Genomic DNA, 54133 nt, shown 5'->3' on the forward strand with positions numbered 1-54133 from the left:
AGGAGCTGATTGTGATGCCACTGCCTTATCAGTCTGCGTGGACAGGGCTTCACGCTCATGTGGCAAACCAACATCTCATCAGTTCACATAAACATTGCACTGCCAGAGAGGTGTTATTTAAATTATCCCAATACATTTTCTGTTTGAATGTCCTCATATAATTGTCAGTTATGTGTAATAAAATAACTAAACTTGAAATGTGTTTTTTTTATAATAAAATAAATCTTATTTTTGATTGTTGTTCATTTTTACATGAACTTGGAGGGGGTCAGAAGGCATTATACACATTTGAGATCTGTGTCATTTAACACCATCTGCTGAGTGGAACTAAGGGCTGCACCTTTTCGTGTCGGAGTGTAACGCTAATTAGGGAAGGATGCAGTGTGTGTGTGTGTGTGTATTAGGAATGGAATAGAACCTAATTATTGTTCTCAACTGCAGCGAGCCATTACTGAGCATCACAACATCATTAAACTCCATATAGATATACCAATAATTCAATTAATCATTCTGCTGTCCTAATAATATATATTTTGGGCCACTGGGACCCTATTGGGTCTATGTGTTTGGAGGGGTGTTGAGAGGAAGTGGGTTTTGTCAACGTGACCATGACTGGAGACATGACGAATATTCAGGCAGATCGGTCAAGAGTGATTGGACGTCTACTCTCATGTTCCTGAGGACATTAAGGAATGCCTTCACAATTGGCCCCCAGGGAACAGTTAGTACTGTCTAAGTAGGTTAGGGTTTTGCTAGGGTGTTGTGGATGGTCGTAATCCTTTGATCTGAATCAGAAGGGTTTAACGTTGATCAGCGAGCAAGCACTTGTTTTTTAAAATTTGCTTATGTGTTAACACTATTAAAATCCTAACCTGACCTTTGACATCCCGAATGAGTGCCAAACCATAATATTTAACTGTATCCTAAACCTTACGTTACTTTCTACATTTTTACGTTTGAGCCATTTCAAAATTTGACCATTTGGATAAACCTGAATAACTTCTAATTCTACAGTGAGACTGTTGGAATAATATAATGGTCTGGTCTGTCTGTCTGTCTGTCTGTCTGTCTGTCTGTCTGTCTGTCTGTCTGTCTGTCTGTCTGTCTGTCTGTCTGTCTGTCTGTCTGTTTGTCTGTCTGTCTGTCTGTGTGTCTGTGTGTCTGTGTGTCTGTCTGTGTATGTATGCGTGTGTGCACATGAGTGTGTGTGTGTGTGGTAATCAGGTCAACCCTTTCCCCTCTAGAGCCAGGGCAGTCCGATTACTCATGACCTGTTGAGATAAGCCATGTATCACTAGCTCACCAGCATCACTACCTTACATTATGGATAAGACTATAGCTCTCATCCCACTGACTGAATTACTACTACTGGCCTGGGGCTCTGGACTGGACCTGACCTCTGATTGGATTGCCTGGAGATGACTAGGTAGCCTGGTTCCAAGTCTCTTTGTGCTCTTATGGTCGTTGGCATTGACAATGACAAAGACAGCACAAATAGATTTGGGACCAGGGTAGGGGGTCTTTGTGGAGCTGTAGCTGCTTCCATTTTGTACTGTCTACTATTCTCCATGTATTTGTGTATCTCAATATAATATCAATGTATTTCTACAAAGGATTGTTTTCTTCCTGATGTAATTGTAGGTCTGTTTTGCATCTACGTACWACTGAGTCACAGTCTCAGCAGGGGTCCTTATACCTGAGGGGTCTTACTGACTAGCCCTTCAGTTAATGCTATAAACTTCACCGATCTTCAGAAGACTTACACAGCCTGTGTGTTATTTGGACTCCTGCTGAGAGGTCTACATGTAGACTGCTGATGCTGCAAAGGAAAGGGGATGTGATTTTAGTTCCACTGGAGGGGAATGGAAGTTCCAGGCCTTGATGATGATGAAAACACATCAGTTTACGCATATTTGTAGTTCGTTCTTCATTCGTTTGTTTGTTTGTTCGTTAGCTTGTTCATTTATTCATTAATTCGTTCATTTATTAATTTATTMATTCATTTCTTTGATTTCTTTCTCCCATCCTCTGAGTTACCTGAAGATACTGTACATTCCTCCACCCTAATCACCTGATCCACCTTGAGACGGACCTGTCTGTTCCCTCTGGACAGACTTATTCCTCCTCCTAGTCCTGCAAGATGTCTTCCTTCCACAGACCTGCCGGCAGCCCAGCGGCCAGATGCCTAACTCCTCATCTCCTCTCTGCTACACGTCCTCTGCACTCCCACTGAGAAAGCCTTTGAAAGCCCACCCCACCACATTCTATATAAGTGCCATCTCAGCCAAGCCCAGACTAGCCCAGTCCATCCTCCTAGTCTGAATGCAGCATCCAGCCCCAATGCCTGCACTTCTTAGTTCAACCTAGCTCAAATTGCCCCAGCTCAGTAGTGGTGTGATGTGCTGGTTCCCACTCTGATCTCCCAGGACCCCCTGTGTATCCTGCTTCGCTTGGTCCCTGAATTATTGATCCTTTCCTATCTGAATTCTCCGCAGGTCCAAGCCACTGCACACCAACACTTTCCATTTGAAATGGAGAGCAAGGAGGAGAAAGGAGAAGATGGGACAATTGTATCTATGGGCTTGGTTGAGAGACCATGAGGGGGTTGGTTGGTGATTTCATAGTAGCTCTCCAATTAGTCTGTGGCTTAGAGTCAGTGTCATTTTCATTGCAGGGAAATGTAATGTGTAGCTGTGCAGCCCTTAACTAGATGACATATGGTGATACGTTTGTTTAATTAAGCCACCATGTTCTAATGGAGAATCACAGGGGTCATTTTATTCAGCAGTGTAATGCACTCATCAATTCCATATAATGATGGAATAAGTAGGCTCTTGGGTGTGTGCTTAAAGAGCACACACACATCAACAGATACACGCTTGTACACACAGAGTGTAAATGGGTGAACACATGCAAATACACAGACACGTGCATGCACAAAGGCACGCATATACAGTCGTGGCCAAAAGTTTTGAGAATGACAAATATACATTTTCACAAAGTCTGCTGCCTCAGTTTGTATGATGGCAAAAACATTTCCACTGCATTTCAGCCCTGCCACAAAAGGACCAGCTGACATCATGTCAGTGATTCTCTCGTTAACACAGGTGTGAGTGTTGACGATGACAAGGCTGGAGATCACTCTGTCATGCTGATTGTGTTCGAATAACAGACTGGAAGCTTCAAAAGGAGTGTGGTGCTTGGAATCATTGTTCTTCCTCTGTCAGCCATGGTTACCTGCAAGGAAACACGTGCCGTCATCATTGCTTNCACACACACACACACACACACACACACACACACACACACACACACACACACACACACACACACACAAAACAACCCGTGACTGCAGCAAATGTATCTTGTGTAGATACAGATAACACCAATTATTCAAGAACGTTTCCTCGTGATAGAGAGACGGGTGGATGTATAGGAGATCCCTCCTTTGTAGTTCAGGAGAAACGCAGGTGAAAGGAATCCCTTTTGACATTGCCCCCATAAAGCTCTCCTGACTCACCTGCAGATAAGGAACCTTGAGAGGAAGCTTACATCCATTAGACGTAGCCAGCAAGATTCATTACATATTGGAAACGTTGGATGTAGGATGTTTCTTGCCCCTGTCTTAGTCTTAGTGACGGACCATGTGGCTAGATTCAGAGGAGGAGAGAGGGCTGTCTGTTTCTCCTCTCTTTAGTTCTGGCACTTTCTCACCTCAGAAATGCTTCTGGGAATTCACATGACCGCATTCTCGTTTTAGAGTAGACAGACAGACAGGCAGACAGACAGACAGACAGACAGACAGACAGACAGACAGACAGACAGACGAGTCTAGAGGATGCATCTCATCAGGGATAGGGAGGCTTGGACAGGAGCCAGTCCTTGGAACTCGAATATCCTCCCTTTATTTCGCTGTGTTCAGCTGAGATTTTAATGGTGAATCCCCCAGCCGACCAGGGGGGAGAGGAGAAGATCTGTCTGGTGGCGCAGGCCCCAAGCTGAGCTCTGGTCCATTTGGTCCGCGGACAGGGAACAGGAGCCATGAGGGGGCGAATGGAGGCCGGCGGGCCCAGTGGGCCTGTTACAGTGACAGAGCAGAGAGAGACACTTAAAGTGGTCCATAGGGGAACAGTGTGGGGCCACGTTAAGTGCATGTGAATGGGCCATTTTGTCAGGCGTCCCTGGAAAGCTTGACAGGCCAATGTTGTCTGGGAGTAGTCAGTGGGAATAGTTCATTCTTCTTCATCAGGACAATACAGAGGCTGGCTGCATGTCCACATGAAACACAGAAACGAACACAGGCAGCTCCGACTGTCTATGGAGAGTTTCTGTAATTAACATGGTGCAGTGACACACATAGGACTACACACACACGTACATATATTTTTAAAGCAGACATTTAAAAACAAACATATGTTATACTTATTTACACTTCACATGCATGCATCAACGATCTGGCTTATTTCTTTATAATAGCATATTATGGTCTCTCCATGTGTCACTGACACGGAACCCACACCGGCTGCGCGCATGCGCTATCGTGCATACATTTATTTTGTCCCCCTACACCAAACACGATCACGACACGCAGGTTAAAATATCAAAACAAACTCTGAACCAATGACATTAATTTGGGGACAGGTCAAAAAGCATTAGCTAATTTGTCCTATTTAGCTGCTTGCTTTTGCTAGCTAATTTGTCCTGGGATATAAACATTGAGTTGTTATTTTACCTGAAATGCACAAGGTCCTCTACTCCGACAATTAATCCACACATAAAACGGCCAAACAAATCGTTTCTAGTCAACTCTCCTTCTTCCAGGCTTTTTCATATTTTAACTTATATGGTGATTGGCATCTACACTTTCATTGTATTACCACGACAACCGGCAAAACAGTTTGTCTTTCAATCACCCACGTGGGTATAACCAATGAGGAGATGGCACGTGGGTACTTGCTTCTATAAACCAATGAGGAGACGGGAGAGGCAGGACTTGCAGCGCGATCTGCGTCAGAAATAGAAAGGAGTTCTATTTTAGCCCTTGGCATCGCAGACGCTCGTTGGCGCAATAATTGAATAACATGGATTTCGAAATTTATTTTGCGACGCTCGCGCACGCGACGTGTCCGGTCTGGTCAGCATGTGAGGTGGGCGGGTGTATCTGTGATGTCGTAAGAACCTGACTCAGAGCTCAGGGGTGGTTTGCACGACGACAGCACGGCGACGACAGCCCCAACCAGAGCTCACTGTATGTGTGACCTGTGATTCATTCACACACCAGTAATCAACACTGGCTATAACTCCCTCTCTGTTTGTGATGTTTTCCTCACTACCATCTGTGTCTAAATAGTGTTGATTCACCTTCTTACTCACTGGGCTCTTAAACGGTCAGTTTCAGTTTAGTAGAACTATGCTGTTCTGTGCTTGTGATTGATACTTACTCATGTGTATCCTGTATTTCATCACCACTTAGCAGGAGAATCTGGGGTTGTTTCCAGACACACCTCCCTCCGCTGTGTCGTTGATTATTATAGATCATTTCAAATATCACACCTGTCCTTAAATAATGCACATCCTGCTCAATAACTGGTCCAGCAGCAAATATCTCCCTTTTCATGAAAATGTCAATTTCCCTCTACAGGTTGGTTAGCCCCGTTGGGGCAGTGGGTATGCAGACAGGGAGGCGGGCGGAGCCTAGAAAGCATGCTGGGTAAGTATGCATTCAGTTGCTGCCCTCAGTGTAAATATTAGTCATGCAGGTTTCAGCGCAGAGATAGAATTGCATTCAGGCAGCTGACACTGGGGCATCAGTGAGAGAGCCACAGCCCGTACGTGTGTGTGTTGTGTAATGTGTGGTTGGTGTGGTGGTGGTGTGTGTGTGTTGTGGTGGTGTGTGTTTGTGGTGTGTGTGTGTGGTTGTGTGTGTGTGTGTGTTGTGTGTGTGTGTGTGTGGGGGTGGACAGACGTACGAGGCATTGCTACCTACCCGCTGCCCAGGCTTCATTAACAGCTGCTCCTCAGTAAGGCATGCCACCGCTGGATCGTTGCCTGGCAACTGAGACCCTCCGCGACCAATGAGAGGGCGGATGGATGCAACAGGAGTTGTTCTCACTAGACCCATGCAAGAGGAATGAAATATCAATAGATTTTGCCTCTCTGTCACTCACTCCCAGGGCAGCGGGCCAGGCAGAGCAGCAGCAGAGCAGTGGCAGAGGCGACAGCACCATTTGAGGAACAAACTCATGTTAATTCAGCTGTTTGGAGGGATTCTCACACATTGCTGCGGTCACAAGCGCTCACTCGGCCTCGACAAACAAATCGGGAGCAAACAGACCAGACGGGTTCAAGGGGGATGAAAAGACAAATCCCGCTCCTCCTCTCCCCTCAAGAATGGGGGCAAATATGTGAGACATGCCCGCTGTATGGAACGACAAAACAAGGAATTGCTGATGCAAGTTTGTCTTTACTCTATCCCTGTCGTTTTCATTCACCGGAGACTTATAGTAATAAATAAATGATGGCGGCCATTTGCATAAGATAGGGCCAGCGAAGATAAGACAGTAAAGAGAGGTCCATTAGAGCCATCCTCAGAGTCATTTCAAACATGGCCACCGCCCAAATCATTGGGGAGGAGGAACAAGGCTCATACATCATGATACATCTCTCTCTCCTCCCCTCTCCCTCCCTCTGTTTCTGTCTCTCTCTCTCTCTCCTCCCCTCTCCCTCCCTGTTTCTTTCTATCTCTCTCTGTCTCTCTCTCCCTCCCTTTCTCTCTCTTTCTCATGCTGTGCAGATAAATGAAGTGTTGCTCACACTAAACTGCTACAGACACCGGGTCTTGTTCAGCTAGTTAGAGAGGACACTTTACACCATGCACTTGTATAAGAATGGGCTTTCTGTTTGAAATTTGAATGAGTGTTTCTTTTCTCCAACGTCACTCCCGGTCAGGTGAATGAATTCTCTAGTTGCGTTTTTGTACATTAACTGGTTCTGCTGATGGTACCAGTGCAGTGTGTATGATCAGAAGTGAGATACCATGTCCAGCATATCTACCACTCTGTCTCCAGCAGCTTTTCCTAGATCAGTGTTAAGGCGCTGCTTCCTTCACACAAGTGTATCGTACACACTCTGTCTGTCCCACACTGTGCTGTGCTGCATCACAACAAGCCGGTAGAAACTGRACTGAGCCATGAGATGAAAGCCTCCTTGCTTTTATCCGAGATAAAAGTTTATTCTCTGGGCTGCTTGTGTGTTTCTGAGGATGTTGGTGTTGTGTGTTGTTGTCCGACTCAAGCAGACATGAAGGGGACCACGCTGCAGTTTGATCAGCTCTTTGGTGCTTCTGAGAGAAATCTTTACCTCCAGCTCACATCTCCAAATGCGTCTGGTGAGATTGCAATCATCCGACTGATGACGAGACAACAAAGGATGACGAGACAACAAAACCCTGCCAGGTTTTACTCAAAACTGAGGGGTGAAATGAAGAAAAATAGCTTTTTCCTAAAAGTGTTACTTCTCCTCTATATACTGTAGACCTGTTCATGTTTCAGTGTGTCCTGGTACTGTATCCCCGTCTGAATGCATAACAGGCCTACATTGCCTGGTCTTCCCCCCTGATATGAACATATAGCTTCTTTGAACTAGTGTACTGACTGGTAGTGATATTCCTTTGTGACGATGTAACAATCAGAACACCAGTATGTACGACTTGATCTGCAATAGATGCTGGAGGCGCACACTGGACCATGCCTGGGGGTGCTGTCTCTGCGTCTACAGGCTAACCCTGATCTATGCTCTCCTATCCCCGCAGCTCCCTCCCTCGATCTCTCCCTCCCTCTCTCTCTCCCTCCTTCCCTTGCTCTGCCACAAAAAAGTCAATTGGTTATCCAATGGCGCCACATCCGATTAATATTTAACAGCGGTGGCGCTTGTGATGAATAGCGCRGTGGCACCTGGGTCTGGACCCCGGCACAGACCCACAATGCATCACTCCACCCAGCCCAAGTAGGGAAAACATGTGATCTTTTTCAGGCTGTCTCACTGGAAGAAAATGTCTCTTCTTTCTATCAAATGAGTTTAGACGTCGTAGTAGATTCTCTCTCGATGTTCAGTACAAGGACATTGAAATACGAGAGACTGTGCTCCCTAGATTTGGCATTCGTTGGAAAATAATGTTGAATTATTGGCATTTACAAATACAGTGTGTGCAGGCTTTTGAAATACGTTCGTATCCAGGGATTGCCAGGGCCATTTGTAACACAGATCTACTCTATTTCCACTGTTCCATTTTGCAACATAAGATCATGAAACTAAATCTTTTATTCTTAGCTTCTCTCCATTCTCCTGCAATCTAACCTTTGAGCATGTTGTTGACTCTATCTATGGCAGGGCTCTCCAACCCTGTTCTTGGAGAGTAGCTGTCCAGGAGTAGCCGTCCAGGAGTAGCCGCCCAGGAGTAGCYSYCCAGAAGTAGCTCTCCAGAAGTAGCTTTCCAGGAGTAGCTGTCCAGGAGTAGCTCTCCAGAAGTAGCTCTCCAGGAATAGCTCTCCAGGAGTAGCTGTCCAGGAGTAGCTCTCCAGAAGTAGCTCTCCAGGAGTTGCTCTCCATGAGTAGGTTTTCGCTCCAATCCTCATCTAGCGCACCTGATTCTAATAATTAGCTGGGTGATAAACTGATTAGGTTAGTTACAACTGGGGTTGGAGTGAAAACTGACAGGAGGGTAGCTCTCCAACCCTGCAGGAGGGTAGCTCTCCAGGAACAGGGTTGGAGAGCCCTGCTCCATGGTATACCTCACCTCTATGGTTATACTATTGATCAGCTCTCAAAACACATCCCTGAACCGTTTATATGGACCCATTTTTGTATCCCGTCCTCCATTTCCTCCTGACCCATACAGTACAGGGTCTGAGACGCTTCATCCAGAGGGGCTTTGTTGCCTTGAGGTCTCACTAGAAGAAGGTCAAGTGTGGAGAAAGCGGTTCCCGTGGTACTGTCTTTTCCCTCTGTGTAAACCTGTGTGTGCTTCCATCGACACTGGCCTGTCTGATTCTAGCACTCCCTGACACATGTGTCTCTCTCCAATTAACTCCTTGTTGACAGTCGACAGCACCAATCTAATTTAGCCTGCCAGCTCTTTGTCTTCTTCATCCCTGGTTTCTGCCGCTCTTCCTCYGCGGAGAAGGGGAAGGTGTGGTGCTTGTCATGTCACAGTCAGCTGTAAGACAGTTCCGTTTCATTACTCTGCTGCACCACGTACAGCAGGAGAACGCTTCTCACACACACACATACATACACACTACCGTTCAAAAGTTTGGGGTCACTTAGAAATGTCCTTGTTTTTGAAAGAAAAGCAAATATTATGTACATCAAAAATGATTAGAAATACAGTGTAGACATTGTTAATGTTGTAAACAGTTGAGCTGATTAAAGAAGCAATAAAACTGTCCATCTTTAGACTAGTTGAGTATCTGGAGCATCAGCATTTGTGGGTTCGATTACAGGCTCAAAATGGCCAGAAACAAAGACCTTTCTTCTGAAACTAGCCAGTCTATTCTTTTTCTGAGAAATGAAGGCTGTACCATGCGAGAAATTGCCAAGAAACTGAAGATCTCGTCCAACGCTGTGTACTACTCCCTTCACAGAACAGCGCAAACTGGCTCTAACCAGAATAGAATGAAGACTTCCTCTGTCCAGTGTCTGTGTTCTTTTGCCCATCTTAATCTTTTCTTTTTATTGGCCAGTCAGAGATATGGCTTTTTCTTTGCAACTCTGCCTAGAAGGCCAGGATCCCGGGGTCGCCTCTTCACTGTTGACGTTGAGACTGGTGTTTTGCGGGGACTATTTAATGAAGCTGCCAGTTGAGGACTTGTGAGGCATCTGTTTCTCAAACTAGACACTCTTTCCAGAAGAAAGGTCTTTGTTTCTGGCCATTTTGAGMCTGCTTTTTTCTGGCCATTTTGAGCCTGCTAGCCTGCTTTTTCAGCTGTGCTAACATAATTGCAAAAGGGTTTTCTAATGATCAATTAGCCTTTTAAAATTATAAACTTGGATTAGCTACCTCAACGTGCCATTGGAACACAGGAGTGATGGTTGCTGATAATGGACCTCTGTACGCCTATGTAGATATTCCATAAAAAAATCTGCCGTTTCTGGMTACACTAGTCCTTTACAACATTAACAATGTCTACACTGTATTTCTGATCAATTTGATGTTATTTTAATGGACAAAAAATGTGCTTTTCTTTTCAAAAACAAGGACATTTTTAAGTGACCCTAAACTTTTGAATGGTAGTGTACACACTTGCATACTTCAGCTTGGAGCATGGTGATAATCAGGCACCAGGAAGAGAGGTTATGTTATTATTCTACAGATTATAATCATTTTAGCGACGCTGAAAGTCTTTGCTCCCTGAGTGAGTGAGAAGGGCATTTTATGCACGGTTACACTCTAACGAGGCCGTAGGAGAGTGAGAGCTAGTCGGCCTGCTGTTTATTCAAACAATTAACTGTCAAAGCAAGACACAGATAAAAGATGAATTGGACTTTGTGCTGCACTACTTTGACTGTGCTGACATGGTTTGCTGTAAAGACGACACCGTTCGTTTTGGTAGAGGGCTACATTTTAGAACGTAAACGTGGCTGTTGTTTTATCCGGGGTCTCTACGGTTTCGCGGCTCGCCGTGAACGTCAATGAGGTAGAATTAATGAGGTTGTCCGAAAATGTCACAATTTATTTGCCATGATGTAATAACTCAGTAATGATTTAGGGTCACACCCTGTAACCTAGRTCTAATCTGAACAGCACCATACAAATCATTTACAGTAGCATTAGGGCTATCCTTTCACATGGCCATGTTCACAAATGGGGCTGCCCTTATTCCACAGATGAATGTGTTTGGACATAACTCTTACCTCCCAGTAGGGGTAACATAGCTATTATATTTCTTCAAATCAATTTTCCCTGAATGCTGAACACATTGGATTATTAGAGGGTGGGATGGTATATGTTAATGTGAAAAACGCTGAAATCTGATTGGCCAACCTCCTCTGTAGGAGTTTATTAAGCTCACTCACTGAGAATTAAGATCAGGGATAAACTGAACCACTCCCGTTTCCTCTTAATGAATGGATTTAAGACCTGCAGCTAATCTTTACACGCCCACGTATCATTTTATGGGCTAATAATGACAGCACTAGCCTGGTTAACCCTGTCTGGTGAACACAGCATTCAGTCTGGTTTGACCAGCCTATGACAATACTGCATTTGCACTTAATCTCCAACAAACACAACATGCAGTATGTTGGTTCACCTTTATCAGCACGTGTTCACAGAGAAGCAGCTATCTAGGGTGGATCTGTAATACTAGGCCTTTCCTCATTCAACAGCTGTGTTTCTCAATCTGTGCAGCTTTTCAATGTTTGGCTGGGCAATAAAGCTGTTTATTGTAGGTTTATGGTGTCTTTGTTTACAGCCGTCCAGTGTGGCAGGCAATGTGTATTAAGGTGTGTATTGCTTCCCTGGAGGGGTGGTACGGCGAGATAAAATGATTTATCGGACTTCAGACACTTGTAATCCCTTTTCAGTCACGTCTGTCGCTGACTGGGATTTCGTCCACACCACCCCGCCCCCCGTCCCGCCACGCCACGCCCCGCCCCGCCCAAAACCCATCTCTGTTATCACTGCATTAAACGGGGTCCAACGCAGGGGCCCCGACCCCTCCTTCAGAAGCCAGGGTTAGAAGGCACAGGTTCAGACAGTAATAGATAGCAGCAGACCTCTGGTGGCTCAAGCTCTGCACAGCCTGCTGCTGATATATGCGCACTTGTGTTTTATTAACCCTGATCGCCAGGCTGAATCATTGGAGGATTAGTGTTTTATTAACCCTGATCGCCAGGTTGAATCATTGGAGGATTAGTGTTTTATTAATCCTGATCGCCAGGCTGAATCATTGGAGGATTAGTGTTTTATTAACCCTGATTGCCAGTGTCACAACTTCTGTCGGTCCCTCTCCTTGTTCGAGCGGCGTTCGGCGGTGGACGTCACCGGTCTTCTAGCCATCACCGCTCCACCTTWMATTTTCCATTTGTTTTGTCTTGTTTTCCCGCACACCTGGTTCACATTCCCTCATCAGACTAAATGTATATTACCCTCTGTTTACCACATGTCTGTGTGTGGAATTGTTCTTTGTGTAGGGTGTTACGCTACAGGCTGGCTTGCCCTAGGTTTGTTTCAAACCTAGGTTTGTTTGTTTTGTTTAATCCGGTTCATGTTACCGTGGTTGTGCTTTGTGCTGCCTTGCCTGTGCCTTTGGGCCAGGGTGTATATTAAAGTTCTCCTGTTTTCACCCATTTCTCCTCTCCTGCGCCTGACTTCCCGGCAACCAGTCACTCAACCCGTTACAGCCAGGCTGAATCATTGGAGGATTAGTGTTTTATTAACCCTGATCCCCAGGCTGAATCATTGGAGGATTAGTGTTTTATTAACCCTGATCGCCAGGCTGAATCATTGGAAGGTTAGTGTTTTATTAACCCTGATCGCCAGGCTGAATCATTGGAGGATTAGTGTTTTATTAACCCTGATCGCCAGGCTGAATCATTGGAGGATTTGTCAGGGCTACAGCAGGAGTACGGGGATGAGATAGGCGATAAGGCTGCAAATGAGAGAGTTCTGTAACAGCTGAGGAAAATGTCAAGTTTGATAAAACACATTTTCTTTGATCTCATAAAAGATTCTTGAAAAGCAGGAAGTGTAAACCCCCTGCTGTGCCAAGCCCAGGGTAACTCCTCTACAATTTCTAATTGAACCTCCTTGGCGGCATCTTCATATGTACTGTATGTGTTTGTATTTATGCTTAGTCAGAAATATGAATAGTGGCACCAAGAATACTCCATCCTGAGTAAACATTTGCCAACTTCAGCGCTTCTGCTGCTGAGCGAAGGCCCGACCCATGTGACTACTAGGCCTACTATGCTCTTTGACAGCATCCCTTTTGATTTAAACAAAACTTTCCAGACATGTTTGGCCATGGAAGAAGTGGTCAGAAACKGACTTTTTGGACCTGAATGCCAAAACATTCAGGAGATAGAGGTGGTCAAAGTTGACCCATTTTGCATACCTCACCTTACCATGAGACATATTTGTCTTCATCACTGGAAAAGATAAACGGTTGAGATTGATATCATTTAAATGCCTACAAACTTTTTTTATTGTCTTGGAATAGTTCAACTGGCTGCCTTTCCAGTAGCAGGAAGCAGGATCATTGAGATTGTAACGTGACGATTAGCATTCGCAAACGCTGCATATGAATCGGGTTAATTTGCAGGACCAATGGGAGACGCTGGGAAGTATGATGATGTTTGCGCTTTATGTGAAGAAGAGGAGGATCACATTTGATTGGCCTCACAGGTTGTCTCTTTATAGTACTTTATATGTTTTATTTATCACTTGGTGTGTCATTACTGTGAGGATGTTGTGAAACTTTATTATTATATGTATTATTTTAATACATTTGCAAAAAAATCTAAACTGTTTTTGCTTTGTCATTATGGGGTATTGTGTGTAGATTGATGAGGGRAAAAAAATATTATAGAATAAGGTTGTAACGTAACAAAATATGGAAAAAGTCAAGGGATCAGAATACTTTCAAATGCACTGTATCTAGGCAGAGGTCTATTTCCACTGTATGTAGGCAGAGGTCTATTTCCACAGACTTAAATGAATGGTACGATCTGTCTCTTTCATTGTTTTGTTCTTATGGCTTCAGTGTCCAACGGGGAACCAGGAGAGACATGCAGCATTACTATAGGAAATAACGGTCCTTCGTGACCCTCTTTGGCAGGTTTGAATTTTCCAGATAATGTCAGGATCATCCATGTACACCTAGCTGCATCCTGGGCTCTGAGCTACGGACATGCTTTACTCTCCTCCAGGGAAATTAATGTGCAGCCATCCCATGATGTCATGCTAGTCACACACACACTCACACACACTCACACACACACACACACACACGCACGCACGCACACACACACACACATACACATACACATACACATACACATACACATACACATACACATACACATACACATACTACTACTACAATGGATCAATAAACTAGGAGAGAACCCAAAAGAGCAGACATCTGACTTAAAATACAACCACCTTACTGCGAATAGTGCTAAGTGATAAAGCGATGTGATGTAACCACTATTATGCAAGGACCAACGAGAGCTCAGCGTTCATCCATGGKTAACCTCTCCATATGTCTTAGTTCTCCTCTTACAGTCCATGTGCACTTGTGAGCATGGCCTAAACCCAGTATCTCTGCAAGGAGGCATATGCTCAGCCGTGCTCTCCAGTTGATTTCTACGCTCAAGGTGGGAATAGAAATGTAAGCTCAGTTCCTTATTGTGTCAGTCACCCAATATGTGACTTCAACACATGACGTTTACCTCTCACTACAAGAGATGGATGAACAGTGAGGATAAAGCCACAGTTCTTCTAATGTACAGTATGTTGAGTCTGGTGCTAACATGGACTTCAATACTGTTAAACCCTGTTCCTGACAATACAGCAATGTTAGTAGTGACATGAATGTGATAAAATAGGCCCCTTTTGCAGTATCCTAGCGGACACAGATCATCCCTCCACTTTATGGGCGGCAGGTAGCCTAGCGGACACAGATAATCCCTCCACTTTATGGGCGGCAGGTAGCCTAGCGGACACAGATAATCCCTCCACTGTATGGGCGGCAGGTAGCCTAGCGGNTATGGGCGGCAGGTAGCCTAGCGGACACAGATAATCCCTCCACTGTATGGGCGGCAGGTAGCCTAGCGGTTAAGAGTGTTGGGCCAGTAACCGAAAGGTTCCTGGTTTGAATCCCTGTCGATTAGGTGAAAAATGTGCCTGTGCCCTTGAACAACCCTAATTGCTCCTGTAAATCACTCTGGATAATAGCGTTTGCTTAATGACTAAAATGTAAAATGTATATAACAACTCTGTCAGTGGCTCTGATAGTGTTCAGAGGCATGGAAGGTGTCCTCTCTCTCATCTTGGTTCTCCACCTCACAGTTTCCTCAGAATCCAGTGTCTCTCAGCAGGAGGTAAAGGCRGTCTCAATCTCAGCAGCCAGAGAGCTGGAGGCCAATGGAGAGCTACTCCACATCTGACCTGCTGGTCACATGCCCACTGGAGCTTCTCTCCCAGCACATAACCACACTCACAGCTATCTCATGACTGGAATGGAGCAGGGACTTAGACTGGGGACATAACACATGATGGGTATGGGGTAAGTCCATTTGAATTCAATCCCTTTTTGTCAACACCCCTTTTGATTTGAACAAAACCTTCCATACTTGCCCATTGTAGAAGTGCTCAGTGCAATTTTAGTACATTATCTGCCAAAACATGACACCCACTCTGTATTCAAGAGCATGTTGTCTCAACCGATGGCAGGCACAACACAAAAACCTCAGATGATGTAGAATATGCTCTAAGCTACAACATATGGGAATATGAAAAAAAGAGTTTACATGTTTTAGATAATTTGCGTGAAAACATGTATGTCTCATGGTATGGTGGGGTATGCAAAATGTGTCAACTTTGACCACCTCTATCTCCTGAATGTTTTGGCATTCAGGTCCAAAAAATGACTTTCTGACCACTTCTTCCATGGGCAAACATGTCTGGAAAGTTTTGTTTAAATCATAAGGATGCAGTCAAAACATAATTGAATTCATATGGATTTACCCTATGTACACCATAAGAAACAAAAACAAAAAGTACAGTATGGTTTATATTTTTTACAATGTGTGACAGTAAAGACAAATAGTTCAGCTTTTCATATAAATTCAGCTGTGCAATTTGACTAATGCCACTTTTAATACCACTACTGCCACTATTGACCATCTTAACTGATATTCCTGGTTTACTATCTCAACCACGATGCCCCCATGAGCTGCAGTAAAGTGTACCACGCAAGCTGTAAACTGAAAGAGCTGCCTGAGTCCATGCCAAATTCAGCACCACGGACAGCGACACCACACTCAGGACAGTGTACCAGTCAAACTGAAAGAGCTGCCTGAATCCATGTCAGATTCAGCACCATGGACAGTGACACCACACTCAGCCTGTTTGGTGACTCCAGACTCTCTCTCCTACATTACCAGCGGTGGAGACGGGAAGTGCCCTGAGGCACTGGTCCAGAGCCAGCTTTGTTTATCAAGCTAATGAAGCCTGTGGATAGGCCATAGAAAACAAAGGCAGGTCCTGGATCAGATCTTGTGAGTAAGTTGACATCACTGCATGCCACTACTGTTCGAACACCACTGTTGCATGAACACCAGACCTTGGTTCAAATTCATGTGTATTTGTTTATTTAAATACACACAACTCAGTGCAATGTGAAATCATAAAGAAATACCTTTAATGTCCCTTTACGGTCTGTGGGAAACGCTGCAGCCATACTTTATGAGCATAATAGGCTTCTTTAATGATCTCTCACTACTAGTAATTGAATGCCCATAAAACACAAAGCAGCCGGACTGTGTTAAAACATTTATAACTTGCTCTGTGAGAATGCTTGTTTTACAAAGCAGAATTATACTTGGTTCATCAACCTCTCCTAAACTACTTTAATATTTGATAAGCTGGAACATTGTGTTACTGTTACTGCTCACTATAGCCCCCATAGAGTTCAGGTAAGTGATGACTCGTGTGTGGCTGCAATGTAGCTACGTAAGAGAGTGGCTTTCTTTGCATTTTCGAAGCTAGTCTGTTTGAGCGATTGTTGAAGCCTGCTTTTTACTTCTTTTTGTGAAGTGTTTTGGATTGCTCTGGATATTATATGATTTAATAGATGTATAGATGGAACTCAAAGAAATAAAATGGTACCTGATACCCTGTAAAGAAAATACTGTTAGATGCTCGCTTGACAGCTCTATGGATTCATCAAGTTGATTGTCAGCAAAGAAAAGTCAAAGTAGCTTAAAACAGAGAATATAAAGATATATACAAGAGGTAAGGCCAGTCCAGGGGAGTTTGCATTCGTAGCTACATTTGTTTCCTATTTGGCATTATAGATGTTTCTAGCCATCGGTAAACAGGCCCTGTTATAAATTCAGACACTCATTTTGGTTTGTATATTTTCAATCACAAGATTGCTCAACAAACTTCAGAGGGAAAATTGATTTTCAAGTGCAAGATTAAGTGTGGCCTTGTCTCTGGGTGACATTTTCAAATGAATAAACTTGACATTGCATTCAGTTTTATTGCAACCATACATTCACTATTTGAGAAAAGGAGACCAGGAAACTATTGATATTTATCTGTGGCCATATTGTAGTAGAAGGACACCTTGTTAGGTGATTTTATATTCTGTTAGGGGGCTTCATTCATAACACATTAATAAGCATAACAAATCAATTCATAGCTAATTAATACATATTTAAAGACTACTAATGTACACAGATTGCAGTATAGTCTTGGTMTGCTCTAGTAATATGGTTTTCAGTTAATTTTATGATCAAAGGAAACTGCTATTTTGAAAGACACAATCGACCTACTGCAGGCTACTAGTCCCACATTCTTTCCAGATGCCAGTCAGTGTTTTCCCGCGCCATAGAGCAGAAAGATAGAGGCATTCAAGAGGGTAATGCTGCTCGAGAGCACTGTGGGCCTATAGTGCATGCTTTAGACATCCTTATAAGGTAACCTAAGGCTATTCACCAATTGCTAAATACAACCCTGTGTGTTTAATCAGATGATGAGGTAAAGTCTGTAAGAATCTCAAATCATAGACAGTCACAGTTTGCATGACAATGTTTGTAACATCCATGAAGGTAAGACATTTTTGGAACCCCTCGTTTTTTTAGGAGAGCAGATGAAAAGTGGAATTTGCGTCTGCGCATAATTTCCTTCCTCATCTTACATTACCATGTCTGTCCGGTCTAACATCTGTCAGTTGCAGACTGGCACATCTACCTGTAGGAAGGTCCTCAGGGGTGTCTTAAAAAATTAAAAACTTTTACTGCGTGCCTAATAAATGCTCCACAGAACCTAATATCTCGGGCAAAATGTTGTAGGTTTAAAGAGCAACAACTAAAGATATGGTCAACGTTGCAGTCGTCTGGGGAGATGTAAACATAATTGGAAGCACAGGCTCGATTACTACACAATTTATTCCGAGCCTGGCAGAAACCATCTCTGTGAAAGGTGAGAACGCAGGGAAGTGGAGGGAATATTTTTTTTGTGAATGCATCGATCCGATTGTAAAACTGTGATGTGTGTTTTCAATAGGCTAACTGGACTAATAAAAATACATTTTAAATGACATAACATTAGGTTGTGACAATATGATGACTGTATTTTTAAAAGGGATATTTATATGTTAACACAATATGGATTCCATATCATACGGTCATGTTGCAAATTCATGACACTTCCAAATGTAATTTAGCATCAGAATGCACAGCATTAGGCTGCCCATTACGCATTAGGCTATTATACTTTTAAATACAACTTGTGCATCATTTTTCATCCAAGAAAAAATATATACTTGATACACAAATTCCATGTATCGTGAACATATTCTGGTGAGCAGAGAATTGAAGAACTGCAACTTTAAGATACAGCACACCTCCCCTCCGCCAGCTGAAACAATGGTCTTTACCGACTTTTCTCCTCGCATCAGGAATTTGTAACATGCCATATTTTTACCAATGGGTATATCTGGAGAACCAAATGTCACCACGGAACAGGGCAATTTCAAGTTTTTGAAAATGCCAGCGGTTTATGCCTCCGCACATTTCATCGGAGCTTTCCTGTCGCTGCGTTTTGCCATTGGAGCTTCATCCTAGGACTGGATTGGCCGCTAATGGTCCCAGCTGTGCGATTTCGTTAGCTCGCGGAGACCGCAGTTGTCATTGATCCATTGAAGGAGCTTACATACAGTAACGTTAGCCTAAAGGAAAAAAACGTAAGTATGGAAACTGTTTTTGGCGAATAGAATGTCATTGATTGTTTTACCATTTGCCTGTCGAGATTATGATTGCACCCCGCGACCTGCTGTTTTGCACAGAGAGCGCGCCCAAGGTGATTTAGAAATAGGCAACCTCTCACCCTCAACTTCCTTAATGATGTGTAAGATGCTGGATGGAGTAGCCTACTAAATATAAACGGACGTGCCCATAGCCTACATTTTGCGTTAGTATGTAACYAATGCCTATAGTATAGTGGAGAGCTACAGAAAATCCGGACACTGTTAGAGTGTAGCGAAAGAGATAGTTAAAGGGGGTGGGATGGAGAGGCATGCATGATGTAATGCACTTAAAAATGGTCAAGGATTCTCCCCAATTATCATTAAAGAGCATGGAAAACAATGTTACTGTGCAAAATTGAGATGAGCTCACTATTCAGGCGCATGTCATGTGTTTCTGAGGAATAGAACACTGGGCTGTCATGAGTAGAATATGTGCCCCTCCTCTACATTAGCAGTGAATACTATTCACATCTGAGGAATGAGTGAAGACTGAGCATTCAGGCTCCTTCTGCTACACACACACACACACACACACACACATAGATGGATGAATACCTAATTAAATCACATATATGCCCTTGACTCAGTAATTATAACACATTAACATCTCATTCAATTATCTTATATCATGATGCTCTTYGTCACKGCGATGTTAATGTAGAACATGACAGATGAAACCACATGTACAAGCCATACCATTAGTACATATGCTCTGCTCATGTTCTCTGATGCTCCTTTGGGTGCACGTCCTGCTGGATCCATGTGGATCCATCCAGTGATATAGTAAAATAATAATTTCACGTTAATGAGTATACAACTGAGTTGATTTTCCTCTGATGTACCTCCTTCATGCAAATATACTGTGCTTAATATGTCTGGTGAGAGAACAGCRCTTATTGCTACATGGGATCATGCAGAGGGCTACCTGTAGTAGCAGGCAGAGCGAAAGAGCGGCCTTTATGTCTATAAAATGATAATTTCATTACATTTTTTATGGCCCAATTTACATGATTGCCAGACGCCAAAGTAAAGGTAGCATAAAATGCTTTGCCATTGAAACGATGTCAGACTGACCCTGGCGACCGGCTGCAAATCAGATCTGGCCTTCATTGTCTTTTTGGCCCAGTTCTATCTGTGTTCTTATTCATCTCCATCGATTGATTGTTTGCATGACCTTGCTGTAGGGGGTTGGGGTATAGGTGAGGCCGTACTTAGGCAACGCTGGTTTACATACACACACATACACACATATACACATACATACACACGTAAACCCTCCTCTGCCCACTCCCTCCTGCTCCTTAATGACAGCGTGCTGGATGAAACTCGACACTCAACCCCCCTTCTCATCCCCGCCCCAGTCGGCAGCCCATTCACTAGTTGTGAGAGTCAGTGGGGCGGGGGAGACGTGAGGCTTTACTCAATGAATCAGCCACTCACAGGTCCTTTGCCCTACATTTGTATCTACATTGGGTTATATTACACCCACAATGTAGTGAGCTCAGTGGCATGGTCTGATGAAATTGATTTCATGTCAGAAAACCAGGCACTCCTTGCCTTGTGAATTTCTGACTCATTAAATATATGGAGAGGTCCTAGACTTGAGGTGGACTGAGCATTGTTTAAATGTGAGGGATCTTCCATCATCAACCATGCTAATGTTCTGTGAACCTGCTTCTCAAGAGACTAGGGTTCTGTTGCAGTGATTGCATTGGAAGGGGTTGAATAGCTGTCTTTTTGGCAGCCAACAGCATTGTTGTCTGAAGTGTATTTGCGGGTATAGGCTGTCATATGAATGGGAATTCTCTATCTTCTCCCATTCACAAAACTGCTGTGTCATCTGTTTCCACCTGTCCAAGTGCTACGGGTGCCAAAGTGAGAATGAGTGAGTGTAACTTAATAGTTTTCCGATACACTTAAGATCACCAAAGCATTCCACTGCTGCGCATTGGGCCTAGGCGCATGCCAAGAAATCAAACATGGACATTATTTAAAAGTAGATTTGCCTTTAGTCAGCACCAATGTACCCTCTAAGCTGCGCATACTTCCTCCAGGACTGCTGCGCAGAAGAAATGCCTGACCGTGGAGAGACACAATAGATTGAACTTCACTGAGTTTGCCCTACATACATCAACGTTTTTTCCGTGGTCGAATCAACATTATAAACTGTGTGGTTCGAGCCCTGAATGCTGATTGGCTGACAGCCCTGGTATATCAGACCGTATAGCACGGGTATGACAAAACATTTTGTTTTACGGCTCTAATTACCTTGGTAGCCAGTTTATAATAGAAATAAGGCACCTCGGGTGGTTGTGATATATTGTCAATATACCACAGCTTAGGACTGTGTCCAGGCACTCTGTGTTGCGTCGTACATAAGAACAGCCCTTAGCCGTGGTATATTGGCCATATACCACAYCTCCTCGGGCCTAAACAAATCTAACTTTGTAAGATTGAGTCTGTGATTGTGCTGTAGGCAGAGCCAGGGTGCAACAGAGTATAATTCTATTGGCCGGGTAGCCCACCAGTTGTCTTTCAATCACCTGCGAGTGAAAGCTCTTTCAGATCAGTTCAGATCAACGCGCAGAGCGGCGCGTGTGCACATTTGTTGATATTCTTTGCTAGTTAGCGAGTTATTAGCCCAGTTATAGATAAGTATAGGTCAGCAATGGTGAGTTTCTGCTTCCTACGTGAGCACAAAACGTGTARGCTACATTTCAAGCTGTCTTTGAAAAGCCAGTCAGGTAAAAAGCTTATGTCTTAATTAAAGGCAGGTAGCCTAGTGGTTAGAGCATTGCGCCAGTAACTGAAAGGTGGATAGATCGAATCCCTGAGCTGACAAGGTAAAAATCTGTCGTTCTGCCCCTGAACAAGGCAGTTAACCCACTGTTCCTAGGCCGTCATTGTAAATAAAGGCCAAGTTCTTAACTGGCTTGCCTAGTTAAATAAAGGTTAAATAAAAAACGAAATAAAGGGGCAGTGTTGTATTTTGACACAGGCTTGAATATGTAAATAAGCCAATAGGCAGAGGGGAAGCCTACATTATCTAATTATCTGTATGGTAATAATAATACATTTTATTTTGTAAAGTGGTTTCTTACATCATACAACACAATGCAATTTACAGGCCCATGGTAAGTAAAACCAATATGAATTAATTTCAAGACCTCAATGTAAAAACGTTTTTAAAAGTCCCATGCAATGTAGGCCTGCATTGAACACCACATATAGGCTACTGTAGGCTATATCTGTCMCGTTCGTCATAAGGAATTGACCAAGGCGCAGCGTGCGTAGAGTTCCACATATTTTAATAAATAGAAACTCACCAAACAAACAAACAAACACAAACGAAACGTGACGTTCTGGACTACTCACAGGCAGCTACACAAACACAAGATCCCATAAAGCACAAAGGGGAAATTGCTGCCTAAATATGATCCCCAATCAGAGACAACGATAAACAGCTGCCTCTGATTGGGAACCATAACAGGCCAACATCGACATATAAACGCCTAGATGACCCACCCTAAATCCCACCCCGACCTAACCAACATGGAGAATAAAAGCTCTCTGGTCAGGGCGTGACAATATCATAGAAATCAAAAGCTATTTCCATGTGAAAATGTTACTGGATTTGCTCCATTAGTTTTGTTGGTAGACCTACATTATGTTCAAATAGCCACAATAGCCTATTGGCTAATGTCTAAAACTGTAAGGGTTCACTGTAAACGCGCGCTGAAAGTTGCACAAATTCTCACAACGTTGGAGTTTCCGTTCAGAATACCTCGAATTTGCTCAGTGGCCTAAACAATTGGAGGGAACATTTGTACACAATGCCACATAAAATACATAAAACATACTATACAGAGGAAAGGTACAAGCTCATCAAATACACARCGACCTTTCTGATGCATTTCAGTCACTTCAAACCAGACTTTCTTCACATTGAAATACTGTGAAAAGTACTGTCAGACTGATTTGTAATAGACTGTCATAGCCTCAGTTAAAAAAGAAAACATTGGCCTTTGATTACAGTACATCACTTCTTTTACATGGTGGGGTCACAAATGTTTTGATATCAAAATGCGGTCGCATCAACATGGGAACCCCTGGTTTAGTGCATGTTGTGCTGATGTAAGTCTTGGCGTTGTTCCTCACACAACAGGTCTCCACCTCCTTGTCATTCACATGGCGAAGAATGGAAACAATTGATCTTGACTCGGCTAATATTTCACACCTTAGAAATGTGTGTCTAGTTGAATGTGACTCATCAACACGTGGTTTCTTAGCATGCCCTCTATACCGTAGGTACAGAGGACTGTTTGATACATAGGAAATGACCGACATAGTCAAATTATTGACATATTTAAAAAAACGTGATATGTCATAACCTGTTAATAAGATGTATGTCGTTTTTGATGAGTGTCAGAACCAAATCGTTCAAAGTAGAGCATTCTAATATTACTGATAATAAGGTCACAGTGTGTCTCTGATGTGATTTACACCCTGATGTGTACGCTTCGTTTGATTTCTTCCATCCCTCTCTATACATCTTTCCATGTTCCTGGATGTTGAGAACAGTGCTGAATAGCCACGCTTGGCTGTATCACTCTGGACCAGGCCCCTGTGTTGCTGTTGTGGACCTCCTTATCTAATATCTACACACTGAATTGTTCCCATTAATTAGATTAGGTCAAGACATTCAGGAAGTTAGAGGGAACTTGCTGATTTGTGGAGTGGTTAGTGCAGGACCATTAGGTGTAACATTTGTAAGTGCCTTGGTCCCAGTTCCAATGTGGATGTTTAGCCACCTGCTGTGCTGTAATATTTCTCATGACTTTTCGTTTGTGAAGATTTTGTATGTGCTTTCTGACCTCCATAGTCAGTAAATATTCAATGAAATATCTAAGATAATTCCTCAAAGATACATGATGGCAATTAATATACAGTACAGTGATACTCCCAATGAAGGTTCCAATCTTACACCTTCATAAAGAGAATGTAGAATCCTACAGTTGTCACCACAAGGGTTCAGGAAGGCTTTGCCTGTATTGAGTGTGAGGCACCCATAGAGATAGATAGAGGTCTCATCTTTATATCTGGAGGCATTATAGCGTCTGTGACAGCAGGGCAGGCCAAAGAGGCTACAACCCATAGGAATCCACCCAGTTGGCTACTTTGACCTCTTTAAAATGGTGGAAGCCCTCAATGGTGCTTCCCATGCTTAAACTGACTTTTGTTCACTTATCATTCTCCATGGATGCACCACAGAAGGTGTCAGTCTGCCCCCTATAAACCACTCTAGAGGGATGCAGTGGGGTTAGATGGAATTGGTATGGTGGGGGTTGGATGACTGGGGGGGGGGGGGGCTCTGCACTGATTGGGAAGGAACAGCCCTCCAATCCCCCTGAATAATTCATTAATTGGCATATGGCACAGGGACAAGACCCATTGATCCTGCCAGTGCACGTTCTCCTCTCCCGCCGCCTCTGTGGTGCAGAATGTGTTCTATTGAGTGTCTTATCCCTCTCTCTGATTTGATATCATTCCATTTCATCCTTGTCCTTGCGTTTTAGTGGTTTTATGGGGTAGTTAGAATTGGGCGCTGATGCGGTCACGTGGTCTATTTTCTTTGATATACTTTCTATCGACTTAACCTGCCTCCTTTTCTGTACTGCATTTATAGACTACACACCATTTGTTCTGGTTGTCCTCGCTATTGCGTGTGGTTATTCTGACATAAAGGTCAAAATAAAGGATTGAATTGGCTATAGAGTTGTTTTATTGACTGACATATTGTAACAGCCTAAATAACTGCCCATGATAGTGTAATATCAGATATGGTCAGACTAGGTGTAGCCTCTTGTGAGAGGTATCTGTATCACTATGTCACAACACAACAGTACACACATTTGTCTGTTTCATGTGACTATACCCCTTTAGACGGTGACATGAAAGCTAATGAGCTGTTAGCTCTGTCCTGGGTGTATCTTAAACCAACTGCATCACGTTCACACTACAGTGCATCGCAATAAGAAGCAGTCCATACAAACACTGCCTGAGACACTTAACAATGTTCACTGTGTGTTCTATGTTAAGTATAAGAAGCCATGGGGGAGTTCATAAGCCAACACACACTAACTCAAACCTCTCTCCTGCCCCCCCCGCCAGCCTGCCTGCCCCCCTGCCCTGCCCCCCGCCCCGCCGCCCCCCGCCGCCCGCCGCCCCGCTGCCCCCCTGCCTCCCCTGCCCGCCCTGCCCTGCCCTGCTCCCTGCCCGCCTGCCTCCCGCCCCCTGCCGGCCCGCCTGCCCCCCTGCCCCTGCCCGCCTGCCCTCCCTCCCTGCCCCCTGCCCGCCTGCCTGCCCCCTGCCTCCCTGCCCCCTCCTCCCTCCCTGCCCGCCTGGCCTGCCCCCTGCTCCCTGCCGCCTGCCTCCCTCCCTGCCCCCCTGCCCGCCCGCCTGGCCTCCCTGCCCACTGCCCCGCTGCCGCGCCCGCCTGCCTCCCTGCCCCCCTGCCCGCTCCGCATGGCCTCCTCCCTGTCCCTGCTCCCCTGCCCCGCCTGCCTCCCTCCCCTGCCCCCCTGCCGCCCGCCTGCTCCCTGCCACCTGCCTCCCTGCCCGCCCCTGCCCCCTGCCCCCCTGCCCCCATTCCGCCCGCCGCCACTGTACTCTGGTAGAATTCACAGCTTATATAAGCGTGCCGCTGCATAGCGACAATATACAGTGGCACCCTGGCGTTATGGGAGAAAATCGTTTGTCCAAGTAGCCAACCGAAATCTACTTTAACATAGTTGTAGAAATGGGAAAATCCATTGGTGTAATTTTTGTGTTTTCTTTGAGGATGAGATGGGGACCGATCGCCTGTTTCTGTGTTGCTGAGACACTAAGTTGAATGAGCTGTAATCAAGTCTAAATGGTGTCATTAAATTATGAGTTATTATTGTGTGATAACAGTGTGCGACACTCACGATTGCTGCAATTGTTTCTTCTCTTCCTGTTTAAAGAYATGAGCCCTATGAGCATCTGTAGTTAGGTCCTCCGCTGTACACAACCTGTGTTTGGAACAGTAGGGTTTTACTATACAGCTAGACCGCATGATCATCACGGACTCCAGCTCTCTAGTCTAGTCTGGTCTCTCAGGTTTAAATGGTAACGGATGGTGTCTGAACGGGAGGCGGTGGGAGGCTGGCTGTGTGCCGGGGCCTGCGCTGAGACCCCAGACTCCTGCYAGGAGAGGCTGCTGGGAGACAGACTTGCCATTATATAGGCTACCCGTCGATGGCGAGGGGACTGACCATGGGTCTGTCTATCGGTCTGTGTCTCTGTGACATCACATTTGTAGTGTCTGTGGTTCACGTCTCTGGTGAAGTGATGGAATGTTGGAGAGGACAGTATGAATGCGTGTTTAAGATATGTAGGGTTGTTCCATGCGTGTGTTAATGTGGTGAGTAATGGGGATGGTTAAAGAGCTGCGTTGTCATAGGTCAACATCTGCTTCTGTGAAGTTGTGGACACAGCTGACAAGGTACAGACCGGTGGAGGTGGAAAGCAAAGATCAGCCAAAACCTCCTAGGAATGATATAGCTTCAGATGTTCACAATAGTATAGATGTGCTGCATTATGCAACCAGACACAGGCTGGCCCATGAAATAGTACGAGTGTTAAAACTAGGGCAGAACGAACAGCCAGCCTCCCAAGACGTCGACACAGCCTTGAAACACTGGAGAGATGTGGAGCCATGCTCCTAGTGTCTCTCTCWCWCWCWCACACACACACACACACACACAATACACAATACACACACAATACACAATACACACACAACACACACACGTTATTGCCAAGAGAATCTCCCTGCCCTAAGCAGGAGGTCACTGAGGACCAGAGCTCTCTAAGCCGTCTGGCCCCCTACAGTGGAGACCCTCTCCTCTGTCATCCCTCGCGTCATGTCCCTGGTGTCTTTGAGTCTGAGGGAAGGTGACACCAATCAAGGCTTTGTAAACACAGGAAACACAGGGTTCATGCTGCCTCTAGATGAGATGGAGGCTCACGGTGCTGCAGCTCTGAAAGTGTAGGACTACATCATCTCTATTTCTGGTYGAGATCTTTGTATTTTKTATGACTGAAACACAGAATGAATCACCTAATCATCACCTAAAACATCAGTTTTATGTACRGGTTTATGKCTTGATCATTAGACTGTTGTAAGATCCAAGAGGTTTTCCTGTAACAACATCACAATAAAACTCCCTAGCCCTACCTCACATAGAACAACCACTGAGCATCACCCTCTGACCTGGCTAACCTTTGASCCCSTTYCCCCCACCCAGGGYGWRATGATGTGCGAGGTGATGCCCACCATCAGCGAGGACACGGCTCAGCGGGGCTCCCAGAGCAGCGCCTCGGACCCAGACTCCCACTTTGAGCAGCTGATGGTCAACATGCTGGATGAGAGAGACCGCCTGCTGGACACACTGAGGGAGACCCAGGAGAGCCTGGGGATGTCCCAGCAGCACCTGGAGGACGTTATCTACGACCGGGACTCACTGCAGCGCCAGCTCAGCTCCGCCCTGCCACAGGTAACATACCGTTCCACCTAGGAGCCTCTTCCTTCTTAATGTATGTTAAGCATACAGTAACATGCAGGTCCTTCATGGCTATTGGAGATGACAGTGGTTGTGTGTACAATGCCCAATTCTGGTCCAATTCTATCCTGAGGTAAAACGCATAGAAATTGATAGAACACAACTGTGCACATTTTCTTAGCTCCGCTCTGCCACAAGTATTGTACAGCATAGGAATCAATTCCTTCCATGTGTGTTGAGCACAATGTTCTGGACCATGTGATACAGCTAGGTTACAACTAGGAGTTGGGTGGTCCATCAAGGTTATTCCTTCCACTTCAGAGATGAGAAAGGTTGTATATTCATTGCACATACCATACAGTATGGTCCAAGTTCTATATTTAAGCAATAAAGCCAGAGGGGGTGTGGTACATGGCCAATATACCACGGCTAAGGGCTGTTCTTAGGCACGACGCAAAGCGTGCGACAAACCCCGACGTCCCTTATTGCTATTATAAACTGGTTACCAATGTAATTAGAGCAGTACAAATAATATCTCTTGAAAGTGAGCTGCTACACAATATTAGTTTCAAGGGCGGCAGGTAGCCTAGCTGCTAAGAGCGTTGGGCCAGTAACTGAAAGGTCGCTGGTTCGAATYCCCGAGCTGACTAGGTGAAAAATCTGTCTGTGCCCTTGAGCAAGGCACTTAACCCTAATTGCTCCTGTAAGTCCCTCTGGATAAGAGCGTCTGCTAAAGAAGTGTAATGTAAATGCATTCATCCATAGTCGTTCCATGGCAATAAAAACACAACTTGGAATACAGTGAGGAGCAGTGAAATGGAATGGAATTGCGCTGACATTTTGGATCTAGTGTGTTCATTGGTTGTTCGTTTCCCAGCGACATGGGCAAATAAGGGCTTGCGTAATAATTCCTATTGAAGTAGAGATTATCTCGCTGGCAGAAAGTGTGTCAATAATTGTAGTCACAAGTTCCCCCTGCTTCTCTTGAGGTTTCACTGGAAGAAAAGAGGACTTTGTTCACAGGCNCTCGCTGGCAGAAAGTGTGTCAATAATTGTAGTCACAAGTTCCCCCTGCTTCTCTTGAGGTTTCACTGGAAGAAAAGAGGACTTTGTTCACAGGCRGTGCTGGCCGATACCGACTGTAAATCCACATGGTTTTAGAGACAAACAAAGCACACAGACTGTATTGGCTGTGATTTGAAAAAGGGGTTGTCGGGTCTTTTAATACCATAATGATGTGTCTGAAATCACATAATACTACCAAAAAGTAGTTTTTTATGATCTGGTCTTGCCTCTGGAACATTTTAAATGTATTTTCTTAGAATTGATATAACCTAGATATGAACCATTAACCTTTATAGGTGACCCGGTCATAGGGTTACATGCCAGGTCATAGGGTTACAGATCCGGTCATAGGGTTACAGACCCGGTCATAGGGTTACACAGTATATGTATGTTCAGTATATCACCTGTGAGTCTGTGGCTTCTATGTTCCATCTTTAGCCTCAGTGACTGTACAGTCGTAGCCAAAAGCTTTGAGAATGACACAAATATTAATTTTCACAAAGTCTGCTGCCTCAGTTTGTATGATGGCAATTTGCATTACTCCAGAATGTTATGAAAAGTGACCAGATGAATTGCAATTAATTGCAAAGTCCCTCTTTGCCATGCAAATGAACTGAACCCCCAAAAACATTTCCACTGCATTTCAGCCCTGCCACAAAAGGACCAGCTGACATCATGTCAGTGATTCTCTCATTAACACAGGTGTGAGTGTTGACGAGGACAAGGCTGGAGATCACTCTGTCATGCTGATTGAGYTTGAATAACAGACTGTAAGCTTCAAAAGGAGGGTGGTGCTTGGAATCATTGTTCTTCCTCTGTCATCAGTGGTTACCTGCAAGGAAACACGTGCCCTCATCATTGATTTGCACAAAAAGGGCTTCACAGGCAAGGATATTGCTGCCAGTAAGATTGCACTTAAATCAACCATTTATCGGATCATCAAGAACTTCAAGGAGAGCGATTCAATTGTTGTGAAGAAGGCTTCAGGGTGCCCAAGAAAGTCCAGCAAGCGCCAGGACCATCTCCTAAAGTTGATTCAGCTGCAGGATCGGGGCACCCCCAGTACAGAGCTTGCTCAGGAATGGCAGCAGGCAGGTGTGAGTGCATGTGCACGCACAGTGAGGCAAATACTTTTGGAGGATGGCCTGGTGTCAAGAAGGGCAGCAAAGAAGCCACTTCTCTCCAGGAAAAACATCAGGGACAGACTGATATTCTGCAAAAGGTACAGGGATTGGACTGCTGAGACTTGGGGTAAAGTCATTTTCTCTGATGAATCCCCTTTCCGATTGTTTGGGGCATCCGGAAAAAAGCTTGTCCGGAGAAGACAAGGTGAGCGCTACCATCAGTCCTGTGTCATGCCAACAGTAAAGCATCCTGAGACCATTCATGTGTGGGGTTGCTTCTCAGCCAAGGGAGTGGGCTCACTCACAATTTTGCCTAAGAACACAGCCATGAATAAAGAATGGTACCAACACATCCTCCGAGAGCAACTTTCCCAACCATCCAGGAACAGTTTGGTGACGAACAATGCATTTTCCAGCATGATGGAGCACCTTGCCATAAGGCAAAAGTTATAACTAAGTGGCTCGGGGAATTAAACATCGATATTTTGGGTCCATGGCCAGGAAACTCCCCAGACCTTAATCCCATTGAGAACTTGTGGTCAAGCCTCAAGAGGCGGGCGGACAAACAAAAACCCATAGATTCTGACAAACTCCAAGCATTGATTATGCAAGAATGGGCTGCCATCAGTCAGGATGTGGCCCAGAAGATAATTGACAGCATGCCAGTGCGGATTACAGAGGTCTTGAAAAAGAAGGGTCAACACTGCAAATATTGACTCTTTGCATCAACTTCATGTAATTGTCAATAAAAGCCTTTGACACTTATAAAATGCTTGTAATTATACTTCAGTATTCCATAGTAACATCTGACAAAAATATCTAAAGACACTGAGGCAGCAGACTTTGTGAAAAWTAATATTTGTGTCATTCTCAAAACTTTTGGCCACGACTGTATGTGTTGTGATTTATTCATTCATGTGACTGTGTTTGAACTCAGGGTTATTTGGATTCTTGCTCCAACTGTATATTTTGCCTTAAGAGGGTCTCTCACCCTCTTCAGCTGCTATTATAACACCGGCACACCGTACAGTAGAGAGGCTGGCTGGGGGAAGTGAAAGAGAGTGATACTGGACCAAAACACGCAGTTCCTTGTGAAAGACTGAGGGTTTGTAGTGCTGTTTGGAAACACCGTTCAGTTGTCAGTATGCGTTGCCCTGATTGATGAGAAGAAAATTCAGGTAAATATTCAAATAGCCACAGCGCTACACAGGACATGTTTTTAGAGCTACAAACTCTACTTCAAATCCAACTCGGTGCTTACATCTGCAGCAGTGGTGGTAGTATCTTTCCCGTCATGTCTATCAATTTATGCCGCTTCATTCCCGGATGAAAACGTCTGGGGACGGAAAATGAAATGGCGACAAAATGAAATAGCGCTGCCATTATCCCACGTTTTCTGACAGACGTTTCCTCTGCTAGTAAAACACAGATACAACTCAGATAATGATGTACGGCTTGTCACTGTCTAATGAAAGCGATTTTGATGTACTATTCTGTGGCACTCCTAGGCACCATTTTAAATGAGATGTCACCAGGCAATCTGGATCCCTCCCCTGATGTTACCCCCATGCACAAATGCTTCCATTAATTAATGTGGTGGCAACATTTTTATAAGCCTGTACGATATCAACATCACACTAATGCTTCATGAGGCAGTTCGTTGGACCTCTGTAATTGTGGGGAGGTTCTTATCTAGGAGAAAGGTTGGCTCCTGTCTCCCATTTTAATGGCTGACTGATAAAGACTCCGTGTACAGAGAGAGAGAGCCTGTTGGACAAGGAACGGGATAACGGATTTTTATAAAACAGTGTACAAAACATTAAGAACACCTGCTTTTTCCATGACAGAATGACCAGGTGAATCTAGGTGAAAGCTAGGATCCCTTATTAATGTCACCTGTTAAATCCACTTGAATCAGTGTAGATGAAGGGGAGGAGACAGGTTAAAGGATTTTTAAGCCTCGAGACAATTGAGACATGGATTGTGTAAGTGTGCCATTCACTGGGTAAATGGGCAAGACAAAAGATTTAAGTGCTTTTGAACGGGGTATGGTAGTTGGTGCCAGGCACACCGGTTTGTGTCAAGAACTGCAACACTACTGGGTTTTTTCACGCTCAACAGTTTCCCGTGTGTATCAAGAATGGTCCACCATTCAAAGGACATCCAGTCAACCTGACACAACTGTGGAACGCTTTCGACACCTTGTAGAGTCCATGCCCCAACGAATTGAGGCTGTTCTGAGGGCAAAGGGGGTGCAACTCAATATTAGGAATGTGTCCTTAATGTTTTGTCCACTCAGTGTTTATCTGTAGTAGACTGTCATATGTTGCTTCATTTTGACAGTGCTTGGTTATGTTTGTAGTATCTTTCAAAGCACTTTGAACCATTGTTTTTTTCAGTACTACAAGGCAGTGCAGGGAATTAAGTAAGCTGGTAGACATCATTATTTAGGGTACATCTTAAAGAGGCCGAGAGATAGCTGCCGGGTGAGTGAGTTTGTGTGTGTGCAGGAGCGTAGAGAGGGTGGTGAGATGAGGAGAGATGCAGAGACTTTCTTCAGAAATGGAAGTGGCCTCATTCTTGTGGTGGAGCCACACCGGTATCTCTCTCTACTAACAGAGAGGTCTGTAGCAGCAGGCTTCAGTTAGGCCCCTCCCAACCCTCCTCCCTATAGTCCCACTTTCCTTCCTTCCTTCCTTCCTTCCTTTCCTTCCTTCCTTCCTTCCTTCCTTCCTTCCTTTCCTTCCTTCCTTCCTTCCTTCCTCCTTCCTTCCTTCCTTCTTCCTTCCTTCTTCCTTTCCTTCCTTCCTTCCTTCCTCCCTCCTTCCTCCCTCCCTCCCTCCCTCCCTCCCTCCCTCTCTCCCTCTCTCCCTCTCTCCCTCTCTTCTCTCTCTTCCTCTCTCTCTCTCTCTCTCTCTCTCTCTCTCTCTCTCTCTCTCTCTTCTTCTCCTCTCTCTCTCTCTCTCTCTCTCTCTCTCTCTCCCGATTCTCTGTCAGGGTCACGGCTCCTCTGTTCCTTGTCACGTCACGTCTGGCTGATCGGAGTGACATCCTCCGTCCCCCTCCACGCCTCGAGGTCATATCCTATCCGCGTTGTGCATAACAATGCAACAACATCCCTCTTTCCATCCATCCCTCCGTCCGTTGTGTTGTGGTCCAGAACAGAGAGGTTGGGGTGGGGTGGCATGGAGCGGTGGTGGGCAGTGGGCAGCCATTAGCTCCCTTTGTGTCGGCAGCTCATGCCCGCTTGGAACCCATGCATGGCAGCGCCGGCTGCCAAGAAGCCACTGACTTTAACGGCATGGTTAAGTCGCCGCTGCCTTTGTAGAGGCAGCACGTGGCGGGCACGCTGACCCGAGACTGTAGTGACTAGTGAGAGAGGGAGAGGGCCTTTGGACGGCCGCTCAGCTGGTAGCACAACAAACCCAGCTGGCAGTGGGCTCAGGTCCTGCTGGAGCCTCTCTCTCTGTGGTGTCTCTGTCTCTGTCATGGCCGTCCAAACAACATGGACTGACTGGCTGCCCAGAGCAGAGACGGCCGTGGTTCTGTGTCCTGCTCTCTCCACACTGTCTGACTTTGACAGCACACCTGCACCTGTAGGAGTCCCGCCTTACTCAGTATGCTAAGGTTGATCATGCCCATATAGCTTTGGGTCATTGGGGAGTTAGGTTAGACTGGTAAAACAGACTGGAGATATTCCTCTGCTGTGCTCTTYAAAAGCAGTATTTCAATTCCCGATGCAAAAGCACATCTTCTTTTATTCATTCATCCCTGTGATATTTTTTTTTACAAACCTCTGCTACAGTGGACCACTGCTCTCTTCAAATCAAATCAAAATCACATTTTATTGGTCACATACACATGGTTAACAGATGTTAATGTGCCTGTAGCGAAATGCTTGTGCTTCTAGTTCCGACAGTGCAGTAATATCTAACAAGTATTCTAACAATTCCCCAACAACTACCTAATACACACAAATCTAAAGGGGTGAATGAGAATATGTACATATAAGTATATGGATGAGCGATGGCCGAGCAGCATAGGCAAGGTGCAATAGATGGTATAAAATAGAGTATATACGAGTAATGTAAGATCTGTAAACATTATTAATGTGGCATTATTTAAAGTGACTAGTGATCCATTTACTAAAGTGGCCAGTGATTGGTCTCAATGTAGGCAGCAGCCTCTCTGAGTTAGTGATTACTGTTTAACAGTCTGATGGCCTTGAGATAGAAGCTGTTTTTCAGTCTCTCGGTCCCAGCTTTGATGCACCTGTACTGACCTCGCCTTCTGGATGGTAGCGGGGTGAACAGGCAGTGGCTCAGGTGGTTGTTGTCCTTGATGATCTTTTTGGCCTCCCTGTGACATCGGGTGCTGTAGGAGTCATGGAGGGCAGGTAGTTTGCCCCCGGTGATGCGTTGTGCAGACCGCACCACCCTCTAGAGAGCCTTGCGGTTGAGGCCGGTGCAGTTGCYGTACCAGGCTGTGACACTGTACGTCACATACGTCTGTAGACCCTGCCACATACGTCTCGTGTCTGTGCCATTGAATTGCGACTCCACCTTGTCCCTGTACCGGCATCTCGCTTGTTTGATTGCCTTGCGGAGGGAATAACTACACTGTTTATATTCAGCCATATTCCCAGACCTCTTTCCATGGTTAAATGCGGTGGTTCGCATTTTCAGTTTTGTGCAAATGCCGCCATCCAGCCACGGTTTCTGGTTAGGGTAGTTTTTAATAGTCACAGTGGGTACAACATCTCCAATGCACTTCTTTATAAACGCACTCACCGAGYCAACGTATAGGTCGATGTTGTTCTCAGAGGCTGACCGGAACATTCCAGGCCGCGTGATCAAAACAATCTTGAAGCGTGGCTTCCGATTGGTCAGACCAACGTTGAATGGTTCTCCTCACTGGTACATCCTGTTTGAGTTTCTGCCTAAGAATGCATGTATGCATCGCGGAAGTTAGAGTAGCGGTGGTCGAGTGTATTACCCCKGCTCGTAACCCCTGCCCAGCTACAATAAATGCAGCCTCAGCATATATGGTTTCCAGCTTACATAGAGTCCAGTGAAGTTCCTTGAGGGCCGTCTTGGTGTCTGCTTGAGTGGGAATGTACACAGCTGTGACTATAACTTACGAGAATTCTCTTGGAAGGTAATATGGCTGGCATTTGATTGTGAGGAAATCTTGGTTGGGTGAGCAACCAGTTGAAGGAGTCCCCACAACAACACCTTACTTGTGGGTCAGTCAGTGAGTGAGAGAGAGAGAGAGAGGGAGGGAGGGAGCGCACACGTGCCCAGACAGCCACAAGGCCTGCAGCAGTGTTGGGACCATGTGACCTGCCTGTGTGTACTCTCCCCCTGAAACAGGCTTCCTCCTCTGGTGCACTCAGCTGTGTTACTGTACTGTAGTCAGAGAGCCCCAGGCCCTCTGTGTGTCTCCCTCTCCCTAAGCTGTTTAGTTACCAAAACATGGCCGCCTCGTCTAAAAGCTTCTCCGGCTGTTCATTTCTACTGTTACTGGTCCACTGGGAAACTCAGCTCAGAACAGCTGAAGATGGATATTAAATAACTGATTGGGTCACTACTTGACACCAACCTACGCCCCATAATATCTGTCCCTCTGCCCTCCCTAAATCATGGCATTGAATGGTTCAGCAGGCTTTTAGCCCTCCATAACTGGCTACGAGACTATTGCAGCTCTGTGGGTGTAACATTTATTGACAATTTTGATACTTTCTGGAAACAAAGCTAATTTTATAAGGAGGATGGGATCCACCCAAATAATTTGTGTTCCTGGATCATTTCACAGCATTATAAGGCTGTGTTGAGACAATGACTTATCAAWGACCCAAGTCCAGCTAATTTAATCCCTACCATCGTGTCGCTGAGTTGTCATAATGCTTCAGCAAATGTACATTAYMCCAGGGGCRYTGGAAGACACAATGTAAATAACATAATTTATGTCCCTCTTACTGCCTTGAATGCCGYTGCTGATCCTACAGCTATTGTATGCAGTAATCATGTGCCCATGAACCAGTTCTACTGTTAGCATGGAGGCGGTGTGCGCTGGCAAGAAGTCCACTGTGTGCATCTCACCCTGCACTAACATAAATAACCTGAGCATGTCTACTCCTGCTAAGCTTCCCAGTAAGCGATAAAAACAATAAAGCATCCCAGAAAAGTGATAAAAATAGCCCACATTAACATACAGTTGAAGTCGGAAGTTTACATACACTTAGGTTGGAGTCATTAAAACTTGTTTTTCAACCACTCCACAAATTTCTTGTTAACAAACTATCGTTTTGGAATGTCGGTTAGGACATCTACTTTGTGCATGACACAAGTATTTTTTCCAACAATTGTTTACAGACAGATTACTTCACTTATAATTCACTGTATCACAGTTCCAGTGGATCAGATTTTTACATACACTAAGTTGACTGTCCCTTTAAACAGCTTGGAAAATTCCAGAAAATGATGTCATGGCTTTAGAAGCTTCTAATAGGCTAATTGACATCATTTGAGGCAATTGGAGGTTTACCTGTTGATGTATTTCAAGGCCTACCGTCATACACAGTGCTTCTTTACTTGACATCATGGGAAAATCTAAATAAATCAGCCAAGACCTCAGGATAAAAAATTGTAGGCCTCCACAAGTCTGGTTCATCCTTGGGAGCAATTTCCAAACGCCTGAAGGTACCACGTTCATCTGTACAAACAATAGTACGCAAGTATAAACACCATGGGACCACGCAGCCGTCATACCGCTCAGGAAGGAGACGCGTTCTGTCTCCTAGAGATGAACGTACTTTGGTGTGAGAAGTGCAAATCAATGCCAGAACAACCACAAAAGACCTTGTGAAGATGCTGGAGAAAACAGGTACAAAAGTATCTATATCCACAGTAAAACGAGTCCTATATCGACGTTCAGCAAGGAAGAAGCCACTGCTCCAAAACCACCATAAAAAATCCAGACTATGGTTGGCAACTGCACATGGGGACAAAGATCGTACTTTTTGGAGAAATGTCCTCTAGTCTGATGAAACAAAAATAGAACTGTTCGGCCATAATGACCATCGTTATGTTTGGAGGAAAAAGTGGGAGGCTTGCAAGCCGAAGAACACCATTCCAACTGTGAAGCACGGGGGTGGCAGCATCATGCTGTGGGGGTGCTTTGCTGCAGGAGGGACTTGTGCACTTCACAAAATAGGTGGCATCATGAGGCAGGAAAATTATGTGGATATATTGAAGCAACATCTCAAGACATCCGTCAGGAAGTTAAAGCTTGGTTACAAATGGGTCTTCCAAGTGGACAATGACCCCAAGCATACTTCCAAAGTTGTTGCAAAATGGCTTAAGGACAACAAAGTCAAGGTATTGGAGTGGCCATCACAAAGCCCTGACCTCAACCCTATAGAAAATTTGTGAGCAGAACTGAAAAAGCGTGTGCGAGCAAGGAGGCCTACAAACCTGACTCAGTTACACCAGCTCTGTCAGGAGGAATGGGCCAAAATTCCCCCAACTTATTGTGGGAAACTTGTGGAAGGCTATCCGAAACGTTTGATCCAAATTAAACAATTTAAAGGCAATGCTACCAAATACTAATTGAGTGTATGTAAACTTCTGACCCACTGGGAATGTGATGAAAAAAATAAAATCGGAAATAAATCATTCTCTCTACTATTATTCTGACATTTCACATTCTTAAAATAAAGTGGTGATCCTAACTGACCTAAGACAGGGAATTTTTACTAGGATTAAATGTCAGGAATTGTGAAAAACGGAGTTTAAATGTATTTGGCTAAACTTCCGACTTCAACTGTATGTAGCTTAATAAGTAACAAGGTTCATGAAATCACTAATTTGCTATTAACAGATGGCATTCATATTCTGACTATTTCTGAAACTCACTTAGATAATACCTTTTGATGATACGGTGGTAGCAATACATTGGTATAAGATCTACAGAAAATACGGAAATGCCAAAGGTTGAGGTCTGGCCGTTTATGTTCAGAACCACATTCCTGTAAAGCTTAGAGAGGATCTCATATTAAATACTGTTGAAGTAATATAGCTACAGGCTCATCTGCCTCACCTAAAGCCCATTCTGGTGGGAAGCTGCTATAGACCACCAAGTGCTAACAGTCAGTATCTGGATAACATTTTTGAAATGCTTGATAATGTATGTGATACCAACAGATAGGTATACACAGAGAGCTAACATTAATAATATGCATGTCAAACTCTCCTGGCTCAAAGTGGAGGAGAGATTGACTTCATCACTACTTGTATTTGTGAGAGGTATTGACATGTTGAATGCACACCCATGCATACCCCACAAGACATGCCACCAGAGGTCTCTTCACAGTCCCCAAGTCCAGAACAGACTATGGGAGGCACACAGTACTACATAGAGCCATGACTACATGCAACTCTATTCCACATCAAGTAACTCATGCAAGCAGTACATTAGATTTAAAAAACAGATAAAAAATACACCTTATGGAACAGCGGGGACTGTGAAGTACACAAACATAGACACATGCATACAAATACACAATAGCATACACACACGTACACATGGATTTTTCATTGTAGATGTGTGGTAGTAGAGTAGTGGCCTAAAGGGCACACACTTAGTGTGTYGTGAAATCTGTTGTGAATGTATTGTAATGTTTTAAAAATTGTATAACAGCTTAATTTTGTTGGACCCCAGGAAGAGTAGCTGTTGGCAGCAGCTAATGGGGATCCATAATAAATACAAATACACTACCACTCTCATAGGCTCAGGCAGGTCCAATCCCAATCTGACCCCTAGCCCCTATCCCCTTACACATAGTAAATCTGAAAGGATTGGATCAGTATAAACTGACCCCCCGGTCAGAAGACGGGCACCCTTCTGTTTATGGTTGATGTACAGACGTATAAATCCTATTTATCAGCAAATAGCTAATAGATAGATCCAGCCAATAATACTAAACAACCATGTGTAGTCATGGACTGAACCATTACGTTCCTTTCTGAAGGGGTGTCTGGGTTGTAGGAGTGAGAGGGAGGAAGTGGGAGTCAGTGGAAGCCTCACAAGGGGCAGAGTGTGGAAGGAAGGGAAGATGACTAAGTTGATGAGGATGACGAGAGGCGAATCCCCTCTGCCCCTCCTCTCCCTCTCTTTCTTTCTCTCTCTCCCTGGATGCAGTGTGCTACTGCTGTTGCACAGCGACCCTCTCCCTCTAGGCTGAGGCAGGCAGCACAACGCAAGCAGTCAGTCAGCTGGTCTGGTCCGCCAGAGCAGCACATGATTTGCCGTGATTACTGTTATTGTTTGTGCCCCAGTTCACTCCGCCACAGGGTAGATCAACGGCTAGAGAGAGAGAGAGAGACAGAGAAAGACTCTACAGAGATGAGTGTGGATGAGAGGAGGGGTACGACAGAGCCATGCACTGGTAATGGCAGGCGGTCTTCCACAGTGAAAGAGCCTTTAAGGCCCGGGTACCATGATCTAAATGCCATGTTTGTTTTTCAGTCCTGTTTTTTTGTATATTGCAGTAGGATTCCTCTGGTCTTGGAAATAATGAGAATGTTGTTTGAGTAGGTTTATAAGCAGGTCTCGGCATATAAACTGGTGCCAGGTGATCAGTCACCTTGGCAGTTATTAGGCTGTTTATGTCCTCACAGAGCCCTTGTATCCTTCTAGTGATCTTCATATGTCCTTGATATCCTTACTTTACAAGACAGACAATCGCAGTGGAGTCCATGTTTTTTTCCAGGCCCACAAGTGGTGATTTGCAAGCTAAAGCGTCTCTCTCTCACATCCTCTTTTATTGCTCAGTTTACCCCAAAGCCTCGTTTTTCTTTGCTCTCCTCCCTCTCCCCTTTAATCTTCCCCAGATTGAGGAAGCGGGGCTCGGGCGGGTTTGGCAGAAGACTCCGTTGCCCATCGAGCATCCATAATGGTTCTATCAGAGATACTTGATCACTAGCCTTGAAAGGTTATCTCTGATAGGTCTGATTAGGCAGACAACATATCTCTCCCCACCACCCAGATGACTCATTGATGCAACGCTTCAGTTTGTCGCTAATGCAGGTCTGCTTCAATCAGACACAGGTTTGGTTTCGGGAGAAGTGCTGTTGTTGCGGACAGGAAAGACGGCTCCCTGCAGATGTCATTATCTCACTGATGAAGAACCCAGTGTGGGACTATCCTGTGACCGTTGCACCGTCCAGTCACAGTGCAGAGAGTACAACAGTAGCAGTGTTGGATGGAGATGCTTGAATAACCCCCACAAATCCTCTCTGGTCACTGTTTCATTCAACCCGTCATTAGCTTCTGATTATTTACCGGTGTATTATTATTAGCCCCAGCTTGGGTCATGAGGCCTAAGGTGTGCAGGGATGGAGAATGGATGGGCTTTAGCTAGAGCTCATTGAGTTTCATTGAGTCTCACCAGGTACATGCTGCCGGTTCCACTTTGTTCCGTTAGGTTCACAAGGCAGAGCCCTCTAAGCCTGGAGGCTCCATGGCGCTGTAGGACCAGTTATGACTCCGGTATGGACTGCCTTGGTGTGCTACTGACTGCAGGTTGGTGCCGGGCTCAGCAGAGGGAACCGTTTTCCTGGGCTTCAGCCAACTTCCACTACGGATGGGTACGGTTACCCCTCAAGGGGATTGTGGGTATGGAGTAGAGGGGGAGCCCGTGTGGCACACACTTGTGAGCATTTCTGCATGTTCTGTTTGTTGCTGCAATGGCCTGGCAAATCTGATCCAATCGGCATCAGCAGATATCTGGTTAGCACCAAAGCTGAGTGTCACGCCCTGACCGTAGATTGCTTTGTATGTTTCTATTTTAGTTTGGTCAGGGTGTGATGTGGGTGGGTATTCTATGTTGTAGGTCTAGGTTTTCTATTTCTATGTGTTTGGCCTGGTATGGTTCTCAATCAGAGGCAGCTGTCTATCGTTGTCTCTGATTGAGAGCCATACTTAGGTATCCTGTTTTCCCACTTTTGTTTGTGGGTGATTATTTTCTGTTTTGTGTGTTCACCTTACAGGACTGTTCGTTTGTCGTTTTATTGTTTCGTTTAGTGTTTCGTATTTTATTAAAAACTAATATGAACACTTACCACGCTGCACCTTGGTCCTCTTCTCCTTCTCCCGACGACATTCGTTACACTGAGGAAAGCACTGAAGATATTACAACGTAGTACTCTGCAATACTGGGTCAAATCAAGCTTGATAGAATGGTATTAATACACATGTAATTCCGTTGAGATTGGTGGAGTGCCAGATTCTGATAATGCAATTTTTTTATCACATGTTCATTTTCACTGTGGGTTTTCAAGATGAAGCTAAGAGTAAACACGATAAGATGGACAACATGAGAAGAAGAAAAGTTGACATGATGAATAGCACAAGATGAAGAGGCCTCAGTGCGTGGAGGCTGGCCTCATGCAGAGCTCTATGATGTCATCTCTCCCAGCATTGTGTTCTGTTCTGGAGGTNTAGCACAAGATGAAGAGGCCTCAGTGCGTGGAGGCTGGCCTCATGCAGAGCTCTATGATGTCATCTCTCCCAGCATTGTGTTCTGTTCTGGAGGTGTCTGTCTGGGTGTAATATGGCTGTGACTCACACACCCACACACACCTCCCCTTGAGGTTAGAAACACAGCTCCAGTCTCACTATAACACAGCCACAAAACTCTGCCTCTCTGTCTTCACCCCAGTCAATTGCAGAGCAGTGCTGTCGAGAGGCCTCAAGTGAGGAGAGCGAAATGAGGTTACAACCAATACTTAGTGTTGCGCCTCGAAAATGGCATCCTTCACAGAGGGCCACTGGGTATTTTTATTTTGACTCTCGTACAGAAACAATTCTAGCTCAGATGTCAGCCTCAGCGTATATGCTACCCGCATGTATTACTGTTTATTATTATCATTAGTTACCACATGTATCAGATGTATGTACAGTACCAGTGAAAAGTTTGGACACACCTACTCATTCCAGGGTTTTTCTTTATTTTTACTATTTTCTACAATGTAGAATAATAGTGAAGACATCAAAACTATGAAATAACACATATGAAATCATGTAGTAACCAAAAAAGTGTTAAACAAATCAAAATATATTTTATATTTGAGATTCTTCAAAGTATCCACCCTTTGCCTTGATGACAACTTTGCACACTCTTGGCATTCTCTCAACCAGCTTCATGAGGTCTTATGGAATGCCTTTCAATTAACAGGTGTGCCTTGTTATTGTGTGGAATTTCTTTCCTTCTTAATGATTTGAGCCAATCAGTTGTGTTGTGACAAGGTGGGGGGGTATACAGAAGATAGCCCTTTTTGGTTAAAGACCAAGTCCATATTATGGCAAGAACAGCTCAAATAAGCAGAGTCTCAAAAAAGCAAAGAGTCTTACTTTAAGACACGAAGGTCAGTCAATTCAGAAAATGTTAAGTTTCTTCAAGTGCAGTCGCAAAAACCATCAAGCGCTATGATGAAACTGGCTCTCATGAGGACGGCCACAGAAAACGAAGTCCCAGGGTTACCTCTGCTGCAGAGGACAAGTTCATTAGACTAAACTGCACCTCTGATTGCAGCCCATATGCCCCCTTATACGCCCCCTTTATTTATCCTACGGTTCTGACTTAGTGTACAGGGAGTACATTGTAAGAACGGCCCATGTTCTGAATTCTGTCGCTGTACATATCAAAAGTGCTGAACAAATAGTTATATTGACTACGTCCGTCGTTGCTCGCTCATTAATGTGTTAATTTAAATTACAGATTGCCTCTTATCCGCTTGTCGTCCCCTTATGCCATAGTTTGTACATCATTGTCAGTAGAAACCACATTTGTTTAAGCAAGTCAGCCATATCAACTATGTTTTTTTTAAAAGGCAGTAAATGAGGCTGAATTAACTGTTTCGCTGCCAGACAAGGCTCCGCTGAAAGCTAGGTGTAGCAGTGGTAAGGTGTTGGGACTCTGCTGTTGTGACAGCTTTATGTAGGCCCTAACAGTTTGTGGGCACGGTTTGTCACCATTATAGTGCAATTAATGTATTGTTTAGTATTGTGTTGTGTAGTGGCATTTCCGGCATGCATCCCACATTTGTTTTGGGCCCCACTAAGATTTACATGCTAAAGTCACCCCTGTATGTATGTATGTATGTATGTTTGATATCCTCTCTTAGGAGGAGTATACGCTGGGAACTAGAATGAAGAGATTCATAATTAAAATACCAATACCAAATTAAAGCAACAAAATGAGCATCTGATAATTAATGACTTTATGAGCATTATTTCATTGGAATACAACTTGAACCCTCCATGTCAAGTGGGAACAGTGTGTGCTCTGAATAGCAGTGAATTACCAGATGAATGAGAGGAAGGCCTGGCCTGGTATTTTGGAACATGCAGCTGGTCCCCCATTAATGGATACCGTTCAGCTTCCGAATGCTCCACTTGAGTGCCAGAAATAGAACATGATGTCATAGCCACTCTGCACTGGATAAGATGCTTGTTCAAGGACTGCTGAGAAATCCACATGCATCCACAAGGCAGGGGTGTCCTAGCTAGCTTCCATAACTGCAGCCGCAACCGTTTCTGCTACTGGGTGGATCTAAAAAAAGATGGCTTACTATGGTACAATTGCAAAGGAATGAAAATAGCCATGCTGYCTCCCAAAGGTTCACTAAGAAGTGACATCATTTTGTACACTGTACCGTGTCAGCACTTTCATTCAACCCCAGTCTACTGTATGTATTTAAGCCAATATGTGTGAAATAATGAGAGGTATTGTATAAGCCCTTCTGAGCAGAAGTCCCTCCAGCCCCTCCGGCTAACTTCAAGGCAACATATGCATTCACTCAAATCAAATCATTTTAGCAGGTTCTATTGCGTGTGTAGCGACATGCTTGTAAATGAGCTTTGGCCAAACAGCAGGGCTTTTTATATATGGCTTTTTATAGCATAGAAAAGTCTATATTATTGCCGCCCCTCCTTCAGCCTCTATAAATAAATACTCTATATTCATATCACATGAATGAGATACGTAGTGGGAAATGTGGAGCGTTTCCATACGTGTTTTTCATTTCTCCTTCCCTATTACCTAATCTGGATAGAATTGATTTATGGTACAACATTGTCTCCTTTGCTCGTGACTGATTCAGTCATCAGAGCATCTATCCTCGTGTTGTAAGGGACCTTGAGGACTCAGAGGGGTGGTAATGCTGTGGCTCTGGTTGATGGAGAGAAAACCTCCTCTCTCTACAGGGGTCCACAATATGACCCATTGATGTGACTAAGGTGTACCCTCCCCTGGGCTTATCAGAGCACAGCATATTAGAATGTCACTCCTAATAACAGTGTTGAAAACAGGAACTGTTGTGAGGGTTTAGTAGTTAGGGAGGTCTTACGAGGGGATTGGGGTTTAAATGACTCGGTTATGTTAGTAAGGGTCATGCCACCCTTTGTTTTATGCACCATTCTGCTTTTATTCAAGGTGAACATTACCTTTAATTCATTACTTCAATTGTGCTAATGATAATTCAAGGTCAGAATTGCAAATTCAAAACAACCCAATTACCCAATGAACAAAGAGTGTTTTGAGTAAATAGCCCAGGTTGGTGGAAGTATGGAACCAACAACATTCTCTATTTATTCAGGCTATTGGACTGGTTGTTGTAGTCAGAATGGATCAGGATTCTATAGCAGTGTAACTGGCCGCGAGTTAGAGCCAACTTCCTAGCGCTAGCCTGGTTATGTTATTTGTGATAATTACAGCCTGGCTGCCTTTAAAGACGGCCAGCCCACCCACCGCTCCCCCAGCTGCTTGTTTTGTTCCCAGAGTTGAGTGCAGTCATCTGGTGCCAGAACCATGACCGCTGCTGCAGTCTCCAGCTGCTGCACCACCCTGGGAGGGAAGTCTTTCTGCAGGTAGTCCACAGGGCAGATCATATGGTGTCCCAGACCCGCTTCAGGTTGGAGCTTCATAGAGATTCATTAGTTCCTACCCTTTCAGTTCAGGGCACGTAACCTTAGCAAAGTGACCTGCCAGGTGCTTGATTTGGTGTGACGAGCCTGAGGTAACCAGGATCCGGATATCCAGATATGACATGGAGGAGGATTGTGGTTAAGGATAGTTGAGGAGATTTGGGTATCAAACACGTCCTCAAGTGTAGCGGAGGGATGCCATCCAGTTTGAAAGTGTACTACATGACCAAAAGTATGTGGATACCTGCTCGTCGAACAGCTCATTCCAAAATCATGGGCATTAATATGGAGTTGGTCGTACCCCTTTGCTGCAATAACAGCCTTCACTCTTCTGGGAAGGCATTCCACTAGATGTTGGAACATTGCTGCGGGGACTTGCTTCTATTCAGCCACAAGAGCATTAGTGAGGTCGGGCATGGATGTTGGGYGTTTAGGCCTGGCTCGCAGTCGGCGTTCCAATTCATTCCAAAAGTGTTCGATGGGGTTGAGATCAGAGCTCTGTGCAAACCAGTCAAGTTCCAATCTCGACAAACCATTTCTGTATGGACCTTGCATTGTACACAGGGGCATTGTCATGCTGAAAAAGGAAAGGGTCTTCCCCAAACTGTTGCCACAAACTTGGAAGCACGGAATCATCTAGAATGTAATTGTATGCTGTAGCGTTAAGATTTCCCTTCACTGGAACTAAGGGGCCTWGCCCGAACCATGAAAAACATTGGGGCAGGTAGCATCCTCCTGGCATCCACCAAACACAGATTCGTCCGTCGGACCGCCAGATGGTGAAGCGTGATTCATCACTCCAGAGACTGAATTTCCACTGCTCCAGAGTCCAATAGCAGCGAGCTTTACACCGCTYCAGCCGACGCTTGGCATTGCGCATGGCATTGCGCAAATTTGTGCGGCTACTCTGYCATGGAAACCCATTTCATGAAGCTCCCGACGAACACTTCTTGTGTTGACGTTGCTTCCAGAGGCAGTTTGGAACTGTAGTGAGTGTTGCAACCGAGAACAAATGATTTTGACCTTGCGCGCTTGAGCACTCGCCGGTCCCGTTCTGTGAGCTTGTGTGGCGTACCACTTCATGGCTGAGCCATTGTTGCTCCTAGAAGTTTCCACTTCACAATAACAGCACTTACAGTTGACTGTGGCAGATCTAGCAGGGCAGAAATTGGATGAACTGTCTTGTTGGAAAGGTGGCATCCTATGACGGTACCACTTTGAAAGTCACTGAGCTCTTCAGKAAGGCCATTCTACTGTCAATGTCTGTCTATGGAGATTGCATGGTTGTGTGCTCGTTTTCATACACAGCAACAGGTGTGGCTGAAATAGCCAAATCCCCTTATTTGAAGGGGTGTCCACATGCTTTTGTATATGTAGTGTATTTTCGTTAATATTTCAGATGGTAGAACAGACATGCAACTCATCACTGTCAATTTAGTTAGTTTTACGTTTTGATTATCCCAGAACCTTCTTTGGACATTTATAAAAAAACATGGCTGTCACATACATCGCTTTCATGAGGCAMAAATGGGAGAAAATGTTGTGAATCAGAAAAGGAAAATATACATTATTATTGGACAGGTGCAGGTAGTACCTGCTCAGTTTCTAAAGGTTTTCTCCTGTTTGGTGAATTGAACGCAACCCTGATGTCCTCTGAACTCCATCATCAAATAATCCACCAGTGAAATGATGAATTGGGGGAACTGTATTTTAATATAAAGCAGGCTGTCATTGGTAAACGTGATACATTCGACAAAGTTCCGTTCCTTCAACGTGTCACTGTGAGTCATTTGATGACAGTAGTTTCAGTGTTTCATTTCAGCGTAATCCTCATGCCTCTTCTGTGCAGCAACATTTTTCATTTGCTCTCAACAAAGGCCCGTTTTACCCAGCCAGCATGTGATAGCCTGTGAATATGAAGTGTTCCACTGCCGGGGGATGTGAGAACCACAGGTTTCATGCTTTGTCTGCCAATGATTGGTGGCCTGTGGGCCCAGAGTAATGTTGAATCGTTTGAGTTATCTGTGTTTTCTTCCTGCGTTTCCTATGCCATGCAAATGCACACAGAATATAGATTAGACAGGTACACTCAATTTGAATCTGTCGTGTTTGTGCTCCGGCCCGCCACTGAAAAGCTAATGCAGCAATTACCACCTTGATTGGACAATTGCAGTGTCTGTACATCACAGCCTCTGATGGCTTTAGTCATGTAATGTGGAATGGGATAACATGCCCCCCTGGAGTGTGAACTAGAATCAGTATCCCTGGATGTTAGACATGGTTCTTATTCCCATTGTCTATATTCCTTTTATTAGTTATTACACAGGCATTACACATGAACCCGTGTCATCAGCGCTAGTGATTGGTTTGCAGTGCTGAGCTATGGATTTTTCTGCCACACAGGTCAATCAATATATTTCTAGCGTTGTTGTTCACAAATAAGCCTTCTCTTGAAATATGGGTCCTTCGAGGAGTTTTAAAACACCTTTCTTGTGAAGGATCTGAGTGCTGAGAGCTATATCGCTATAACAACAGTGGATCGAAGCTAACAACAGACTGAATCAGTGGGAGTCTCTCAGACAGATTGGCCGTTTGTCAATCCGCGTCCTATTGTTCCCTATGTTCTGAACAGACTTGTCGTAAGTAGTTAACCACCATCCGCCCTGATTTATGGAAACACTGTGCTTTTGCTCTTTTATGAAGCTGACAGCACTAAAAAGGCCCCCAGACAAGATCTCTCCCTCTCATCACTTTCTAAATATAGAGAATTCAAGATGGTAAGATACACTATGAGCCCTCGATATAGAGGTACTGTGTGTTCATCATGGTTCCTAGATTTGATCACAAAGCRCTGCCTATAAGAGCTGTTGTTTCCTTGACGTGACTGAACTKGCAGTCGTTCACCTTCAGAGCTGGAGGATACGCTATTGATTCTAGCAACTCTAATGTGTTCTTATTTAAAGGTCATCAGAAAGCGGTGGGACGGACATCCGGTGTAGGAGGCAGCCATGTTGGGAGATTGGCAGCACAATGTGCAACGTGTGTGTTGTGTGTGTTTGAAAGGTAAATGCGTGGTTGAGCAGTGTTTAGGCCTATGGCTAATTAAATCATGATGATGACGATGCTTCATTAGAAAGGAGGACTGTTCTTGAGAAAATTGTATTATTTTCAACTGAACAGGAAAAACTACTCTAAACTGCTTTACTCTAGTTTGGAGTTGAGGATTAACTTGAAAGTATTTGATTTTATTCAGACGAATTGCAATGATCGTTGTGTTTATTGAATAACATCTATCAGTCAAACTAGACTTTTGTGTTGAGGTGGTCTTGACACTCTTAGACAAAAGGGTTCCAAAAGGGTTTTTCGGCCGTCCCTTTGTGAAAATAGTTCTACATGGAACCGAAAAGGGTTGTACCTGGAACCAAAAGGATTCTACCTGGAACCAAAAAGGGTTTTCCAAAGGTGTCCTATGGGGACAGCCCGAATAACCCTTTAATGTTCTAGATAGTACTTATTTTCTAAGAGTGTAGTTCTCACCCCTTGTTTGTCCATCATCTCTCTTTCATGCTGTTACTGTCTATTACTGTAATAGGAGAGGTTCAACATGTGTCTTGTAGTGGACTGGCTCTTCTTACCCACACTGTTTCATCTCTGAGATGTAAATCAACACTTCAACGAGACAATGTCACAGCAAAGGACAGGATAAAAGGCACACAATTACCGCTACTCCTTTGTGAGGTTTTCAAGAACTAAGATACTTTGCGGGTTTGGAAAGCCGGTGACGTACATGAGGTAACCGATGTCGCAAATCATCTCTGCTAGGAGACGCGGTGCGGATGTTGTAAAGTCGTTTTAACATCGTCGTTGTAAAGTCCAGACAATGGTGGGTGTTCATCCTCTATAAAAGCCTACTAATTGCCCATTTTTCACTGAGAATGATGCCTTGTTATGACACAGAGCCAATGCTGTGATACTTGACTATAATTGGTCCATAAAAGTGTGACTGTGTTAATTGATGATTTCCGTCAGTTTGCCGAGCAAAGATATTATTAATTATCAGGTGGAGAGAGAGAGAGATGCACACGTTCTCTTCTCTCTTATTCACTTCCCATCCATGCATAGTGTTATTGCCATCCACGCTTTAGCTATCGTCTATTGGTGGAAGGATGGGTGCTTGTGTCTTGGTCTGTGTGGCTTTAGACAATGGCTGCCTGCCCAGCTGTTCACCAAACCTCATCACATCACTGTGTAGCAGCTATATATCATTTATGTCTTGATATGTCTGCTATGTAATTGATAGTGCATGATTGGTGATGACATTAGTTACATGATGACATTAGCTGTTGATATTGACCAGGATCCAGTAACTTCCAGTATCTGACAAGGCAGAGGTAAATTGACACTAGCTCCTGTTTGTCTCCTGCATGGCCCAGGCCGAGACTCTGTTTTGTAAATGGGTCGCTGGTCATTCAGTGAGTTGACACTCAATCACTCAGCCGCCATTTACCATGAACTAACGGATCCCTGTGCCACCTTCCTGTGCTAATGGAGCCATCCAATGTGATCACGGGAAGAGGCTGAATCATAAACTCAGCAAAAAAAGAAAGGTCCTCTCACTGTCAACTGCGTTTATTTTCAGCAAACTTAACATGTGTAAATATTTGTATGAACATAAGATTCAACAACTGAGAGATAAACTGAACAAGTTCCACAGACATGTGACTAACAGAAATTGAATAATGTGTCCCTGAACAAAGGGGGGGAGGGTCAAAATCAAAGTAACAGTCAGTATCTGGTGTGGCCACCAGCTGCATTAAGTAYTGCAGTGCATCTCCTCCTCATGGACTGCACCAGATTTGCCAGGTCCTGCTGTGAAATTTTACCCCACTCTTCCACCAAGGCACCTGCAAGTTCCCGGACATTTCTGAGGGGAATGGCCCTAGCCCTCACCTTCCGATCCAACAAGTCCCAGACGTGCTCAATGGGATTGAGATCCGGGTTCTTCGCTGGCCATGGCAGAACACTGACATTCCTGTCTTGCAGGAAATCAAGCACAGAACAAGCAGTATGGCTGGTGGCATTGTCATGCTGGAGGGTCATGTCAGGATGAGCCTGCAGGAAGGGTACCACATGAGGGAGGAGGATGTCTCCCCTGTAACACACAGCGTTGAGCTTGCCTGCAATGACAACAAGCTCAGTCCGATGATGCTGTGACACACTGCCCCAGACCTTGATGAACTCTCCACCTCAAAATCGATCCCGCTCCAGAATACAGGCCTAGGTGTAACGCTCATTCCTTTGACGATAAACGCGAATCCAACCATCACCCCTGGTGAGACAAAACTGCGACTCGTCAGAGAAGAGCACTTTTTGCCAGTCCTGTCTGGTCCAGTGAAGGTGGGTTTGTGCCCATAGGCGACGTTGTTGCCGGGGATGTCTGGTGAGGACCTGCCTTACAATAGGCCTACAAGCCCTCAGTCCAGCCTCTCTCAGCCTATTGCGGATAGTCTGAGCACTTATGGAGGGATTGTGCGTTCCTGGTGTAACTCAGGCAGTTGTTGTTGCCATCCTGTACCTGTCCCGCAAGTGTGATGTTCGGATGTACCGATCCTGGGCAGGTGTTGTTAAACATGGTCTGCCACTGCGAGGACGATCAGCTGTCTGTCCTGTCTCCCTGTAGCGCAGTCTTAGGCGTCTCACAGTACAGACATGGCAATTTATTGACTTGGCCACATCTGCAGTCCTCATGCCTCCTTGCAGCATGCCTAAGGCACGTTCACGGGACCCTGGGCATCTTTCTTTTGGTGTTTTTCAGAGTCAATAAAAGGGCCTCTTTAGTGTCCTAAGTTTTCATAACTGTGACCGTAATTGCCTACCATCTGTAAGCTGTTAGTGTCTTAACGACCGYTCCACAGGTGCATGTTCATTAATTGTTTATGGTTCATTGAACAAGCATTGGAAACAGTGTTGAAACCCTTTACAATGAAGATTTGTGAAGTTATTTGGATTTTTACAAATTATCTTTGAAAGACATGGTCCTGAAAAAGGGACGTTTTTTGTTGTTGTCGAGTTTATTTTACTCACACAGCAGGCCCTCACACAGACATGCATACACACACACATAACTGTATTTATAAATATAAAGTAGGCTGTCATTGGTAAACGTGATACATTCAGCAAAGTTTCCGTTCCTTTCAACGTGTCACTGTGAGTCATGAATGGACAGTATTTCAGTGTTTCATTTCAGCTAATCCTCTAATGCCTCTTGTATGCAGCAATATTTTTCATTTGCTCTCAACAAAGCCCGTTTTACCCAAGCCAGGCATTGATAGCCTGTGAAATTATGAAGTGTTCCACTGCCGGGATGTGAGAACCACAGGTGTTCATGCTTTGTGCTGCCAATGATTGTGGGCCTGTGGGCCAGATAATGTTGAATCGTTTGAGTGTCTTGTGTTTTTCTTCCGCCGTGTTTCCTATTGCCATGCCAAATGACACAGAATATAGATTAGGACAGGTACACTCAATTCTGAATTCTCGTGCTTTTGTGCTCCGGCCGCCACTGAAAAGCTTAATGCAGCTAATACCACCTTTGAGTTGACAATTGGCAGTGTCTGTACATCACAGCCTCTGATGGCTTTTAGTCAGTAATGTGGAATGGGATAACATTGCCCCCCCTGGAGGTAACTAGGGATCAGTATGCCCGGATGTAGACATGGTTCTTATTCTCCTTGTCTTATTCCTTATTATTTAATTTACACAGCATTCACTATGACAGGTGTCATCAGCGCTGGATGATTGGTTTCATTAGGCTGAGCTATGGATTTGTTCTCCACAAGTCAATCAATATTAGTTCTAGACGTTGTGTTTCACAATAAGCCTTCTTTAAATATGGGTCCCTATGGCGAGGAGTGTTTCAACCACCCTTTCTTGAAGGATCTTGCATGTGTATCATAGAGGACCGGGTTAAATCACTCTGCTCATTCTAACCAATCAGTGGAACAACGTATGCTGACAACAGACTGAATCGTGGGAGCTCTCAGACAATTGCGCCTGTCAATCCGGCGTCCTATTGTTCCACTATGTTCTGAACAGATTGTCTAAGTAGTTAACCCACCATCGCGCTGATATTATGGAAAACATTGCTTGTCTCTTTATGGAAGCTACCAGCACTAAAAAGCCCCCAGACAAGACTCTTCTAGTCCAACTTCTAAAATATAGAAGAATTCAGCATGTAAGATACACTATGAGCCCTCGATATAGAGTTACTGTGATGTTCATCATGTCCTAGATTTGATCACAAAGCGCTCCTATAGAGCTGTTGTTTCCTGTACGTGACTGAAACTGGCATGTCGTTCACCTCAAGGAGGATACGCTATTGATTCTAGCAACCTAATGTGTTCTTATTAAAGTCATCAGAAAGCGTGGGACGGGAACATCGGTGTAGGAGGCAGCCATGGTCTGGGAATATTGGCAGACAATATGGCAACGGTGTGTTGGTTTGGGTTGTGGTGTTTGGGTTGTGTTGGTGTGGGGTGTGTGTGTGTGTGTGTGATTGAAAGTAAATGCGATCGTGACAGTTGTTTAGCTACTGGCAATTAAATCATGTGATGATCGTCTTCTTAGATGAGGACGTCTGTTCTGAGAAATTTATTATTTTCCAACCTGAACAGGAGAAAACTGACTCTAAGACTGCTTTACTCTAGTTTGAGTTGAGGATTAACTTGAAATAATTGTTTTATTTTTCAGACGAATTTCATGATCGTTGTGTATTGGAATAACATCTATCAGGTCAAACTAGGGACTTTTGGTGTTGAGTGGCTACTCACAAAAGATTCGGGCTTCATAGGAGACGTGGGTAAACCTTTTGGCCAGGTCCCTTTGGTTAGTAGAACTTTGAAAATAGTTCTACATGGAACCGCAAAAGGTTGTTACTGGAACCAAAATCATGCAAAGGGTTTCCAAACGGTTGTCCTATGGGGACACGCCCGAATTAACCCTTTAATCGTTCTAGATAGTACTATTCTATAAGTGTAGTTCTCACCCCTTGTTTGTGTCCATCATCTCTCTTCATGCTGTGTACTTCTACTTACTGTAATAGGAGAGGTTCAACAGTGGTCTTGTGTGGACTGGCTTCTTCTTTACCCACCCACTTGTTTTCATCTCTTGTAAACTCAACACTCGAGGGGACATGGTCACAGCCAAAGGACAGGATAAAAAGCACACAATTACCGCTACTCCTTTGTTGAGGTTTTCAAGAACTAAGATACTTGCGGTTTGGAAAGCGTGAACGTTAACATCAGGTAACCGATTGTCGCAAATTAACTCTGCATAGGAGACGGCGGTGCGGATGTTGTTAGGTCTTTAACATCTCGTAGTAAAGTCCAGACAATGGTGGGTGTTTCAGTCCTACTATAAAGCCTACTAATTGGCCCATTTTCACTGGAGCATGGATGCCTTTGGTTATGACACAAGCCAATGCTGTGATACTTGACTATAATTGGGCCAATATGGAACTGTTAATTGATGATTTCCGTCAGTTTGCCGAGCAAAGATATTATTAATTATCAGGTGGAGAGAGAGAGAGATGAAGAGAGATACATACACTTCTCTTCTCTCTTTCATTTCAGCATGTTTTTTCCATCCATGCATAGTGTTATTGCCATCCACGCTTTAGCTAGTTCGGTCTATTGGTGGAAGATGTGCTTGTGTCTGGTTCTGTTGTGGTTTAGACAATGGCTCCTGCCAGACTGTTCCCAAACCTCATCCAATCACTGATGTAGCAGGCATATATATCATTTATCGTCTTGATATGTCTGTATGTAAATATTTGAAGTATGTCGCAGTTATGTCGTTGCAATTATAGTGTACTTTATTTGATGACATTAGCTATTGTTGGAATTGGCAGGATCTGTCACTTCCAGTATCTGACAGGCAGAAGGTAAATTGACACTGCTCCGTTTTCTCCTGTCGGCCCATGGCGAGAGCTCTGGTTTGTAAAATGGGTCGCTGGTCATTCAGTGAGTATGACACTCAACACTCAGCCGCCTTTACCCTGAACTAACGGGAATCCCTGTGCTCACCATTCCTGTGACTAATGGAGCATCCAATGTTGATCACGGGAAGAGCTAATCATATTTTACATCACACAGCAGGCCATCCACACCAGACATGCCAACACACGCATGCACATTGACGCACACACACACGCACCACACACGACGCACGCACGGCAACGCACGCTGACGCACGCACGCACGCACGCCACCGACGCACGCACGCACGGCACGCACGCACGCACACACACACACACCACACCAACACACACACACAC

At 44.6% G+C, this 54133-nt stretch overlaps 1 protein-coding gene across 1 annotated transcript; it reads left to right on the plus strand.

The window, feature by feature from the left end:
* Nucleotides 1-18709: 18709 nt before the first annotated feature.
* LOC139023407 (liprin-alpha-2-like) lies at nt 18710-39770 on the plus strand. Its single transcript, XM_070436461.1, has 3 exons — nt 18710-18977; nt 27371-27619; nt 39708-39770. Exons 2-3 carry the CDS (start codon nt 27377-27379, stop codon nt 39768-39770), a joined length of 306 nt encoding a protein of 101 aa, XP_070292562.1. The 5' UTR covers nt 18710-18977; nt 27371-27376.
* Nucleotides 39771-54133: the final 14363 nt, after the last annotated feature.

Source organism: Salvelinus sp. IW2-2015, linkage group LG3, assembly GCF_002910315.2.
Source record: "Salvelinus sp. IW2-2015 linkage group LG3, ASM291031v2, whole genome shotgun sequence".
In the NCBI taxonomy this organism is placed as follows: domain Eukaryota; kingdom Metazoa; phylum Chordata; class Actinopteri; order Salmoniformes; family Salmonidae; genus Salvelinus; species Salvelinus sp. IW2-2015.

Excerpts from the sequence above, each read along its gene's own strand:
- LOC139023407 (XM_070436461.1), top strand. The coding sequence starts at position 27,377 with ATGATGTGCGAGGTGATGCCCACCATCAGCGAGGACACGGCTCAGCGG. Across the intron at positions 27,620-39,707 it reads TCAGCTCCGCCCTGCCACAG|ATTGAGGAAGCGGGGCTCGG; the intron begins GTAACATACCGT and ends AATCTTCCCCAG.